Source organism: Prionailurus bengalensis, chromosome A3 (assembly GCF_016509475.1).
Source record: "Prionailurus bengalensis isolate Pbe53 chromosome A3, Fcat_Pben_1.1_paternal_pri, whole genome shotgun sequence".
Classification (NCBI taxonomy): domain Eukaryota; kingdom Metazoa; phylum Chordata; class Mammalia; order Carnivora; family Felidae; genus Prionailurus; species Prionailurus bengalensis.
In genome coordinates, this window is record NC_057354.1 from 31,807,847 (window position 1) to 31,879,935 (window position 72,089).

At 38.3% G+C, this 72,089-nt stretch overlaps 1 protein-coding gene across 1 annotated transcript; it reads right to left on the bottom strand.

Moving 5' to 3' along the window:
- Nucleotides 1-2,335: 2,335 nt before the first annotated feature.
- On the bottom strand, nucleotides 2,336-52,243 carry GPCPD1 (glycerophosphocholine phosphodiesterase 1). The gene is made up of 20 exons (XM_043602844.1): nucleotides 52,000-52,243; nucleotides 46,970-47,046; nucleotides 44,359-44,455; nucleotides 40,220-40,304; nucleotides 34,363-34,438; nucleotides 32,447-32,488; nucleotides 30,452-30,575; nucleotides 26,361-26,592; nucleotides 24,333-24,495; nucleotides 23,884-24,016; nucleotides 23,082-23,136; nucleotides 20,560-20,652; nucleotides 18,066-18,143; nucleotides 17,300-17,339; nucleotides 15,851-15,912; nucleotides 14,091-14,156; nucleotides 12,416-12,552; nucleotides 11,778-11,913; nucleotides 11,183-11,343; nucleotides 2,336-5,754 (listed from the first exon to the last, which is right to left on the bottom strand). The coding sequence occupies exons 2-20, from the start codon at nucleotides 47,016-47,018 to the stop codon at nucleotides 5,565-5,567; spliced, it is 2,019 nt and encodes a 672-aa protein (XP_043458779.1). The 5' UTR covers nucleotides 47,019-47,046; nucleotides 52,000-52,243; the 3' UTR covers nucleotides 2,336-5,564.
- Nucleotides 52,244-72,089: the final 19,846 nt, after the last annotated feature.

Here is a 72,089-nt window from a genome sequence, read left to right on the forward strand (position 1 = left end):
GGCTATCCTAATGGTCTCCAAAACTAGACAAAAATAGCAAAAGAAAACGAAGTCAATCTCATTAATGAATACAGATAATAAATCCTAAACAAATCAGTCAATACCTGTCAAAAAAACATTAATAAGTGCTATACCAATTACTGAAGGGTAATTCAACATTAGAAAATATATTAGCCTCATTCACTCCATTAATATTAACAGATGAAATAAGAACTATGATTGTTTTCTAATTCCTCAAAAACCCACAGAATAAATTCAGCACCTATTCCTTGGGAGTGGGTAGGGGCTGGGGGGAAGGGATCCTTTAGCTAACCTAGAAGAAAAAGAAATTTCCTTAATTTCATAAGGGTCACCTCTATAACTAGAAACTCCAGCAGCCATCATATTATTTCCCATGACGGTAAAGAAATAAGGACGCCTACAATTGTTATTAGCTACTGAAGTAAGACAAGATAAAGAGAAAGCTGTCATTAAAAAGTAGAAAACGTATTTGATAATATGATCAACTAGAAAACCCCAGTTAAATAACAAAATGTTTTGACTAATCGGATTCAGCAGAGTAGCTACAGATGAGAGCAGTAAACCAAAATTAACTGATTACTGAAGAACATACTTAAGGAAAATAGGAATTAAAAAACAAATTTATTAAGTTTTCTAATGTAAGAATAAGCTTTAAAAAGTTTAAAACACCTATGTGAAAAACTAATTTTACTGGAAGATGTAAAAATTTTGAAAAAAATGGAGACACACACTATGTTCTGGATAGACTTCATACTTGTAAAACATTAAATCCTTCCCACATGTTAATCCAGAAAATCAACCCAACACTGATCAAAATCCCAAGGGGACTTTTCTGGCACTTGATAAGGTAATTCTATGCAATTAAAAGAATATGTGCAAGATTTTTTTAAATTAAAAAGTAACAAATGGGCAATTGACCTATCACATACCATAATATAAACTTCCATGATTTTTCTCTTCCTGGTAACAAGTGATTAGTGTAATACTCCTGGATGTCACTTACTAAGACTCGGATCATTGCGGGAGGTAGAATGGGAAGTTTTAGCGGAAGGAAGGAGGAAGAGTTTTTTGGAGGCACATGACGTGTGAGGTGCCCATTCAACCTTCAACTAGAGATGTGCACAGACAGCTGGATGTGTGAATCTGAGCTTACAGGAGTCTGGGCTGCAGACAGACACTTGAAGCCATGGGGTGGAACATTTGCTAGACTTTTAGTTATCTTCTGGTGACATTACATAGTTTGGCTTTGCAAGTTTAGTTTCAGAAGTTCACTTATCCTGTCTGCATTTGTTTTCTGAGCAAACAGGTAGATGTATGCTTGGACCAATTTCATACAAGATTAGATAAATTAATCTCTGTACTTCTTTTATTACTCCTGTACTAATACTACTTTCCTCATTATTTTAAAATGCATTTCTCTCATTTCCCTTTAAAATCAGTAAAAAAAAATATCCTCCACACTGTCAGGATGGCTTCTTCATTCTCCCTAAACATACTACAAATACTACCTTGGCCTGAGTTTACAATGATTATGCCCCAAAGTGGCTTCACAACCACCCTGATCTGCATTCTGCAAGGGCTCGAGAGCTTTGTTTCAACTTAACCTCTTTCTCTCATCTCGAACACATACTTGTATGGTCTTAATCATATGCTCTCTTGCATTTTCAACATTTCGAATCTATTTCTCAAACTATGCAAACCCACTGAGATATTTGAGGAAATTTCCACTCATGAACACCAAAATAATGCAGTGTTCCTCCTGTGTTTACTTTGCTTCCTACCCCAACACCACACAATTCAAACCGAAAATGCAAAGGAGTCGGCTGTAGCCAAATCTAAATGAACAGGACTCCACTGCCAACCTAGAATGCCAAGCCAGTAATAACGTGAAAGACAGAAATGCGGTCCAGCTGTGAAGAGAAAGAGCCAAGGCACAAAAGACAATGACACTCCACCGGGACTAATGAGACAGCCACTCCGCAGGTCACCCAAGTCCTATCCAAGGCTGTGTACCCTGTCCTATCAGGCCACCAGCTGCAGGATTTAGGTGTACTCCCCAGGAAGGGGCAGCCGGGCCTGGGGGGAAACCTGTACCTCATCTTCCACTCAGTCTCATAATTGTCCTCACTTAGCATGAAGTAGAAAATTGGTTTACAATAACCCACCTGTGACCCCAAGCAACTGGGGCAGAGTACACATGCAAACACACATGCACACGCATGCACACGAGCACACACACTCCAGACAACATAGCCAAGCATGCCATACAAAACCGTATGTATACTGTGAAACAATCTGAGTTAGGAAACTAGGATCGTTGCCACCGCCATTTATTTGTCTAGTTCATGACTAAGTATGGAACACTATAGTAGTGCTAGAAATGCAAAGAGGTCCCTGCCCTTAAGGGGCTTACAATCTTAGGGAAATAGAACAGGCACATAGAGAGACTGTAAGAAAGCACATGCTAACAAACGCCACGAGAATTCAGAAGGCAGCATAGTTCAAGAACACGGGATTAGGAATCACAAAACCCAGTTCTAGTCCCAACCTGGTAAAAAAGTCAGTTCACTTCTCTGGGTTTACTGGCCCAGCTACAAAATGAAGCAGTGAGATTTAGAGGCTGCACGCATTTGTTTGCATCATAATTCCAATCAGAAGCTGAGCAAAGTTTTATGGAAGAGGCGGTACCTGAGCTGGACACTGAAGGAAGACAGAGAAGGCATTTCAGACAAGGAAAGGGGTACTGAGGTAGGCCTAAGGTGGGGGGGGGGGGGGGTGGGAGGAGAGGAGACACAAGGAACAATGGCAGTGAGGTAATGAGCGGCTGTGGTAGCCCTGAGGCACTACCGACACAGGAATGAACTGTATTCCTCACATTCACATCCAGTCAGTTACAGTACAGAGTTCCAGAGAGTAGAAAACACCAGAGAACAATGGCGGCATTTTATCAAACATTGCAATTTCCAGAAAATATAAAACGATTTTAACATTATACCTCTACATTGAAAATTGACATCAACAAACTGTTCCCACTGTCAAAATGTAAACCAAAGTTTACATTTAGTAAACATAATTAAATCTCTTAATTCAAAAGGACATTTGATACAAATTATTATCCCAATAATTCCAACATTTTTCTACTATGTTCCATGCACTGTGGAAATAAAAAGCCAAGGTCCCTGCCCTTGAAGAGACTGCAGCCTGGTGAGACAAACCACCATGCCTACCTAGAATGCACGGCATGATCCAGGTATGCACATGGCTATGGAGTAAAAGATGGACTCATCCTTCTGAACAAGTTTCAGCAAGGACTCAGAGGAGAGGCCGATGGCTCAAGGAGCAAGGAGTCTGGCAGGGCGAAAGTGTCTGTGGGGAGGAGAGGGCTTCCAGGCACAGGGCGCATGGCTACAGACAGGGAATAGCGTAGGAGCATGGCGTGGCCAGGGGAATGGTGGGCACAGTGGGCACAGTGTGGCCAGAGCACTGCACAGGGCAACGGCTAGTGGTATGGACGCCTGGACTTAGTCCTAGAAAAGTGGGGGAGCTACTGCTTGCTATGCTTTAATTTTCTACTAACCCTGGTTTATAAGGTCAGGAAGGGATGCAAAGGAAGTGAGCAGTGAGGCTCTTTCTGTGTCATAAGCAGTCCTTGCGAGCTCTTTGCAAATTACATTGTTCAGGAACCACCCCCCCCTCCTTTCCCTTTACGATCTTGAGTCTTCAACATGGAGCTGCACTGCCATGGGACTGGAAAGGCACAGGGGAGGAGGGCAAGTGAACAGGACTGAAAACGCACACCTACAGCTAACCGAGTTGCCATAAGGTAATGGTCACTGTACTGTACACAGGTCTGCAGACAAAATGAATTTTTTCAGGAGTTTTCTAAAACTCCCTAATTCACACCAAAGTCACACCAAAGTGTTGGAAAATCAGTGTGGGAAAAGTATATAGAACACTTGTAGAAGACTGCATTTCCTAAACTCTTTTCCATTAAATATCAGTGTTACAGCACACCACCATAACAGGATTTCAAAGCCTATCCTCACACGATTAAGACTGAACCAAAACTGCATTGTTTGGCTTAAAAAATAAAAAGATACACCGTGTAATTCCAAGTCTTAGGTTCTCAGCTAGGATTCTCAGCTAGTACTAAAATGTGTCAATGCATGACTAAATTGCCTAAGTGAAGAACATGCAGTAAAAGGCAGATGCAAGTAGGGCATTACTTTAGGGCAGGAGGCCAATGTCTCGTAGTAAGAGAACCAAGTCTATAAAAGTAATACCTTCCTGAAATTTTGTTTTAAAAGGAGGAAAATAAATCTGTGTATTTTATTCAACATTCATTCTTAAGTTACAGTTAATGCCAAAACAATCAGCTTCTAAGGAAAGAAACCTTAGTATAATCCTAAATACATGCATATACATTTAGAAGGATCGTCTACATTTCCTAAATAAGTTACATGCCTGATATACATTAACCAATAAAAAATACCAATGTGAGAATTCAGGACATTTATTTTTCTGCATGGAGATTTAACTGCTGTACAACACACACACGCACACACAACAAACCCACAGAGCAACGGTGTGTAATAGGTAGTGAGAGACACTTAAAATAAGCATATTTAAAATGCCTACAAACAGGCTTTTTTTTTTTTTTTTTTTTTTTTTTAGGCAACAAAATATTTTCAGTCCTTGACACCTTCTCACACTCACCTAGCACCACAGATGCAAGGACTTACAGTAAACATGTACAATCTCATGCTTAAAACCTAAAGCATGCATGGAATAGAATTTACACATTATGGCCTACTCTATTAAGTATGCACTACATACTTCTAATATTTTATACATTAAATTACCCTGCAGCATTTTGAAACTTTAACATTTATGCAAAACAACTTTTGAAAGACTTAGGAGACAAGTTTTCAAGGATCACCTCCAGGCTGTTTACACAGGCATTGGTTTGGTTAAGTGGGAGAATGGCAGCAGCCTCAAGGTTCATACTGAATGAAAATGGTGTGTGTGCATGTCAATCCATGTAAAAAATACATATATACATAGATGGCACAAAGATTTGTGCAGTTGGAATCACCAGTGCAAATGCATGCATTTGAGGTACTTATTTTTCCCATGGTCAGGTATAATTATGCATAGTCATGTTCCTCAAGTGCTAAATATTTCAGACCTGATCAAATGAAAGTTGTAAGAACTGTAAATATAAGATATTTATATAGTTAATTTCCAAGCACTATGGTTTTAATGGACGTTTAACATTATATGTTTACATATTTAGTTTAAAATGTTTGCCAACCAATAAATTTTCTCATTGTAAAGAGACTGACTGGTAATTATACCTGGCCAAATGATTTAAATAGCATACTTGAAATCCTAGCAAGAATTGTAGTGAAATAGTAAAATACTTCATTATTGCTTCATTGGACTGAGAAACCTAGAAGGCATAGATAAACAATGCTCAGTGATGAAAAGTGAATCCCCACAACAGTGGTGCGTGCCCCAAAAGGGCCTCTGCCCAGTAAAAACTAAGCACTCCCCACGTTATCAATGCCGTTGGCATCCACATGGATATCAGGCTCCCCGCACAAAGATGAGGGAACAAAGCGGCTAACAGTGGGACACAAACAGCTCTTAAGCTCTGGCAATTCTTGCTTCAGGCGTTCCAACTGCTCCACTTGGAATATATTTGGCTGTTCAGGCATCCAATCATATATCCTATGATGAAACAAACAACAAACACATAAAATAGTGTAATTTCATGGTTCCCTTAAGACCTGACTTAACCTTTTCAGGAGAATTTGATTACAGAACGCCTGGAACATTCATAGTACAGGAGCACACCTTCCCCCAACTTTTTACAAGATGGAAGTTATCAGCTCTGTTTAAAAATACTTCTCCATCTTTCTAATAATGCAGAATAACAGCATTTCTTTTGGGGCCCGTGATGAAAAAGCCTGATTATAAAGCAACTGAAACAGAAAATGAAATAAATCTGTAGTTTACTGAGTGACTGATTCTTCAGGTATCTTCTCTCCAAGTCAATCAATCGACAAGGCCTTATTTTATGACGGGAAGCTAGAAAGAGGCAGAGCTGGAATCCATACCCAGCTGTGACTTCAAAGCACTGAAGATGTGCACTGAGAACTGTCCTGAAGTTGTGTGGCACAGGCACACGCACTCACAGTTGAGAGCCCAGAAAAAGCCCATGTGACAATGCCAGCACTGCACTGCCCATCAGCAGAGAGAGGACAGCCTCTCAGGCCTAAACATGAGGGCCGGGCAGCTCACGTGAGGTGCGATGACAGAAGTCGCTGTGGTATCAGAGCAGGAAACAATTTCCAAGAAAATGAGAAGTGACCTCTGGGTCAAGACAGAAGACTGAACTGAAGCATCTACGTTTACTTTCCCTGTATATCCCATTAAAAAGAAAATAAAGGGATTAAAAAAGAATCCATGCATACAGAGAAAAACAGAAACAAAGAGACACAGTAACACAGTTTTGGGAGCTGGGAAACAGATGCGTAAGTAATAACAAAGTATTTTAGTTAGCCGAGCAGAAAAGGCCAAATCACCAAATCTCAAGCCAGTAGTGGAAACCATGAGAAGGCAGAGTTAAAAGCAGCACCCGTTTCCCCTTAGAACTAGGGGGAGGGGAGACTAAAACAGGGCAGATGAGGTGAGGGCCTGAGCAGCAGTGAGCATCTCCCTTCCTCCTAACTTCCTGCCATGGAGGCTGCCCCACACCCCTGAGGTTGGTATTTCAAGAATTTAACAGGAAATGTCTTGGAATGGAGGACAAGACAACCAGGTAAGGGTTTGGGCATTTTACAAAAGCCACCAGCACCAGGAGACAGTCCACACATATCACACATGCAAAATTCAGAGACATGCCTTCCCTTCCCCAGATCTCGTCCCTTACCTGATTCCCAAGAACCCTGGGAGCCAGATCTGGATCCTCTAGGTAGTTTATATAGATTCTTCTGTGAGGAATCTGGTCAGTCAAAAAGTAAAGTTCTGAATCTACTGACATCAGAAGTATGACCAAACAGGCCACTCACATCACCCCACAGTGAAATCCAAGTGAACACGCCCCATGCACACAGAGCCTCCAACAAGCTTTTTAGATCCCTATTTCTTATCACGAGAAGCAGTCAAGGGTTTCTAAGCAACTTGAGGAAAACTTCTAACATGTAAGATAATGAGCCAAAGAGAAGAAAATTCCAAACACACACACACACACACACACACACATACAAGTCCTTGATGCCTTCCTAGAAATAGTTCATTAAGCCCAAACAGAATGTTATATATAGAGGAAAAAAAGCGCATTCAGAGAATAAAGACAGTTCTTAGAAATTAAAGACACAAAAAAGTCAAGAGAATGGGTGGATGATAAGGTTGGCAAAATCTTTCAAAGTGGAGCAAAAAGACAAAGATAGAAAATAGAAGAAAAAATAAGAATTAGAAGCCTGGTCCAAGAGTGTGTCATATGTAAACTAAAGGATTTCTTTTATAAAGGGGGGGAAAAAAACCCCAGAAAAATGGGAGACAAAAATCAAAGAATAATTTACAAAATTTTCGGCATCTTCAAGGACACGCATCAACAGATTAAATGGGCTGCCATGTGCCCACCACAAGGGATGAAACCAGACCCACAACAAGACCCATCTCTATGAAATTTTACCACACTGGTGACAAAAAGAAGACTCTCCAAGCTTCCAGACAGGAAACAAAGAAACCACTCGTGCAGAAACAAGATTCAACATGGTTTCACACTCCTCAACAGTAACACTGAAAACTGTGAAGCTGATGGAGAAATGCTTTTAAAATTCTGAAAGAAAATGGTTTCTAACATGAAAATTTATGCCCAGCCACAATACTTCCAAGCATGCAAGACCACATATTTACTTTCCATGTCTTCCTTTCTTAAGAAGTTACTGAAGGGTGTGTTCCATAAAAATAACCATAAAGCAAAAAATATCTGGACCACAGGAAATGGAAGCTCAGACACAGGAAGGGTCAGGGAGCAGTCTTCACTCAGGATGATAGGAAGCAAAAGCAAAAGTTTTGCAAAAGCAAAAACTTGGCAATTACCTAAATGTTCTCAAGTAGAATAAACAGTGGTAGAGACATAGCCATGAATACTACACAGTCACGAAGATGAATACATTATAATTACATACAATAAACAGACTGACTTTAAGAACATTATAACGAGTGGGAAAAAAGTACAAATAAAGTCTAAAGCCATGAGAAACTAAATGATACTATTTAGTGACCGAAATAAGAATTTAAAATTTTTAAAAAGAGAATAATAATTTGATAAAGTTGTATCTGAGAGAGGAGATAAGGGAATTGAATTAGGGAGAGGCAAACGGCAGACTTCAAATCTAATGCTAATATTCTTTAACATGCATGTCTGTTACTGAATTTATATTTTAATTTTTTAACCATTTGAGCAGGTACAGTAATTATTTTATAAAAATAGGAACATTGCCTAATTACTCTATTTGGCAAGTATTTGCCCCATACCAAAATGAGAAACAACCAGTTGAGAAAGGTAAATTAAAGGTCACGTTATCACAAATGCAAAAACTCCAAATATCACCAAATCGAACACAGCTCTTTATATGCCATAACGTACTGCAAAAACATGATTAAATGTAAAATCTACGGTGTGTTAATACCTTTGTAAAAGGAGACTAAATCGGTTTTTGACCCACTAAAACACCTCATCTTATCAATAATTCCCCCAATGTAAAATAAATCAAAGGCTCCCAAATCACTATCGTTCAAAAACTCCACAATGTCTAAATTTGATGATTAAAAAAAAAAAATAGTAACATAAGCACATTACATACCAGAACAAAATAGCTTAAAAAACATCAGGGCACAGGAACTCAGCTAAAAACAATGAAAGGGATAACAGGCACAGGGGACTGCTGGTTTTCACTGTAAATCTTATATACACATACAAAACACACATACATACTTATATATGTAGTTCTCAGATTAAAGTGTTAAAAAAAAAAAAAAGTTCAAGGGTAAACACCAACTCTAACAGATCCTAGCAGGAGCCCCACCCTGAGCTATTTCCTCAATGTCTTCAACATAGTCCTGCCCTGAGTCATGCTATTGCTTCTGCCTGAAACTCAAATCCTGTCAAAGCAAACTTAGCCACTCCCAAAAACCAACTCAACACTTCCTCTTTGAAAGCATTCTTATTGGGGCACCTGGGTGGCTGAGTCGGTTAAGCGTCTTGATTTCAGCTCAGGTGGTGATCTCACAGTTCATGAGTTCGAGCCCCAACACAGAGTGTTTTGGATTCTCTCACTCTCTCAAAATAAATGAATAAACTTTAAAAAAGGTACTCTTATTGATCCTTAGCCAGGAAGAACTCTCTTTCTTGGGGGCTTTTTATCACAAAGTATATTCCTGTTCTCCATTACATGTCACAATTTGGCTCTAAGTAAGGCCCTTCAGATGAAGGGAAGTTATTATACACGGTATGTCTCACAATACATTTCCTTGCCTGAAAATATTTGCAATCATCCCTTCCTTCTCCTCAAAGAAAGAAATATTCTCCAAAATTTTGCTAAAGCCAGCACTTCTTTCAAATGATTAATGTAAACATTTTATCTTCCTTTAATTAGTTGGAAATGTCTCATATAAGTGATGTAAAATTTTTATCTTCATTGAACTAGTTGGAAAGGTCTACTATAAGTGATACAACTATACAGGACAGACGGTAAAGTGAACTAAAATCAAGGAAAGTATTTTTTTTTAACGTTTATTTATTTTTGAGAGACAGCATGAGCAGGGGAGTGGCAGAGAGAGAGAGAGGGAGATACAGAATCTGAAGCCGGCTCCAGGCTCTGAGCTGTCAGCACAGAGCCCAACGTGGGGCTGGTGATCATGACCTGAGCTGAAGTCGGACACTTAATAGACCGAGCCATCCAGGCGCCCCAAGGAAAGTATTTTTTAAAACAAGCCTGGTAAGAATTTCAACACTTATTCTTTGTACGATGTTGCTCAAGTATTAGTAAGATTGCCCACCCCTCAGTGGACTAAATGACATCCCTTCAAACCCCAAATTTCTTTATATTAAGCAATCTTTTCATCTATCAGATTGGTGGCTCTCAAACTTACATCAGAAACACCTAGGGAGCTTAAAAAAAAAAAAGAAAAAAAAAAGTTCAACAAATACTTGAACCCCTACTGTGTATCACACGTTATTCTAATTCTTAGAGATAAAATAGTGAACAAAACAGGCAAAGAGCCTGTCCTCACGGAGCTTGTTTGTGTGGGCGTGTTGGGGTGGGGGAGGGGGGAAAAGAGATGGAATCCGCTCACACGGGGCTTTGGAAGGGCCTGTGACTTTACTCTAGGTGACACAGAAAACTGTGCAAGTTATAAGCAGTCATAGGATCTGACTTTAATTAGAACAGGCTCCCTCTGGCTGCTGTGCTAAGAACAGATAGCAGGGAGGCATGAGTAAAGGCAGTGGCGAGTGAGCAGACAATTTCAATAATCCACGTGAGAAATGAGGTGTCCTTCTCAGTGGAGACTGACTATATAGCAAGTGTGGCGAGTGGATACATTCAGGGTAGATTTTGAAGACAGAATCAACAAGATTCTGTCTGACTGGTTTTGGGGTATGAGTTTAAGTACAGTCACCAAAGACTCCAACGATTTGGCCTGAGAAACTGGAAAGACAGAGTTGTCATACTGAAATCAGGAAGTCTACAGAAAGAACAGGTGTTGCTAGCTGGATACAAAAGTTTAAGCAGTTAGGGGAAACGTCTGAGATGTAAAGGTTGGAGACATAAAACTTAAGAATAAAGGTATGAAAAGCCACAGAACTGGATGAGACCCCCAAGAAAGTTGGTGGAGAGAGAGAAGCATCTGGGGGAGAGAGCCCCCCAGCCAAGACAAGAGTACATCTGGTATGGAGCCCAGTGATCTGAATGTTTAACAAGCTTCCCAAGTGGTTGTGCTATACGCCAAAGTTTGAAAAACTCTACAAATAAATGTTAAACCTCAGGCTGAACTACAGAATTTTAACTAAGTTTAATATTATTTTTAATTTTATAACTATTTTTTTCCTAACAATACATGAAAAGTTCTCATGAAAGACAAATACCTATCATAAATTAGACCATTAACTCCAAACTCCTTCAATTTCTTTCTGTTTTCGGGATCATTGGTATCATCACCCCAGCAGAATATGACTAGTCCCTTAGCTTTTGCCTCTTGAATATAGGATGGGTTTCTGAGCAGGTCTTCAGTATGTGCATTTATTCCCTAAAAGAAGAAAAATAATTTACTCATGAGAAAGTAACTTATTAACTGCAAATACTAATTGGTCGTACTCTACATCAATGTTCTCCAAAGTACAATGCACAGGGAAAAAACTGTTAGGACTTTTTCTTACAATTACAATTTATTTATCAAAGAAGTCTACAGTCTAGCCATTTTAGATGATTCATAAAATCCACTCAGAAAACTAAACTACAAGAACTTACTTAACCTAGGCCTGGAAGAAAATACTTTAATGTTCATTTAACTGCTTTTTATTTTGAGATCTAATATCCTCATTTTTAAGTAGAGCTATCAGCTTGCTACACATGGGTCAAAACTAACCAATCAGATGTGTAAAATAACACAAAAACTTATTCACTACTGCTCTAAGACATTTCTTAAAAAATTAAAATCTAAAAAATTCAAATGTAACTTACCAGTAGGTTTTCAAACTGTGCAAAGCTCATTGCAATGGGGGTTGTCCTAGATCTGAGGTCCATGAGTTCAGGGTAAATATCTGATTTTCCTTGAGTCAAAAATAATATGGGGTATTTGTTCTGCTTTTGCCGAACCCTAAAGAAGACAATAAGGAAGTACTTTTCATCAGGGAGATAATTCTTATATATCATTTTAGAATTTTAGGAAACTGTGACTATATAAAGAAACCGCCCCTGCCCCCCCATCAAAAGAGCATAATCCCATTACTGAGCTATAATCACCATTAACATGTATTGCATCTTTCAATCAATAAAAGAAAACTTTTTAATTATTCTATAAAAAAGCTAAAATATTTTCAGAAATGGCCAACAAGAAAGCCCTCGAGGGTTTATATTTGGTAAGGAGGATGTTACCTGCCTATTAAATGAACACAGTGTGAGGTACTAGGACCCTGTGGGTGTGAGGTTTGCTGGAGTAGAGGGTAGTTCTGAAGAGGTGTGAGAATATATAGAACCTAACTGAGAGGACAAGTCAAGGGTGAAGTCTGGGCAACTTCCCCACCTCCAATCACAACCTCTGTCCCTAAATCCCAGCTACAGTTTAAGAGTCTAGGTGAAAACAATTTAATATTACTCACATAGTGCAAATATCTGCATCGAATGAAGAAAACACTATTCTCCTCTTCCCAGAATTTTCTAAGACAGTTTTTAAAATTATGTCCAAAAACAGATTCATGTCAAAATACGTTGATAAGTTACCATCCCACATTCCATCCTATATGGAAAAAATAAACAGAAAAACAAAGGCCATTAAATATCCTAGGATCACAGTGCCAAAAAAAAAAAAAAAAAAAAAAAAAAAAAATCTTGGGAACATCTAACCCAACTCTTATTTTACATGGGGAAAGCTAAGGCTTGAAAAGATTGAGTGATTTGCCCAAGACCACACAGCTGCTTAGTGATGGTGCAGCTGTCATATTTCAGGTAGAGACACTTATATGCAAAGTGATTATATCATCAATAAACTTTTGCTTTAATAAGTTTAACAGAATAAAAACCAGAACTCTGGAAATCTGCACCTTACTAACTTTAAAATATTTTTATATAATCTTCATGAACTGTAAGACAAAAGGACTCTACTTCACTTGCTAACTCATTACAAAAAGTCCAGGTAATTATGAATTACTAGTTAAAAATCTCATTCTTTGGCTCTAAGGCATATCAAGTACCCTCAACACGTAATAAAAATAGTCTCTAAATATAGCTAAGATACCAAGAGTCCTGTTGATATTCAAATATTAGGCATTTTATATATTAGTCATTAAAATAACCCTAAGATGGGTGATGGGTATTGAGGAGGGCACCTTTTGGGATGAGCACTGGGTGTTGTATGGAAACCAATTTGACAATAAATTTCATATATTGAAAAAAAAATGATAATAAAATAAAATAACCCTAAGAGCTCAGAAAACTAAAAATCACTTATTAAGAAAAATCACTATGTTAACCAGGACCAGCTTATCATAAACAGCTACTTAGAAGGCATGATTTGAGGGCAGTTGTAGATTATTCTGATCAAAACAAATTCTAGGATATTGCTCTGATTGCCCAATCATACCTGAATTAACCGCTTTCAGTGCCCTCCCCACCCCAACAACCCTCTTACCATACATCCCAACCATTTACACACATCTCCATCTGATATATTCAATAGTGAATTATTTTCCTCAACTACACTATTCCAAGAAGGCAAGTTTTATTCTGTTTTGCTCAGTACTTGAACCCAGCACCAACAAAATGCTCACCCATAGCAGCTTTTCAATATATAACTGTGGAACAACAGCAAAAAGTCTAAATCTGTGACTGATCTAAAACACACCTGCAGAAAATTTCTTTTCTTGATTAACTATTACTAGCTACTATTGCCACTTAACAGAAAACTGCTTACAAAATTACTGAAAATATATGTTTAAATGGAGGATAAGAAAACAAAAACTCATCAGTTATATAAAGTTCTTAGTTTCCACTGTTCATTTTATAAGTATGTCCAGAAACCATCATATTAATATCCACATGGGACATGTTTAAACTGAAATTTATACTACAATACATTCATCACTCCTTTCAAGTACTCACATATAAGGATAAAGTATGCTTTTATTAAAAACGTCCAAGAAGCACTGTGCTTGCCGAAAGAAGCCAGAGTAAGATTTCAGTCTTACCTTTCCACTAAAACAAGGAGAGAGGAACAAATGCATTTGAAGAAATGGGGAGAAAGAGGAAGAAGAATGTGTTACGTCAAGGATTACTTACCCTTTGTTGGCAGATCCATTTTATTTCTATGTTAAACCCTACATCTTCTGGCAAAGACTCTAAAACCTAGAGTTTTGTTTGTTGGAGGTGAATTTTGTTTTGTTTTTGGTGAGATGAATGGTAGAATAAGAGAAGAAAAAAAGGAAAACAGAATTACTACAAAAGCAATCGATAGTAAAACATATCACTAAGTAAGGATAAAATGTTTTGTGCCTTCGGCATAAACCACTATCTTTTCCCATACCCCGAATGACAACATGGTTGGTGATTAAGTTAAACAAGAGATTAAGCAGCAAAAGCAGTGGTCTATGGCAAGATCTGCGAGGGCAGATACACTACCACTACAAAAGACACATCCTTAACCTAAAGTCCTTTCGCCATCAGGGATCTTGGGTCTGCCCTAACCAGCTGCATGACAAGTACCTTAAACAGTTTGTAAACAATTTCATGTGTGGCTGTTTGACCTTCTTCTCTGGTATCTTTAGCCTTATTTTATTTAATGTACCTATCACATTGTTACTGAGCTAATACAAAATTAGAAAAATAAGGAAAATACTGTATATTCGTGTTAAGACTCCTAAACATCAAAGTTTCTCCTTTAAATTAGGATTGTATTTATTAGCCTTTTTCGGTTTTAAAACATCTGTGATTAAATTACAGCGATGGTGACAGAGTGAATAAATGTGTGTTTAATTTATCTGGTTAAATAAATGTTAAACTGTTAATACACAATTTTTTAATAATTGTATTTAATCACAAGTCTAGGAATCATGTGATTTCTCAGAACCAAATGATTTCAGAATTCTGAACTAGAAGAAATGATGTAACTTAACTGGGCTTCATAAATAACTGAAAAATTACTCCAATCAGGTTTTAAACACACTACAACAATGTCCACTTTAGGAGCTCTCTGGTAGCTTCCTCTGTAGGGTGAATAATCATGATAAACTGAAATGATATACTGTTGCCTAAGATATATCTACTGTACCTGACATCACCAGAAAAAGACAATGGAGAAAAGCAGAAGTTAGGAAATGGAGCCAGTGGGAAAAAAAAGCAGACCCAGCATGACCAAGGAGTGCCTGGCATCCATATAGGCTTGCCTGATAATATTAAAGGGATTCCTGTCTGAATTGTGTCTAGTTTTTAAATCCTCATTCTAGTATTTGTTATGTTTTTTCAGGGGAGTTCTCGAAATTTGTGCCTCATTTTATGTAACCAGGGTACTCATTTTCTTTGGTTGGACAATCTCATTTCTCTCCAAACGCTAAGGAACAGTTTGGTTTTTTTTCAAGTTTTTATTTATTTAAATAATCTCTACACACAACGTGGGGCTAGAACTCACGACCCCAAGATCAAGAATTGCAGGCTCCTCCAAGTGAGCCAGCCAGATGCCCCAAGAACAGTTTTAAACATTGTAAAAATACCTCTCCCACCATCACATGTCCCTCTCACCCCTTTTTTCTGTGCCTTCTATTTCTTGTTTATATACAGAAATGTGTGAATTTCCTATTCTTACCAAATTAACCCATTGAGGTGAGCATTTTTATTCATTTGAGCAGGTGAATTATTCTTAAAAAAAAAAAAGAAAGAAAAGGATAGGTACACAAACCAAAAATGTATCTTCTCTAAAAAGAATCAATAACAAGTTTTTATAAATGTTGTCCTTGACACAGCCTTGTTAGTGCCCAAAATAAATTATTCAAGTTATAACAGAATGAATGAAGTAAGTCTTGTGCTAGTTTTCCTAAGAAACTTACCATCTTAAGAGAAGGAAATGGCTGATTTTCAGAAAAAGAATTTTCTTCCTCAACCACAGATTCTGAAATTTTAAATTATAAAAACTCAGTAGATAAAATACCATTTTATCACTAAGATCTTTCCTAAACTCTTAGGACAAAGAAAGAGATGTAGAGGTAATTAGGAGATCCTTTTTATGCAGTATTTTTTGAAAGCTCGTATATTTATTATGTTTATAAAACCTCCATTTTGAAATAAGCATCCTTTATGAAGACTAGTTTGCAACATTTCATAGAAACACCAAGTTTGAGAGTCCAACAGTGATTATTTCTTACTACTTTTACAAAGTAGTCACCAGCAGTGATTAGTTATTTCTCAATGGAATTAAAGAGCAGGGTCCTCTTGCTAAGGCTTCTATTTGAAATATCAAAATCAGTTTAGAAGCTAGAAATTAAGAGAATCTAAAGCTACCATTGTGCTTTTGTTACCACTACCATTTAATTCAAATTTTATCTCAAAACATGTAAGAATTTTTTTCCAAGAGGGCAAAAAAATTTAATATCCAACTTTTCCTTTCTTAAAAAAAACAAAAGTGTATTACAAAGACTAAAGTCATATAATATTTTCCACGTAAATATTAAGCAATACTAATAAATTAAATGAATAAAATATATTTTATTTTTAACAGTCATGAAATAGCTACAAAGCTTAGAAAGTCCTATCTATGCTCTAGGGATACACTTCGGTCTTTAGCACTTCACAATTTCTTCATAAAGGCATTCCAACTATCCTGTTATCACCACTGCAAGTAAACATCTAACGAGCACCTACTATATACAGAGCACTGTAAGTGTCTCAGGGAATACAAAAACATTTTTCCCACCCTAGAGAGGTTTACATTCTAGTTGAAGACACAGGACATGTACAGAATAAAGGGTTAAAAAAAGGATCCACTAAATCTCAAATGAATGACACAAACTATAAAGTTCTATGAGAGCACAAAGTGGAGTTACAAAGGGATTCCACAGGCAGGACAAGCTTTGGGGAAACTGAGGCACAGAGTGGTTAAAGTAACCTGCCCAAGGTTACAGTAGGTAAATATTAGAACTGGATTCAGACTCCTGGTTCTGGAGCCAGCTTCTATACTTGATTTTTCCTCTATTTTGTCATGGTTACAAATGTTTAGAAAGAGAAAAGAAAAAGAATGTTTAGAAAGAATGATAGGTACAAAATCATAAAGAACTTTGATGATCAAGCTAAGAAAACTCATAACAGTAAAAACATGTAATTACTATACACACGACATAAATGCATTTGAAAATATACGTAAAGACCTCATATCTATAAAACTATTTAGATAGCCCAGTATTATACACATTAAAATGACCAACAGTAGTTAAAAAGAATAAGGAAATACCATATATATGTTAACTATGAAATGAAAACAGCACTTCCATATCGGTACATACCTTTCAGATCTTTAGATTTCAGTGCAGTCACATGAGCGAGCTAGAAAACACACACACACACACAAAATGCAATTGGAAAAAAGTCTTAGTTTATGAAGGTGTATGGTTAACAGAACTGTAACTTGAAAAGCTAGCAAGTTAAAGAAAACTGTAAAATGTAGAATTATTAGTAAGAATAATCACTAACAACTGTATATATTTCATATGTGCATACATACACATAAGATCATGATCAAATACCCAAGTAGGGGAGAAGAATATAAATAAAAATTCTTAAGAAAGTGTTTATATTCAATCAACCATTTATTTAGGTATCTAACGAGAACAGGAAGAGTCATCATATAAAATTACATGGTATAAAAGATACACAAAGCTTAGATAGTAACAGAAATATAAAAACCAAGGACAGGATAAAAGGCCAACTGTAAAATAAAGACAGTTAGATAAAGAAGGGCTAATGCCGACCAGAGGCGACCTGAGACTACGAATGAGAAAGAAGGGCTAGCCCTTATGGTCTACCTACAAAGGATTAGAGCCAAGCCCCTTCACATATGCAGAAACAGTGGGGTCCACGGAAACTGTTAGAGAAGACAAATGGATTAGCACAAACCCATTTTTCCTAACAGAACAGAAAATCAAAGCATACGCTCTATACATGCTGAATATACAGTCATCTCCATGCACAAAGAGAACACTACCATAAACAAATAAGTATAAATCATTCTAAAACTGAAAGATCATTTACACTGTATGCTATTGTGACTACCTTTAACAACTGGAGTTGGTCAAATGTTAATTCCTTTACTGGAATTTCAAATAATTCAACTGGATCAGCATCAAATTTCTAAAAAGAAAATAAAGAGAAAAATAAGCCTCAAATTATTACTTAATGTTGACCCTAGTCAGACCTAACATCCCAACTTAGTGAATGATGAGAATAATTGTTCAGTGGCCACAGTGAGCCCATGTAGGGGAGCTCCTCTCTTTTAGCACCACCTTCCAGCTCTTAAATTCTGGCTTTTGTTTTTGATGTAGGTGGGAGTGCCTGGAAGAAAATAACAGCTGGGGGGAGGATAGGGCCCTGAAGACACAGAGAACAAAGCCAGAAATCAGTTATTTTCCCCTACTTCCTGTCATTCTGTTCACATTTTATTTGACCTATATATCCATGTTACATGACTACACAATCAACATGTACAAGTACTATGTAAGGATTAATTTCTGTCAGTAAATTTCTAAACTTTTCTCAATCTTTCATACTTAAGTTGGTTAAAAATAGCCACAGAAATCAATGGTCACGGGAAACAAATGTCTGATTAGTGCTAAGCAGTAATATGTAATAGGAACTCTAATCTATTATGTTTTCCCCATGAGCAAATGTTTTATATTTTAATACCATATCATATGTCACATTGTTTAGGCATGAGTTAATGGACCACCAATAAATCTTCAACAAATATGCTAAATCCTTTACATGTATATTCATTCATGTACATATGGTATGAAGCCATGTATGCATAAAGCTTTTCTAGAAGGATACAAAATAAACTATTAAGAATAAGAGAGTGTGACCAAGGAAAAAGGGGAAAAAGGAAGGCTTACTCTTCATAATCTTTTGCAGTTTTTTTTTAAGTTTATTTATTTTGAAAGGGGGGGGGGAAGAGAGAGAGAGAGAGAGAGAGGGAGGGAGGGAGGGAACACAAAGCAGGCTCTGCACTGTCACCACAGAGCCCAAAGCAGGGCTCAAACTCACAAACCGTGAGATCACGACCTTAGCTGAAATAAAGAGTCGGACACTTAACCAACTAAACCACCCAAGCGCCCCTTCTGCTGTTTTATAATGAACATGAATTTATTTTATGAAATAAAACTTGCTTAAAGTACTTGCTTAAAGTACTTGCTTAAAAATTAAAACTAAAAATACATACAATTTGATACTTTCATTCCCTAACTCATCATCCAGGTTCAACTGAAGAGCAAGACAAAATCTGATTAACAATAGGATCAGTAATACTCTTCAGGTAACTCTCACAGATTTTTAGAAATTACAGCTGGATTCATTAACCTCCATCTTGGTTACTAAGATCTTTAGTTCTCCATTCCTTCTTTTTCTATTTTGCACTGATTTTTTCCCCCATGGCAAAACCATCTGCTCCTTTTCTACTAAGTTATATTTTACCTCTATCGTCTAAACAGGTGCATATATATCCTCCCCTCCTTCTCCTAATACCATTTCACAGAAACAAAACCATGCTTTTCTATACATCATACTAATCCGAATCCCCATGACTGATTCGAATTCACGAGTAGGCAGAGCCAGGTGCCTTGCCATATCCACATATACCACAACAATAGTGTCTGGTAGAACATCATACATGATAGCAAATTAGCCTGAACTTTAAATCATCTCAACAGAAAATGATACTCAACAATTTTAAAGAAAATGGCAAATGATCCCTCCTAGTTTAAGTCCTTAAGAAATCACTTAATTGGTATACTAAAGTTTAAGCACTATGTAATTATCAATTACATTTACACAACAATTACAATTTTTAAGAAACTATATGGATTTTCAAATCTTCTGGACTCTATCCTCCACCATGCCATTCTCCATTCTATCTCCATTCCAGTCCAGGCATACTGTACCTCTGGCCACATTACCACTCTCCCTGTCTCTCGTTTCTGTCCTCTTAAATTCCCCTTATATCAAGTACTTACACCGGGAAGTTTAGTTCTGAACATTTCCCTTCCTGGCTCAAAAGTCTGTCACATCTCCCCAGCTCTTAGGTCTACACCCCATTACTGACGTCCTCCACTATCTGGATCCAAAGCATTTTTCCACTGTGGCTCTTCTCATTTTGCCAAATCATATTAGCATATTAATTTGGGAAAAAGCTGGAGGCAGAAACAGAAGGGAGCCTAGAAAATAGACACTATAAAAGCTTCCTCTCTTGCTTCAATACAGGAACAGTGGCAGACTGACATAAAAGGCACCTGGAACGTCCTTTTGTTAGATAACAGAAAAAAGCAAATTGAGCAGTGCAGAGATCCTGCTCTAGGGAATTATTATTCCTGTCTCCTCACTCTCTTGATGTTGCAAAAGCTTGACAGAGGAAAGAATTGGTAGTAATCAACTAAGAAAATGAACTGATCAACTCTACTTAATAAATAACTAAATATATACATATACATAAAACCAACTTTCTAGTGTTCAAACCTAAGTAACTCTAAGAGTTAAAAATGAAGGAATTTCAACATACCTTTTTCATTGTCAAACAACAGGTGAGATCATGATACACCACAGGCACAAAATCTTTTGAAAGATGTACATCAAATTCTACAAAGGCTGCACCCTAACAAATAAAGGAAACAGGGATTTGAAAAACACTACCTGGCCCACAATACATCCAAAACTACAAGGACGTAAAAAATTTACTGTTCACTATAAACTTACAGACTTGTACATAAAAACAAAAAAAAACTCCTCATGAATTAATGTTACACTTCAAGCTTTTTCTAAAAACTAATTTCTTCTCTGAAAACAATTTTAAGTATTTACTTCATTGTGATAGCATAGCAATTTTTTCCTGGCAAAAATATGGGCACTGATCTTCTTGAACACATCCCAGGGCCACTCTGTGGCAACGGCCGGCCTGTCACCTCCACCACTGCTATTAGCAGAAATGGAGTCCACCAAGAGCCAGAAGTACAGGGCCAACTGGTGCCTTCTTGCCCCTAGGTCCCAAAGCTGGACAGCTGGCCCTTGGAGATGAGGAGGGAAAGGAGTAAACTGCCGTGCCTTAGCTCTGCTCCCTGCTGAACATGAGCAGCACACCTTCCAGCCCTTCCAGGCAAAACCCCAGAAGCAGCGTCAAGAGGAAAGGATGGTGCTGCTGAAAACACAGAGAGCAGCAATGGGGTCAAGAACTGCACCGCACAAGCCCAATCTCCGGACAGAGCCGCAACAGGATGGAGGACGACAAGAATGAGTTAAGGATGCATTTTCCCAAGTCGGACCCACTCTGACATAAGAATTAATTCAAATAAAGCTGAGAACATAAACTGACCCACAAAGGTGTGAGTTCACTGAAAGAAAGCCAGTTGGGATCAAAGGAAACAAGGTCTGAGAATTCTGTTCGATATTGCAGCCCAAAGAAGTGCTGTGTGGGGACGGATGATACACTTGCACCCCTCCCCAAGCTTTAGGTCACGGAGGGTATTCAACTTGTGAGCACATGTGGATCCCAGACTAGAATCGAAGGAGCCCATTTCCTTAATGACTTCTGAAGCAGGAAATAAGTTTACCTTCTTCTAGTATTGTAAACAAGACAATAACACAAACCTTTTCTACCGAAGAGAACAAACCCAAGCACCCTTAAATAATTACAAAAATTAAACGAATTATGTAGCTCTTTAGTTTAAATGTTTAACTTTACAGGATCACCATCCTTCAGGAAGATAATTTTACCAAGTGATAAAACTTGATCCCAAAATCCATGTGTGAGTGAGCTCTAAGAAATAAGCCAATAACGTACCAGAACCTCTACAGGGATATGTGTAACATTAAAACAAATAAGCCATTAATAACTTGCATATGGCATTCTGAAATGTGATCAGCATGAATTACAAAGGATCTCATCAGAACATGGAAGAAAAAAAGGCTTAATGACATTCTCTCTCAAAAAGCATGGAGACAGCTAAAGTTCCTTAACAGGGATCTTCACGTACTTACAGCTAATAAACCAATGTTTAGAACAGTTAGCTACAATGAACTAAAACTGGTTCCAAATGATGAACTAGAGCCCAACATACTCATAGATTTAATATAATCCTTTCAACACAAAGATAGAAGTGTCCACTATTAATATTTTTAAACATTAAAATAATTAATGTAAGATGTAATGAACTATAAAATGCAACATTTATATACAACTAAAAGGGGAAAATATGGTGCCAAACCATGATGCAAGGTTAAGAAAGTTGTAAAACCCATACCCATTTTAGAGATGCTAAAATATGAAAAAGTACGTCTTAGAATAAGTGTGCTCATATAAGTGATAAAGTTAAACATCTCTCTGATCAAGTTTACTTGCTGAACTCTTTTTTAAAAGGCAAAGTTTAAGGCATGTGGAGGACACTGTGGGGAAAAAAATGATAATAAGAGCATGAGATGGTCCTCCGTTTTCACCTTAGCCTAACTTGGGAGCATGAGGCCTTTTAGTCAGGTACAGGGCAGCAGGGAGCCACAGGGGAATCTCAGGTTCTTGATTAAATATGTCAAGTTGCAGTTGCTGGAAAAAACTACAAGCTAAAAAATGGACACTTTATAACTGGATAAATTTCTTAATTTAACATAATTTAACTAATCAAGATGGTATGCAGGATATAAACTGACAGACTTAAATGTTAACATAAAACCATTATCAAATCCTTCTATAAGCATTATTTCCAAAGTATCTGAATGAGCACATTACTGAGTTAATGAATTCAAATGCTTACTGGGGAATGTTTTCCTTGCCCCCATCACTCAAAACTTGTAACCTCTAACAGAGATGCTAATGATTCCATTGTTTTCATGCCAATCTTCACCAAGAATCTAAAAACAAATGCTTAGAGATACTTTATCTTCACTTAGATATACATTCAGAAGAAGCATACAGTTTCAACCTACTTAACTTTTTTAAGCTACTAATGGAAGAGACTCCCCAGGCCCACATTTCTCTACTTTCCTACCTTTGGACCAATATTCCCAAGTTGTTTAAAAGAAGAGAGAGTCACTTACATGACTAGCAGCATTTCTCAAAGAAGCAATAGTATTCTCTTGAACTTTAGCAAGCCTGAAAGAGAAGAACTATATATAGTTATCATCCACTATAGAAAAGACAAAACAAATGTGATAAGCCAACTCTATCTTCAACAATGGAAACAGTTCTTACCCTGTTTTGAGGCTACTTCTGCCACCACCAAATTAAGATTGTGACCATCACTTAGTTGGTGTATGCATTTATTCCATAAATGCGAGCTCTAATGATTATAGGTATTTACAAGCTTAATACAAACATCCCACACCCACGCATACCTCCCCAAGTGAGTTGACCTATCAAGGAAAGCAATCTTGCAGCGACATGAAGTATGAGAGACGCAGATACTTGCTCCTTGCAATGGTGCCTCAGAGGACTTAAATATTGGCAGACCAGGGGAGTGGGGAAAGGCTGACACCCAGCAGGGCAGAAGTATGTAAATGATACTGAGAATAGGTGAGGAAACTGAGCCCCAGAAAGGGAAGCATGCCAAAAGCTGGGATCACAACACACAGACTGAGGTTTGGGCTGCCTCCCCGCATCAAGCTTTCCTGGATTTCTCTTGTTAATGTCCCTCTCGACATCAGTTCAGCAGACATTAGATTAACCAGATAGTCTTAGGAGAGAGTCTCCAATTAATTTGAATTGGGAACCCTAATCACCAAATTACATTAAATCCCAGGTAATAATAAAAGGCTCATTTGACCTTTAGTGGGCCAAACCAATGGAACCTTACCATGCATAAGCTACCAAATGCTAATACCACTCAAATAGTCAACCTACTGAGCAGTTGTTGTAGAATTCCCTGCACCACGATGTCCAACATCCAATGGTGTTCTTGGCTTCCAATACTTGGAAAATGAAGATTTCATATCACAACTGTATCCTGGTAATGGCTTAATAATTATATAGTCAACTTTCATAGAAAAAAAGGGGAGAAACAAAGACAAAGATGATTAAAAAGGCCACGATGAACATTTAAATGGCACTACATTTCAATACCAATCAAACCAACTTTATCTCTATCAAATAGAAAATAACAAGTCAAAACTGATTCAAATAAAGCTTCCAGAAAATGTAATTGATGCCCCTTGTTACTATAGTAGTAAATATTCTAAAACAAATTATTAATTTAATCACCACCATTCGCAAAAGCTCAATTTGACCCTAGCTAAAATTTGAACTTAACCTTTGCTCATTTGTAAAGGGACCCTCTGCTTCTCCAGGCTTACCTCTCACTTTGCCTATTGTTTTTCTGGAATTTCTGCTCATGATGGGAAGAGTGAGAATTCCAGCACTCTTCCCACTCTCAGCAATGGTGGATGATAAGAGACATGCTGTCCCCACGTGTCCAGGAAGAGCATCACCCTGAACTACGTGTTCACTGAGATCTTCCTGGAAAAAAAAAAAAAAAAAAAAGACGTATGAATTCAATTTCTTATACTTCAATATTTTCCATTAATTCAGAACCTATGGAGGAAGATCCATAAAATATGAATCAAACTTATATTCAAGTAATTCAGATAGCTTCTTTGTAATATAAAAGATACATTTTCTTTTAATATATAATATTTTAAGATTTTATATGGTACTTGATTAGTTGTAACTGTTGATTTGCACTTCTGATCCTCTAACATGTATTAGATGAATTTAAAACACTGACGAAGTTTCTAAGTACTTTTACATTCAAAGACTAATAAGTATCTGTAGTGGGCTGTTAATGTGTATTATATTCTCTAAAAATGAATCCACACAGGTGACATAAAGGGATAGTTAACTCTCTAGGAAACTGAATACTCACTTTGAGATTACACTGGATATTTTATCAGCCTAATCTATGAAAGAAATAGTATTTCCAAAACTGCTCACCAAATGAAAAGGAAGTTAGGATGTTCAAGAGAGTATTAAAAGGTAGGTCCTGAAGAAATAAGGAAACAGTCAACCAAAACCTCACATTTTTATAATAAAGTCCCACAGATCTTATTACTTAGGGAACACTGAATCAGAGATTTTTTTTAAAAATAGAATTCTTTATTGTAGTTTTTTGAAAGGAACACTTTAAATCCCATACAATGCAAGGTAGCCAAAATGCCAGTTGCAACAGCTATGCATAAAGACTATTAAAACTTGAAGACTATAATGATTTTAATTATGGGTAACAGGTGCTACCTGCGAGCTTAAATCCATTCTGTATTCTGCTATTTTCACAAAACTGTGGTTAGGTGCTCTAATCTAATGGAAATGGGAGTACAAGTGACAAAGAGCAAGAGTGTCAGGAAAGCAGTACACATAACTACTAGCCAGGCACAATAAAGCAAGGACCTCAGTGGAGGACCCCGCATGACTTGTGGAGAGGAGAGCACCTGTACAGCCAGCAAGCCAGAGAGCTCTAATGTTGAGAGTCACAAGCAGCTCTAGAAAGCTGGTAGCAGATTCTAAACAACCTGGCACAATTTTCACAGTAACTATGTTTTACTACATATTTATAATATCAAGTAAAGTTGCAAAAATGAGTTCACTGTTATGATGCATTCTTATAATAAAATGCCTCAATAAACCACAGACTACAGTCATAAAGAGGACACAATCATGCTGGTTACACTGGGTTGCCCACCAATAGTTATACAGTCTGCTTGTCCCTCTATTTACCCTTAGCGGCTCCTTTGGATATTATTCATTTACATTTAGAACAGGCACAGGGGCACCTGGTTGGCTCCATTGGAAGAGCACGTGACTCTTGATCTCAGGGTTGTGAGTTCAAGCACCATGTTGGGTGCAGAGATTACTTAAAAATAAAAAATTCTTTGGGGCGCCTGGGTAGACTCTTGATTTCAGCTCAGGTCATGACCTCATAGTCTGTGAGATCGAGCCCTGCATCAGGCTCTGTGCTGACAGTGCAGAGCCTGCCTGGGACTCTCTCACTCCCTCTCTGCCCCTCTCCCTTGCTCCCTCTCTCAAAATAAATAAAACAAAACAAAACAAAAAAGAATAAAAAATAAAACGTTAAAAATCTTAAAAAAAAAACCACAAAAAAACAGGCACTTACATTGATGTAAAACATCAATTCAGCTGAAATTCTTTTTATAGTACTTGAGTCTATCAACTCCAAGTTTTTTAAGCCTGCTAAAATGTATAGAATAAACATCTAAAAAGATGTATGATCATGGGTTTACACAAATCAGACTACAAAAATTAAAACATATAAAAATAAGCCCATGCTTGCATTCTTTCTCAATCCCCTCAGTGAAATAATCACTTACCTCAAAAAAATCAAATATTAGTTCCAGGTTATCTGGTTCCATTGTCTGTATGCTGTACTCTGTCCAACGATCGGGCTGTAAGCCATACCCACACTCTGGCTGCGAATGCCTGCACTTGAATTCATTGTCGCTTATTAAGGATATCTCCAGGCTGTTGGACATTTTGTGAAGAACAGTAGGAGACACCCTATCATCGTCATCTTCTTCCAAGCCCTCTAGTGTCAACTTTACCCTACATGAAAGGAAAAAATAATGAAATGCAAAAAACAAAAATGGAAGAGGAAAACTCATATAAATGTTACCTAAATGCTAAATTCAAAAGTGTTCCCTGGGGGCACCTGGGTGGCTCAATTGATTAAGCCCCTGACTTCGGCTCGGGTCATGATCTCGCGGTCTGTGAGTTCGAGCCCCGCATCGGGCTCTGTGCTGACAGCTCAGAGCCTGGAGCCTGCTTCAGATTCTGTGTCCCCCTCTCTCTCTGCCCCTCCCCCACTCACACTCTGTTTCTCAAAAATGAATGTTAAAAAAAATTTTTTTAATTAAAAAACAAGTTTTCCTTGAATATGCTAATTCTTTAAATAATACAAATACCATATTATATAAGACTGCATCATACTACAGGTTATGGCATTAGTTGTTTCATAAAATACTAATGTTTTTATCTACATATATTTCTGCAAAGTATTAAAAAAAACAAGATACATGCTCATTATGCCTGAAGTTGTTTTCATTGTTTTTTAAAAAACTGAATCTACAGAGGCATTTACTATTATCTCATTTATAACTGGCCATGTCAAATTCTTCTGAAATGTCTTACTAAAGAACATACGTATAAAACAAGCATAAAATTGAACCATATTGTTAGTGTACATTAAAAGACTAGAGTTGGAGGCTGTAAATTAAAACTTTTTTCTTCTACCTTATCCACAGTGAGTCCAGGTACTCTGGGAAAAGTACATTATTAAGGAAAAATATTGTATTAAATCTATTTGTGTGTATGCATACTTTTTACATGTGTTATGTATTTATATTTATGTGTTTTCTAAATGAAACAAATGAACAAAAAACAGACCAAGAGTCTAAAACTTTTTATAGGCTTCAAGCAATGAAAACAAAGACCAAACTGTCTAAGCCACAGAGCCACAAAAACCAGTCTCCTCCCAATGAGAAACAATTACTTGCATAGCATACTTGTAATGCCAAAGAGTCAACTCAATTCTAGAATATTTCTTGCACCAATTGAAATGTACATAGATTAGGAGCGGCTGGGTGTCTCAGCTGGTTAAGCGTCCAACTTCAGCTCAGGTCATGATCTCACAAGTTCAAGCCCCACATCAGGCTCTATGCAGACAGCTCGGAGCCTGGAGCCTGCTTCAGATACTGTGTCTACCTCTCTCTCTCTCTCTCTCTCTCTCTGCACCCCTCCCCCAGTCGTTCTCATTCTCTCTCTCAAAAATAAACATTAAAAAAGAAAAAAGTGTACATAGATTAAACAATTATAAACTATGAACATAGAAGTGATGTTACCTGCTGTATAGAGTAACAGTTAAGGTATGAAAACTTTTCACTCTAGATTTAAATGAGATCTGATAACACAAATAATGGAACTGTATTAGTGGGGCCTGCTCTCTCTACATAACCTACTGCCTCCAACCACTGCTGAGGCCCAAGGTCTCTCAGAGGGTATATCTACACAACTCAATTAGCAAAACTGTTCTATAATCACACAGTAAAATCAAGAGTAGTATTTTAATAGAAACAAAAATCATCTTTTCTCAGAAGTCTAACTCTTAAGAGTTCTGGACAACTGACTCTGTTAGTTAGCCTGAAGGAACAAACATTCTCTACCAGGATATATGAAAAGAGATCACAACTGCATAGTAATAAGTGGGCAAGAAAGGCATAAAGATTTTTTAAAAAATGACTATTAGGGCACCTGGGTGGCTCAGTCAGTTGGGTGACCGACTTCACTCAGGTCATGATCTCACAGACTGTCAGTTCAAGCCTCATGTCAGCCTCTGTGCTAACTGCTCAGAGCCTGGAGCCTGCTTCAGATTCTGTGTCTCCCTCTCTCTGCCCCTCTCCTGCTCACTTTCTGTCTCTCCCCTTTCATAAATAAACATTAAAAAAAATAAAATAAAAATAAAAAATGACAATTTTGCTAACAGCAATGTGTTTTAGCAAAAAAAAAAAAAAAAAGTTTTAATAAAATAAAAATTTTCAAGTTTAAAGGGATCCATGAAAGAATTTTAGTCATTTATGTTAAAGGTTTTCTTTAAGTAGCTATATGAAGGTTATAATCGGTCATAAAGAGACACTGCTTTCCCCTTATTGATGAAGTCAAATAAAAGAGAAACTTGTATTTAAAACTTAGTGATAATGAGACAGAACAACATGTCTAGTGTTTTACTTAAAATGTACAAGCTTTTGGGGTGTCTGGGTGGCTCAGTCAGTTGAGTGTCCAACTTTGGCTCAGGTCATGATCTCATGGTTCGTGAGTTCAAGCCCTGCATGGGGGCTCTGTGCTGACAGCTCAGAGCCTGGAGCCTGCTTCAGATTCTGTGTCTCCCTCTCTCTCTGCCCCTCCCCCACTCCCGCTCTGTCTGTCTGTCTCTCTCTCTCAAAAACAAATAAACATTAAAAAAAAAAAAGTGTTAAAATGTATAACCTTTGCTAGATTTTTAAAGTCCTGATATTCTTGCAGGTAAATTTATTTCCTATGCCATGAGGGTTTAGTCTATCACTAATATGAATTGGGGGGTGGGGGAAAGGTGGTCAGAACAAACACAAATTTCTAGTTATGCAGAATTTTTTTAAGTTTCTTTTTTTTAGTAATCTCTACACCCAGCATGGGGCTCTAACTCAGGACCCTGAGATCAAGAGTCACGTACTTTTCCAACTGAGTCAGCCAGGTGTCCCATACACAATTATTTCAATAGGAATCAGTTACTTAATTAGTAGAGCCCACCAAAGTATGGTTATACAAAAAGATTCCAATATAAGCCTGAGTAACACAATAATATATACAAATACTCAAAGTAACTTCTACATAAACAAGAATGGTATAGGACTCCGTATGCATTTGCAATCCAAGCAGAACCCCAACCATTAATTATCTACTAATTTCTTTAAAAAAAAAAAACAAAAAAACAATTTTTTTTTTTTAATGTTTTTGAGAGAGCAAGTGAGCTCGAGCAGGGGAGGGGCAGAGAGAGGGGGAAACACAGACTCTGAAACAGACTCCAGGCTCCAAGCTGTCAGCACAGAGCCCAACGCAGGGCTCAAATGGCAAGTTTAAATACTGCAACACTAAGAAATTTTAAATAGTAGAAACTACAAAGATACATACACTTGGAAATCACTTATCTATATAAAACCAAAATTTTCTGGTTTCAAATTTAGCAGTTAAGACCAAAAGAAGTGGGGCACCTGAGTGGCTCAGTTGATTAAGTGTCCAACTTTGGCTCAGGTCATGATCTCATGGTTTGTGGGTTCAAGCCCCATGTCGGGCTCTGTGCTGACAGCTTGGAGCCTGGAGTCTGCTTTGGATTCTGTGTCTCCCTCTCTCTCTGCCTCTTCCCTGCTCATGCTTGGTCTCTCTCTCTCTCTCTCTCTCTCTCTCTCTCTCTCTCTCACACACACACACACACACAATAAATAAACATTAAAAAAAAAAAAAAGACTAGTATGTTTAACTGTAACAATCTGAGTCAGGGAGGCAGTTCACTCTTACAAGACCCTTCAATTAGAAAATGTAACATTATCTATAAGTGTGTTATGTTCTTAGTTTATACACTTAAAGGCTAAAAATCAAATGGGTCAGGGGCACCTGGGTGGCTCAGTCAGTTAAGTGTCCACCTTTGTCTCAGGTCATGATCTCTGGCTCATGAGTTTGAGCCCCATGTCGGGGTCTGTGCTGATAGCTCAGAGCCTGGAGTCTGCTTTGGATTCTGTGTGTGTCTCTCTACCCGTCCCCCTCTCATGTGCGTGCACTCTCTCTCTCAAAAATAAACATTAAAAAAAAAAAAGAAAAGAAATCTACAGCATTAGTAAAAACAAATGGTCTAAGTAACATATACACATTGCAATACCTAAATCTAGATTTCTTTAATTTTTTCTTTGTTATTGAGACAGGAGGTTTTTCAGAATAATGCAAACGTAATCTTATTTCAGTCTGACATGTCAGCCATCCAGAATCCAGAGTTTCAACACCATCTGGCAGAGTAAATATGAAAACAGTAATTATTATACATATGTTTTGAAGCAATCTGTTAAGTACAACACACGTTGATAATTCTAGTTCATGTTCACATTTTAATACACTCAAGTTATATATCACTGGAAGTTCTCTCCAAAGCAAACATAGAGATAGTCTTAAATTTATCACTGAAAAACACTTTTATATTAAGGGGAAAAAAGTTAAATGAATATTAACAACTAACCATATGTAACAACTTACGTAAATTAAATTTAAACTTAAGTAAATTCTCACTGAATCCATTATCGAAGTTATACAAATCTATTTCTGGAAGAATATATGTTCCAAATATCTCTAACCTAGCAGCTGTTTCACTGGGGATCACACTTGCAAGGCTTCACATGAGCTATGCAGGTGAAACTACTCATATCACTACAGCTGAAGCTTCAAACATGAGAAGGTAAGGACAAAACTGTGAGTGAATTATGTATTCTCACATTTATATTTTCTGCCATAAATAAAATGCATGATCATGGTAACACTGTGTTAGCATTATTTAACTTAAAATTTCTTGCTAACATATGTAATGAAAGTTTCATAAATACCAGAGAGTTACCAACTGTTCTGAACGTGAATTGTTTTTGTTTTGTTTTGTTTTTTTATCAACAGGACTTGAAAAAAAGAAGAAACCTTTTCCTTTAGGTATAACTTTAAAAGGTTTAATAATTTTCAAATCTTAAAAATAAAGAGAAACCATTATCCTTTTTAATTTTAAACTCTTCTCAGAAATGGACAAAGTTGGAGAAATGGCTTTTCATCCTAAAAGCTAACTTAAGCTGAGTTTTAAGAGAATAACAACTACAAAGGAGGAAAGAAATGCCATGCATTTATAAATACACATAGTAACTAACATACAATAGAGGGATGTAATGTCATGCACTATAGTTAAGGACATGAGAAAACTACTCCATAAACCAAGTTCTCTAAAACATGTGACATAAAAATATAATCTTTCGTAAATAAAGAAGACAAGACTCTAAAACACTACATGCTAAAGCTATTCAAGTATTTTAGGCTACCTTACAATGTAATATAAATACTGTAATCCCAAATAAAATTAAGGAAAAGAAGTTAAATTCCTATCCAAATACTGTCAAAGCATGTATATTTTTGAAATGCATAAACACAAGTACCTAGGATCAGCAATTTATCTCTGGTTCACAGTCACTGCAAGCACACATTCTGCTCACCCCCCCCCCCCCTTCTATCTTTGACTTCTACAGTATAGGTTCTAAAATAAAAATGCAGTTTAGCATGATAATGCTATTACTGTGAGAATTCCAGTCATTGAAGACAACTTAAACCCTCAGGATGAAGTATTTACTGAAGCAAAAAAATATATGAATGGGTAACATTTTCAACATATTCAGAAGAAAAAGTGTTGTCTACTATACTGTAAGTTAATTGTTAAAAATCTCAGGAGAATTACTGGAACATTTTGTTTAATCTGGATCTTACTGTAAATGCATATACACACACACAAAATGCACAAGCTTAGCTGAAGAGTTTGGATTGTTTAGAAACATTAATATCAAACATAAATGTCAAAAAGTGATGATATATTAACAGTTAGGTATAATACTTTCAAGTTAAGTACATTAATTCATATACCCAAAGTCACCAGTCAAATAAAAACCGAAAGGATAAAATTTTAAAGTTTAAGAATTATATTGGAAACTATTACTTAACAGAATGTACTTGTTTCTTGGATCTAGTCTCTGTTTTCAATATCATGCTCTGTCATAGTTCCCTGTGCTGTTTCTAATGAAATGTAAAGTAACATCTCAATTATCAGTAGTAAAGATCTTCAAAACTCAGTCTCACTTACTGTGGATTCCAAATTGTCCGTCGTCAATAATAATTTCACTTTCTAGAATTGAAGGAAAATAAAAAAAACCTTAAAATTCATGATGTATACAGATTGAACAACTGAGAAATCACCCACCTTAAGGATTTTTAAAAATATTAAATCTAAAATTTACAAGCAGCCCAAAGTGAATAAGCATATTTATTGTAGCCCTCAATAAAGAATTCCCTTTTAAGGAGACTCTCAAACAGTAAAAGTGCTTACAAACTTGGTGATGATTCATGGTGTTACAAGAAGAGAAAGAAAACTCCTCAGAGAGGTGCTCTGGAGGCTCTGGGGCAAACCTCTGCACCCACCAATTTATGAGACAGGCTGCTGGACAACAGTATCTCCCGGCTGATTGTTTAAACCAAAGGTCTTGGCACAATTAAAATGCTTATTCTTATGTAGTGCATATTCTGAACTTATCTAAAAGGTAATTCTCCTCAAACCCCAACTATTCTCTATAGCCGGCTACAAGCTTTACAAACAGCACAAACTTACCTGCGTATACAGAGCTGTGAGGAACTACCAAAAGAATAAGTGCTAGCACATTCCCTTCTAACAGAAATTTCAGCTAAGTAAGAAAAGCTGGTAAGCCCCACCCTCTTGAGTAAAACGCTATCTCCCCTTCTACTTCCTTTCCCAGTTTTACGATAAACATAAGTCTGATATATTCCTTAAAATAAGTGTGATAGTTTCCAATAAAGATTCTTGGTAGACTTCACGCAGCTCTTAAGTTTAGAAGTTATGTTTTCTAAAAGTATAACATTAATTTTTAGAAGACCAGAAACAAACATCTCACTTCTCACAATAAGTAAATATATATTTAACGGCAAGATGCTTCCAAACGCAAATTATTTTTTAATCTTTAATACCTAATTATTTTCCAACCTCAGTATGGGACTATTATAATTCTAAAGTACACTATCACGAAAATTCTAAATATACTATCAAAAATGTATTACAACAAAAAAAGAAAATCCAATAAAGAGGATGGAATGAAATATCTGTTTAAACAAAGATGTGCCCTTGCCACAGGCTAAAGCAGGATCTCTCACTACTTTCTAATCTAAGATAGCTACTAGCAAGCCATTTATTATCTTTAAATGCTAATTCTCTCTAGAAACTAAAAGACACAGTTTTCAGCACTGAGTCAATTTACAGATGAATCCAAGTGGGGAATTTACGTATGTGAAATGAACTTCAAATTTTATAATCTCAGTATGGAAAAGGAAATTCAAAAATACTTGTATGAAGAGAAATGCCATTTTTAGGCACAAGAAAACTGAATGATGTTTAAAAAACAAAACAAAACTGATTATCCATTTAAACATAGCCAGCAGGTATTTAAGTAAATTAGGAGGAAAATACGTCTGCTACCACCAAGAAATCTGAATGCGTTCATACAAGCTTATTCAAGTACTTACTAGTTAAAAACAAAACAAAACAAAACACAATAAATAGGATAACTTATTCTACTGCTCTTACTATTCAAAGTTAAAAATTTAAGAATCTTTGTTTTGGATTAATTCTTTCCTCAAATGTTCTCTGAAGCTCTCTGAGCAAATAATCAAAGCCATGGATGCTCAGTCAAGAAGAATGGTATTTTACAAACTCTGTAACTACTCCAAATGAAAATAAATATTCCACAATAAATCAATCTAACCACCCCCCAAATAACTTGGCAAGCATTTCTAACAAAGTTTATAAAGAAAGGCAATTAAGAACTGTTTAGTTTTAAAAGATCCATGATATGCTAAGTGAAATTTGCAGTACTGACAATGCATTGACCTTAAACTTTAGAATAAAAATTTATTAAATCCCACTAAGCCATTGTGCAGCATATTAGTAACTTTAATGCATATGCCTCAAACAGATGCAGTTAATGCCCATACCTAAAGGGGTTATTGATCGTGGTTGTAGATGAGTCTCCCACTTGTGAACTATGACTTGGCATGGACCACCGATAGTCTGCAATTTAAAAGTTAAACGTCTGCAATAATTTCTTAGATCTTATTTTCTACCCATGACTCCATTAGATGTTTGTGGCCTAAGTCTTATACTAAATATGAAACCAAGAGATTCATCTTGTTATTTATCAATGTTATATGCCAGAAATCAGGAATGTACCAGGTCACAAAACATGATGAGTGCTGGAAGAAAATGAGGGTGAGGCAGTAAACAGAGAAAAATGAGATGAAACTGGCACATAAAACCATCTTAACCTTATTCTTAAATCTGCCTACAATATTCAAAATATTTTAAAAGAAATTTTCATCTTTAGCTGATGTTCTGTCTTAAGTTAAACTAACACCAAATATAATTTAGGCTTGGTTATGTCAGCAGTCAAGGAATAAAGTAACTCATCTTAAGTAACTCTCCAAGTGTTTGGAAAGAGCCTAAACTCTGTGATAGTAGGAACAGTAGGTGCAAGTACTTCAGGATCAACGATCACAAGTTACTCAAGAAACTAGAGGGCATAATAAAGTGCTTTATTATAGTAAGTAAATAGCAAGAAGAACATAAGATTTCTCATAGAAACCAGTGTTTCTAAAAGCACAGAAAACCCTAAAATAGAAGACATGTACATGAGTAACTTTGAAGAGTAAGTTTGATAAAAGGGGAACTAACATCTAGTTTTACTCTATGCCTTAGAGTTTATAAACTCATACAGTGTGACAACTAATATTGTCTTCTGTTATCAAGCTCTTACTAAAAAAAGAAAATAAAGCTTTATGTGTTAATATCTACAGCAATTAAAAAAAAAATGAACTATCAACACCTAAAGGCCTGAAGTACTGTTTCCTAATTTCCCTCTAATTAAAAAAAAATTGACTAAACTTATGTGCCAAAACCCTTAAGTACACATTTTAGAAGCAAAATTTCAAACTGTAACTTTATAAGGTATTTTACATTTCTCTTCTTTTCACATCTTCAGAAGACATTTAATAAAATATAAAGAAGCAAAAAGAAAAAACAAATCATTCATTATCATACCACTTAGGGATAATCACTGTCAATGTTGTCATACATAATCTTCAAGCCCTTTCCTAAGCATACTCTTAAAAAGCACAGAACATACAAGTTTCTCTCTATATACTGTACACTTTTAGATAACATTAAATACTCTTCTATATCATTTTACAGAATTTCAATATTGATGAGTATTAAATGTGCCAAATGAGAACAAATGAGCATGAGACAAATTAGGCACAGAAAATAAACACAAGAGATAATTCTGCCACTTAAAAATAACCAGAGGTTGAAATCTTTTTTAAAACTTGCAAACCTTTGAACTTGAAAACTAAAATAGCATGAGGTATTCATTCAAATCATTAATGCTGGGATAATATAGCAAATCCTTATTTTCTCTAGCTGAATACCTCCCTGTTTTAAGGGTTCACTTATGAACTGGTAGACTGGGCAGATATTTGTGAATTTTTTTTTTAATGTGAAACTATTCATCTTAAATATGAATTTCATTTCCACTAAAAAAATAAAAAATAAAAAAAAGGAGATACATTTAACCCTACATCCGCTAGACATTTTTTACTACAACTTTTCCCTATCACATTTTTCTGTATTTGTGTTTTAAACGTCAAACTTTCTAATCCTCAAAAGATGATGCAAATGTATATATCAAAAAAGGAACAATGTTTCTTAGCAATAAACAGCAGCCAGAAAGATCTAATGTATTCCCTTCCTCCATTCTTCTCAGTTCCCCTGCATGCCCTCCTTCCCAGAAAATACCCTCTTTGCTACAAAGATGGTGCAATCTACAGTCTTATAGAAGTTACTAAACCACAGGTGACTTCAAAGGGTGCCAGGAACATAATATTAAATATCAGCAGGGATAAGAAGTGGATAGAAGAGTTTGTTTTTGTATTAATTCAGGTGTGTGTGTGGGGGGGGGAACTTTACAAAGTGTTAGCTACAATATCTACATTTAATCACGTAAGAATAGCCCTATGGATAAAATATATATGATAAAGGACATATTTTAATAATATGTTAATAACTCCATCCTCATCTGCTTTAGTAGCAAACCACTACTCCCAGCATAAAATAACCTAGGCTTGACAGAATGGACCATTTGAGGAGCAGTCCAAAGAGCTGATTCAACAGGTGACTTATTGTGTATACAAGTGTTCACACTACAAATCCATGTTGGTTGGTACAATAAAATGTTACAATATAGAAAAAAATCCACCAAGTTCCAAAATACACTGAACTTTCAAAATTGTTGTGGCTACTTTATTAAACTTTAGAAGGTAATCTTAAATTTTAGCTTACTGAAATTCTTAAGAAATTTAAGACTTAAGCACTGGGAAATTAAAAATCTCAGTAATGACCCCAAAACATGCATCTTTTTTAATATGCTAACTGTAATAAACTCATTCTTCAAGATCTGAAAAAAAAAAAAGAACAGTTCCATTCTGTAAAAGGCTGCCACAATTTTAAGTACTTTGGAGTCAAGTGTACGTGGATCTTTGAAGAAAAAAATAACATCATCAGTCCAAGACAGTATTCCATTACTGATAGTTGTTTCACAATTTAGCATATATTAAATCAGATAGTTGCTGAAATGTTTCCAAACATACATATTAACAAAAATACCAATAATCTATTTCTGAAAAGAAAGAAAAAAGTATAATGACTGCTTTCTTAAACAGTGACTGACACCAGTCAGCAATATCAAAAGCATGGAGAGAAACAACACACAGACTGAGGTTTTTGGTCTGTTTTGTTCTGAACAAACCATGTAGCAAAATTATCAACTAGTCATGCAATATCGCTGCTTTCAAATATGAAAAATGCAAATGTAAACTTCTAAAACTTTATTGACTATTGTCTTTCCACATTTTGAAAAATCAAAAAAAAAAGATGCATATAAAAAGGGGTTCTGAGCAATTTTTATCTATGATGGCAGAGGCTAGACCTATAGCTATTTAATAATTATTTTTAATAAGACCAATAGGAAAATGGTCACCTAGGTAAGTAAGCATGAAGTGAAGAAAGCGAGGCAGACAGACATTTCTGAGATGGTTCAAATTTGAGGTTAACAGGTGAAGGTATTTCACATCCAAGAAAATTTTATTAAGAAAACTACTATACAAAACAAGAATCTGGGCTACTGCAAAAATAAACAATTGGGTGCCTATCACAGAGGATTCTTTTGTTACAGGATTTAAACAAAAATCAAGGGAGATTAAGAACAAAGTAAGAGATTGTAACGACCTAATTATGAGTAAACATTAACACCTATAAAAATCAGAAGGAGATGAGTTGCTGAAAAATAGCTATTTCCACTGAAATGAAAGAAAAATCTCTAAGACAATATAATAAAAAATTGGGTAATATTTCAGTATAAGGTTACATTCCTAATTCCAGCCACAAATATAGAGGGACAGACATGGATAAAAAAAATGTTACATGTTCACTGAAAAATCATCTTAGGTGAAGATGTGAAATTAATGGACCATCTGCAGACTCACACCCGTGTTTTCATTCCAGGAATATCTACCACCTTTGTGTGCTACGTTTAAGATAATATTTTGATTTGTCACTTATGACACTATTTTAAAATTCAACATTATTAACATGTTATTAGAATTCTACAAAGTAAAAGAGAATAGCTAGCCATGAAAAATTGAGAGAAAATGGATTTCAAGACTCTTAACCTCTAATCTAAAAGGAATATGCTACAAAGAGCAAAAATGGACGAAAAAGCATGAATGGTAAAATTTTATTTATTTGCAATAAAATTTTAGCAATGGAAGGGACCTAGGAAATCTATAGTTCAAGCCTTTCATTTTATAAATAAGGAAACTGAAATATGAAGGTCAAGTGACAAGATCACAAGATTTCTAGCTTAGGCTCTACAAATGCTTTGGTAGACTACCTCCTAAAACTTGTGACTCAGCAAAATTAATCTCATTACTCATTTCAGATTTTCAATGTTTCATAATTACTTTGCTTTCCTATCATCCTTTATATGCATAAAATATATATCCCAATAGCTTGTATCATTTTACAGTGTAAGGCTCTTTGCACATTAGTTTTATCATTTGACAATGCACAATGGAGACAAAGTTTCATAATTATTTCTATTTAAAATGTTTCACTTAAAAAGCGCCACCAACTTTTAAAAGAAAGGAAGTGTCACTTTAAGCTGGCATGTGGGGAAAAAAACCCTGTAGCTATATGCATGGGATTTTATGTAGCTATTTACTCTAGTCCATGAAAAACATACTTACCATGGCAGCCCCTGCATCACACGGTACATGTGTACACGATACAGAGCACCTACTTAAAGAAACACACTCACCAACACATACTGTGAACTTTTGCAAGTATTACAAGGGGAAAAACTTGTTTTTTACTGTAAGCAGACTTCTTGCCAATTTTTTCAGAAAGGCAATTTGGACTGATTTGCTGCTTTTGGTTACATTTTTAATGAAGAGGAAAAATACTGTAGGTTGGCTTAATTTGATCCATGTTGACAATAGTCTTACTTTAGAAAACTACACCCAAAAGACTCATGATTTTTCTTGTCCAAATACCCCTGTAAGTAAAATTTAGTTGATTTCACATATTACAAATTTCACATACCAGGATCCTCAAATAAACCTTCGATGATACGAGTGTTATGACCTACTGTCCCTGCACAACTGTTCAATTTATACCAAAAAACTTTGCCACAATGCATAACCCCTATGCCAAATAAACGATCTTAAGTCATTAAAATGAGACTATTGTCAAGATAAGCCAACACAATGATCAACCATAATGTAGTTTTAATTACTGAGTATTTACAATATATTCTTGGATTAAGAAACGTAATAGGTGCAAAAGACAGCTGAAGTGGCTTTGTCAGTTTTCTTTTCTGTAATGGTGGCTAAGAGAATGAGCTAACAGTGGCTGCTTGCATTTTTTCACATGTAACAAGTATTAAATGATCCCAAAGGGAAATAAAACTTTTAAAAAGGTTATTCCATGTTTTGCTTCCTAGACTCCTGCCTAAACCCCTGTTCACATGCAGCCCAAGTGTGCTCAAAGATAAAAATCTGAAGGAAAAGAATCCTTTCAGGAAATAAGCATCTTTAAAATAAGAGGGAAGAATCAATTTTTTTTTCTTTTCCAAATATGAAAACAATCCCCAAATAATAAATCATTGTGAGCAAGCAGATTAGGTTTAACAGATATTCCAAAAGCCTTCAGAAAAGATCCTAATCTATCAACACCATTGTTGAAAAAATCTAAAGAGGAATGACTTCAGTTTTGATAGGAGTTAAAACAACGCAGCCACTGAGAGATGGCTGTTATGAAATAATTTTTTTAAAGAATTACTCAAAGCTGGCTATATATTCCTCCAAATGTATTCATACCACATAAGGATTAAAAAAATGAAACAAAAAGAAAACCCTTGTAACTGGTTACTAACAGGTTTACAAAAGTAACAGAAAATGTACAGCTACTGACAACATTCACTTATCATTAAAACCAATTTCATAACAAGAATACTGCAGAAGATACTTACTATTAGTCTTTTAAAACTCCACTGCAGACATCGTCTGCCTCTGAAGTGGCTACTTCCTTGATTTTTAGTACTAAAATATTATTAAGCTAGAGTTCTGTTTTCCTTATTTGATCCAAACTCATATTACTTTGAATGTTTCCAAACTTAAATTAGTTGCTTTTGAAAGAAGTAAGTTTGTTAACGAAACTGGAAACTAGATAAAGAAAACATACCTTTGGTTCTAAAAAGCACCCTCTGAAGTAGCGGTACTGAACTGACACTCCTCTAGTGAGTACAATGGTTGCTTTCCATAACATGCTGTGACAAAAAAGAATTAGAGCAGCAGCATTAAGATGAAGCTAAAGTGCACAGAAACTTCACAATTCATAAAATCCCTCAAGCAAGGTCTGTGACCAACAGCATTTATTTATTCCCACACAAAATTTTATTCCAGGCCTACCCTGTACCAGGCACTGGGAACACAGTGATGAGTAAGGCAGAAAGAGCCCTATCTTCAAGCAGACTGCTTTCTGGCAAAGGTAGACAAATAACCAAACACACACAGTAAGGCTGCTTGGCCTTTCTGACATGACAGGAGGTTTTGGAGGAGAAGCCTCAATGAGGAAGAATTGTCTGACAGGAGTCCTACGTGATGAGAAGGAATCAGCCATAAAAGAGCCAGAGTGTTCCAAACAGAAAAAGTAGCCCAAAGGTGGAAGCCAGAGTCAGAATCTTCTCTGACTTGCCACCTATTCAGAGATGTTACAGGCCTAAGAGGCTTTAGGGCTGAGGCAGGCAAGCTATACTCATGTTCCCAACTGTCCCTTTTTCTGACTGTCCCACCCAGCCTCTGGCTATTCATTCCCCTAGTCAAGCAATCAGTATCTGTATCTTACTTGTCTCAACTCAACATCTTCCTCCAAACAATGCTACGCTAACATAGTCTATTGCTGTTTTAAAGTTTTGACTCAACAGTGAAAGAAATCACTACAATTCATGATGATAACTGACTTTTACCTTCCAGTCATAGACCAGTGGTATCCAAAGTGTGATCCAAGGGCCATCAATATCACCTTGGAGCTTGTTAGAAATCCAAATTTTCAGGCCACACCTAGAGCTACTGAATTAGAAACTCTGGAGGAGGGTCCAACAATCTGTAATTTAACAAGCCTCCAGGTGACTCTGATGATGAACACTTAAGTTTGAGAGCCACCGTCACAGGCCGTTACCCAAACCTTAATTCAGCATGAATAGTTCGGTGAATAAACAGCAGCTCCAAACGTTCTTCCATGACACCAGATGGCTAGCACGGCTCCCCACCTGGCTCTGCCAAGACAGGCCTTAGGGCATTATTCTCACTCTGACTCAATACTGGTTCCTAACAAAATCTCCACAACCAGCTGTCACCCATGGTCAACAATTAGATTCATCTGGTAGTAATAAAATACATATGCCTTGGCTCCACCCTAGGAGACTCTGATTTCATAGGTCTGGGTGGAGCCTGGTCATGTGGCGTCTGATCAAACTTCACAGAGTATCTGAACACGTAAGGTTGGTCGAGAAGCACTGCTATAAAACAAGAATAGCAAATGGTTGGCATACGTGCCCCACTACTTTTCCCTGGTAAGCCTCAGAATCTTTTCAACATAGCACCCCAGGCAGACTACCAACTCTGAGGTGAAATTCTCTCTCACCTCTGCTCCAAAAAAAATAGCAAATCTCTAATACTATTTCATTCATAGTCAGCCAGACTATGTGAAACTAGCCCCATGTGTACAATAAAATTAGTGGGAAGCTTTGAAAAATGTGTTGGGCCCCTCTCTCAAGCATTATTTATTCCTCATTGCCCAGGGGTAGGATCTAGACATGTATTTTTTAAAGCCCTCACAAGTGGGTCTAATGTGCACCCCTGGTTAAGAACCACTGAATGAAAAGAGATGGGGAGAACAAAGCAATGAATTTTTTTTTACTCCATTTCCCTTAAATAAAAGTTGCAAAGTTAAAAATGAACCAGAACTGTTCAGTGACATCAAAAATGAACATAATCTGATGAAATTCAAGAAAAGGGAGGACACAGGGACAATGAGGTCTAGTATACCTGCCTGATTTTGAATAGCCCCCTCATATCCTGCCCCCAAATACTATAAAATCTACAAGAGCAAATAAAACCACAAGTGACCCACATTTTCTGCATTATTAGAAAACAATACTACAACCTTCAAATTATCTTTAAGTTGAAAAAAAAAAATCCTAATAGCCTGTAGATATGGAGAGGCTTAAGAGATTCTAAAGAGGTACAGAGGGCTTAGATGCAGACCACACTGAGGGGGTACCTGGGTGGCTCAGTGGGTTCAGCGGCCAACTCTTAATCTCAGGGTCATGAGTTCAAGCCCTGCATTAGGCTCCACGCTAGGCTGAAGCTTACTTAAAAAAAAAAAAAAAAAAAAAAAAATGCAGAGCACACCAAACACTCTTCTAAAATACAAGAATGGTGTCCAAGGCAAATGTCTTTTCTATCATCTTGTATCATCATCTTCTTTCCTTCATGTGAAACACTGTTTATCTACATATATGAATCAATTACATTTCAGTGTACTTCAGTAAGGCAAAAGTGGCTGGTCCCTTGAAGTTATGTAGTTAAGTGTTATCTGTTCACATAATTTTGGCCAGGTTGGCGGAAAGGGACTTAAGACAGGTGACAGGGCAGCTCAAGCATCCAGAGCAGAGTTGTGTTTTAGGAACAAGTTCAGAAAGACATGAGGTTTTACTTCAGATCAGAATGGCTGATCTGAAACTGGAGGAAAAACCAGCCACTAAACAGGAATGAACATCTCATTCCTCTGTGATCCCAGTATTTACCAATAAAACTTCACTTGCTTTGGATTCTCTGTCTTCCTCTCTGCCCCTCCCCAACTTGCACTATTTCTCTCTCTCTCTCTCAAAAATAAACATTAAAAAAAAAAAAAAAGCTGAGAATTGGCTGAAAAATGTATTACACTAATGACAAATAGGGAAGAGTGTTTTATAGATGTTTTTTCTTTTTCTTAGCTTACATTGTGATACTGTATTGTTATTTTCCTTTGCTTCGCCATTGGTGCTCCTCAAACTATTTGCTGTGAAGGACCAATTTTTGTTTGCTTGCCTGTCCTGCAACCAATACTTCTGGTCTATGTATCCAGTACAACAGAGATGAATCCACAGTGACATGCATGAATGTCCCAGCAATGTCAAATTGCTATAAACATTGCTTGCTCTTAATTTCTGTATTTCTCCCATAATGCACTGACAATAAAGTTTTTTCTCTAGCACTGGCCCACAGGCCACATTTTCAGTAGCACTGCTCGACAGGAAAACAGAATTTGAGCCTAATAATCACACAATCTGGTGCTTCTCCCTTAGGCCATTGTATGTGTTTGTATACTATTTAAGATTTCATATCTCCTTACCTCCCACACATAACATCTCGACAACCCATAACACTTCCAAATATCCCCAACTGAACAAGTCCCACCTTTATCGACATTCATGATTCTTTACTGTGTAGATGATGTGACCTAGGCCTAGAGAAATCAGATCTGCCCAAGATCACAGTTAACTACAGAACTGAAACCAGTACCCAGACCCTCCTTTCCCTAGGGCAATGCACCAATACATCCATGCTAAGTTTAGTGTTGTATTTAATATTGGTTGTGAATTCATTTTAGTACATTAGCTAACATACTTGTTCCACTCTCTGCTACAGAAAATTATTTTATAGGCTCCACTCTCTGCTACAGAAAATTATTTTATAGGCTAAAGCAAAAATAAGATCTTTTATCAAGAACATGTACTGAGAGGGGCACCTAGGTGGCTCAGACAATTAAGCATCTGACTTCGGTTCAGATCATGATTTCATGTCGGGCTCTGTGCTTACAGCTCAGCACCTGCTTGGGATTCTCTCACTCACTCTCTCTGCCCCTCCCCTGCTCGTGCTCACTCTTGCTCTCTCTCTCAAAAATAAACATTAAAAAATAAAATAAAAATATAAAAAAAAGAATATGTACTGAGAACCAAAAGATAATACCTAAAAAAAGTTAAAAAAAAAAAAAAAGAAAGAAAGAAATAGCAATATAAGCCAGTTATTTAGAAAAATGGTAGTCACTACCAAAAGAACCAGCCAAAAGCTGAAAATGGTTGAGAGGTAGAAATTGAGAAACAGAGAAACTTGTTTGTTTACCACCAACCTTGTACAACTACCTCACTCTTTGGCACATGTGAGAACTGATAAAAATTAAAACTAGAAGAGGAAACTATACGAAGGTATCTTATAAACCCCCTAAGTTTATAATGTGAATGTCGCAAGTACTCTGTCAACTGTTGTCTTCCTGCTTACCTTTCACCTGTCTCATTTTCTGGAAGAAGAGCCACAGCATTTTGAGGACTCCAGTTTCCCAAAGCATCACAGCTTCCACATATGGCAAAAACTTCTCCTAAAGAAACAGAACAACCTGTTACAGTGGGATAAGTAAGAAAGTTTCAAATTTCAGTTTAAAGAAGAAAAGAACAGTCCGTTGCACTAGATCACCTGGATACAGAGTCCCCTTTAGCAGATGGAGGAACCTTACCAGAGACATGTGTTGGACCCTGCGTTCTTAACTTGACCTACCTCTACAGAACCAAAGCCAAAGAAAAGGAGGGATGTGTAGGGATGAACTATCCTTCGTTTTTTCAACTCCTTAACTGAGCCAATAACAAGCACCAAGAAGACAGAGTGATCAGTCTGAGTGATCAGTTCCTACCTTCAAGGCAGCTTCCAATTTAAAAAGGCAAACACTAAATGCATGTTAAGTATTCTAGAGAAACAGTAACCAGTATTTTCCAGGAACAAACAGTGGCTATTAACACACTAAACGTCAAGAAAATGATCAATGGGAAAGCAGCGGTGTAACAACAATAACAAAAACTACTCAAAACAGACTCAGAGTGTGACAAATCTAATTTTCCTTACTAAAATAATGACTACTGCTTTACCTGAACACTTATCATCAAGAGACAAACCAAAATACAGCTATTGCCTACATTTGCTGAATTTTGTATATTCGGTAAAAGTCTACAACTTCTTGGATAGAAGTATGAAGAAGTCTTTGACTTATGTATCAATACATTCTGAATTACTACAATTAAAATTCATAAAAGAAAAAGATGAACTGAGCCCAAGTGAACAAAGTTCAAGACAAACTCCTCCACATTCTGAGTAACTTCTAGGCACTACTCTAGTAAAACGAGAACTATAGTTGGGTTCAGCCACCTGCATGAGTACTCTGTAAGCTTGGACTGTCTAAAACTTAACTAAAGTTTCAAGTGCGATAGTCCTTCAGGAGTTTTCGGGGTTCTAAATACATGTTTGTCAAGCACAGAGGGGTTACATATAGAGATTTCACATCAAAATACTTACCAATCCTTTAGGGTAACCAGATTTTGTTTTGCAGTAAACTTAGGTTATCACTACCCTCCCTGATACAAAATGAAAAGATAAACACTGTTGCTAAATACAAATATTCTCTTTTGCACCTACAGATTCATTTACATTCACATCCGCCACGATCTTTCCTCTAGTCATTAAGATTGAGACCCTCATCAAGCTGACCCTTCTGTGGCTAATTCTGTGCTTGGTCCATTTGCCTGGTAGAGCCAAGCTCCTCCTCCTAGTTTAAGCTGCCTGTGAACAATTCCCTGAGAGAGTACAATACACTTCTGCAGTCTTCTACCCATAGAGAAGGCTCCAAACTGGACTAGAGGTGAGCTCTTGACCCAAAGGAGCCAACCTATCAGCTGACTAGCAATCTTCAATCTGCAGAATCCTGCCCAGAGATGGAGCTTTACCAGATCTTCTTGGCTAAGACTTTGAACTTGGACAAACACACATTCTGCCAACTGCTCTGATGGCTGCTATACCAAAGATGCTGGATATACACAAGTGAACCACTCATTCATTCTTTGAACACATATTTTACACCAGCTCTGAGCCAGGTACTGTGTTAAGTGCAGGCACTCAGCATGAACACAAGGTCAAATTTTCACAGTGGTTACAATCTATCAATCTCAAATAAAATCTTTTTTTTTACATTTATTTATTTTTGAGAGACAGAGACAGAGCACAAGTGGGGGAGGGGCAGAGAGAGGAGGAGACACAGAATCTGAAGCAGGCTCCAGGCTCTGAGCTGCCAGCACAGAGCCCGATGCGGGGCTCGAACTCATGAATCGTGAGATCATGACCTGAACCGAAATCGGACGCTTAACCAACTGAGCCACCCAGGCGCTCCTCAAATAAAATCTTAAAGGTACTAAAATTCTGAATTTCACAGGGATCCTAACCTAGCTAAATGTGGGGTTAGAGTAAGGAGAGTTAAAGGGGAGAAGGGAGGTCAAAGATACAGACAGAGGTAATAATCTGAAAAAGCCCCCAAAAGAGGGAAGGAATGTAACAGATTTGAGAAATGGTCAGTTTAGCCAGAGTATATCAAATAAGGAGATCCATATCCCAGGCATGATACTGTTTTGATTTGCTAGCTTACACTAAAATTATTTCACACTGCTTTAATAGACAGCAAGAAATACAAGTCGCCAAAAAAAAAAAAAAAAAAAAAAGGGAACAAAGTTATCTTAGCCAACTAATTTTATTTCACCAACTTCTTGCACTAGCAAAACTTCCCTCATTTTCATAGTACTTAAAAATCATAGTCCAACTGTCTATGGAAAATTAAATACATTCACAGTTTTCTTGGAAAACATGAGACTAAGATATTTACTATTTGGGGAAGTATGGGTTTTTTTCATGAGTTTATTATACTCCAAGCACATTTCTGACATCAGGCAAGCCCTAAAGGTATCTTCATCTAAAAATTAGGCCCATTGTATTAACAAACTCTATATTTAAGACATTCCAGATAAGAAAAATGCTCATTTAACTTAAAATTTTGTTTTAAAATAAAACTTTACAATACCTGGTAAAAGAGTTCCTCTTATTTCAAAGGTGACCTGAGAAGGTGTCATTCTGATGAATTTATTTTAGAATGTTGTGCTAGAAAGAAGAAGAGAAAACGTCATTTACAGTATATAAAAATCTTAACTCTAGATAGCTACCTCCAAGAAACAAATTAAAAACAAACAAAAAACCCCAAAATACATCTCAATTGTGAGCAAAAGTTTTCAGAAAACTTACATATAAAGACTTTTTAAGAAGTACCTAGCAATTTTTAGGGCCTAATGTTAAAACCTAGTCTGTGTGTATGGGCCAGAAAGACTGCAAAACAGGTGTGTCCAAACATTTTTTTTAAGGATTCAAGATTCTCTTGTTACAAACTTTCTCTTCTGATAAGCAGCTGGTCTGAACTCAGCCTATCTTTCCAGACCAGGCTCATGTTATGAAGAAGAAAAAAAAAGCAAAACAAAAACAAAAAAACTACAGATAGAAAAAAACTTGGCTCAAGAAAAGATTTCTACTTCAGTAACGCTTCAACTTTAATAACAAGGAAACAACTGAAGAACTTAAGTACCATTCACTGAAACAAACTAGTTATGTTCTGCTACAAGAGGGAGATTCTGCTTCTAAGTAATGTAACTAATAACTTAAAATGAAACACAACCCTCCCCCATAAATCATTCTTTTCAGATTTTCTTTGTATTAACCATAGGATTGTCATTACTGTAGTTCTATAGACTGGAATTTAGAGTCTCGACTCTGCGATCTATTACCAAATCCTTTTGATTCTTACATCCATGCCTATCTGTCTACAGTCTGAACTTCATTCAAACTCCTAAGTATCCGTTATAACCTGTGTTTTGGCTTCTAAATGTCTTCCCAATAATATATTTATGTCAGTTAGAATATTCTTCCTCATGTCCCTGGCTTGAAATTAGCTTGATTACTTATAGAAATCTAAACCCCTAAGCCTTTGATGTCCTATCCACATTTTCTCTTTAGTTGATTTTTCATTACTTGGTTGTTTTCCCCACCCAAACCAGTCTGTTTACTATCCCCTAATTTAAGTACCTGAGGGAAGATGACAAATAGATTTTTAAAAATATATACAATATCAATTCTAAAATGGGTTACACAATTTATATAGAGAAAAAACCCATACTCTACACAAAGGTAGATCATATTCCACATAATTTCTCCAATTTCTCCAACTCCCTCTGAATTTCACCATTGTGAACCAATGTGTTCCTAAAAGAATTTCAATGGCTCTACTCTGCATCATTTCATTAATTTACCAGCATAAATGTTATTTGCATTTATACATTATTTTAAAAATCATGAGGTAATTTTCACAGCTATTCATTTTTCTGTACCCCCCCCCCCCCGCCCTCCGCATGCACAACTATGTGATTGGGCATTTAAAGAACACTGCTACTCCAGTAACTTCAAAGTCAAGGTGGATCTATAGCAGCAGTTCTCACTAGGGGCAATACTGCTGGCATCTAGTCAGTAGAGGCCAATAGTGCTGTTAAACACATGCAGTGCACGGAAGAGCTCTCCACAAATCATTACCCAGCTCCAAATATTAATATAGCTGAGTTTGAGAAAGCTGATCTATTGGGGGCTGCTATGAAGGTCAAGAATCCAGGCTCAATGTTAGCTACGTATTATTTATCATCCCACTTTCATCAATTATAAGACGCAAATGTTAAGTATATTAAGCAAGACCACCCGTCAGTGTCATATCACCTATATACAGAATTCCCTATTTGATAACTCTACTATTTCAGCTAGAAAACCCAAGACCGTGCACTGGAGAAAAACCTGTCCCTGATCAAAATAATTTCTAAGATGCCTTAATCCACTTTCTGTGTCTAAGAATAAACAAGATCTATTTAAAGCATATACATCCAGTTCTAGCAAAGAATGTTCTAAATCTAAAAATAGCTCTACATTGTTACCCCCTCGTCAACCAATCCAAACATCTTATTAGCTCTCCTTTAACATGACATATCAATCTGAGTATAACTCTAAGAGTAGGAATAATCCTTTTCTAATAATTAAATAGTTGACTGAAACACTGCCTTCTTACATTTAATTATTCATGTAATATAAAGAAACCTCAAGGCTAGCAAAAGAGCTTGGCTTTTACGTAACTGAATTAATTTAAAGACACAGCAAAAAGCCCCATCATCCAGCAAAACTGCTGAATAACCAACCTCAATCTCTACCTAGAATTGTTACTTTCACCCAGTGTTTACTGTCACAATTTTCAATGAAGACTACATCATCTCGTCTACATAATTACATAGGTGGTACTTAACTATTTTTGATCACTTTTAAATATCTACTTCAGCCAATTTTAGGGAAATCAAATATAATTATTCCTATATATTAAAATCAACAATGAGTACAAAATTACCTCTAAATTTCTACTGCATTAAATGGGGAACTTACACAATAAATTTAATAAAAGAATTCAACTGATTATTAAAACTGACTTTCAATCTTAAGGCTGCTTGTAAGAGTGGCCATAGTAACTTGTCTGTAAACAGCTGCAGTAAAGGTACTATACAAACCTATATACACAACCACAAAAATACCACCCAAAAAAAACCTCCCTGGACATCAACAAAGCATCATTTTCCGCTTGGATTGCCAAAAGTCCTATAGTCTGGTTTAATTTCCACTCCCCTTCCTCCCACAATTTAATATCATACCAAATAAAAGCCTGGGGAGCTGCTCCTACACCAGTTTACTTGATCGTGAACAGAGGCCAAAATTCTGGTGCAGGACTGGCATGTACAATTTTGACACCCAGTTACCACCAAAACAGTGACAAAGTAAAATACTGTCCTGTCATGGAACGCAAAATTTACACACTCACCAACTCTTCTTCCATACAAGCCAAAAAACCCTAAACCAAACCAAACCAAACCAAAAAAAACCACCCCAACTTGGAGGGGGGAGCTCTTCCAGACATACACAAAACAAGATGAAAAATCCTAGTCCTTTTTATGTGTATGAGCTGACTGTAAATGTTATTTAACCAACTCAATTTGTTTTATATATAACTTCCATTTTGCGCTTTTTGAAGACAAATATAAAACAGTATTCTTATCTGAGATTTTGAGTAGCATTTAACACTATTTTAATAGTTTTTTAAAGACACAAGCAATTAGTAAAATATGACATTGCAATTTACATTCAAGAAATATTTCAGAGTTTACACTATCTGCCAAAATAAATTCTACTCTATTCTTTTTGTCAAATAAACTATCCCAACACATGATCTTACTGGTTTACCAGCTTGGGGAACAAAAGGGATAGTTAAGCAAACCAAAGGTACAGGGACATTTAGTTTAGAGCTAAATTGAGGTCATAGATATTTTTAGCTAAAGTGTGTTTTCCTGGCCAAAAAGAACATCTCTGTTTTCCTTCAAAAAGAAAAAAAAGCCATTTCCAAGTCTTGCTCTTTCTTAGACGTCAGCAGCTCTGGTCCTCATAACTGGCCATAAGGAATATATGAAATGCCTAGGTTTTTCAGAGTTCATTTCTGTTCACCCTGTCATAGGATCCCCCCACTATTCTGACCCCAGTACAGTTGAGCCAATATTTTAATCAAACGTATGCAGACATGAATGGACTTTTACAAAAGAAAGCGTTTCTGGAGATTTCACTCAGGTTAATTCCTTGTTCAACTTTGTAAACAATGCAGTAAAACTCTTCCAAATGTTTTCCATCTCACTTGGTCTTGGTATTATTTCACGTATAACCCACATACTTTTCCTGGCGAAGTTACATACAAAAGGATTTGATTCATCAACCTACATTCTGTAAGTATCAAATTTTACCCACTCTGCAGCTGTAAGACTTCTTTCGTGGTCACTATTTTTCTGAACACAACTTTTTCCTAAATCTTACTTTGTCCAGAATACTGGTTCTCCCTAGTCCTTAGGTCCAGAACAGATGAGGCCATGTGCAGGTTGACCTGTTTGCTTCATCCTGACTTACTCCTCGTCTCCAGAACATCAGGAGTTGACAGAGGACCGACAGCTTGTATTCACTTCTTAGCTAAGTCACAACTGTCAGAAACGTAGCAAGATGGAGACACATGCAGGGGCAGCGGAGGGGGGAGCTGCCGGGGACGCACAGGGAGCCCCACAGCACAGTATGAAGAAAACATCATCAGGTCGAAACATCCTGCTTGGTTGGATCCTGTTCTACGTTATCACCGCATCAGACGGCACGGCACGGCGGCCTCAAAATGAAACAATTCTCTACGATTCATGACTGAACGCATGCATGATTCCCTTTATAAGCGGGCAGTGGGGTAGGAGACGGGGGCTTTGGCGCAGAAGTCATCAAGGCAATCCGAACAGCTCTGGGAAAAGTACAGCTTTGGCGACAAGGTGCAGCTCTCCCAAAACTGCATGGACAGCACAGATGTCTATTCCTGGAACCTCTTCCCAGGACAGGAAGGCACTTTGGGGTTTTTTTTTTGGAATACAGCTGAATTACACAAGCATGCCTTCCACTATGCGGTTGGGCAATTTCAGAAAACAAGCAGCCGCCAAAACACCGGGAATTACTTATGGACGGATCGAGAGGTGGTGGGTGAGGGACACGCTGCGGGTTAGGGGTACGCAAACGACTTCAGCGCCAATTTGTGTTTCTTCGTTCCTTAAGTTCGTCTCCTCGTGGTGGTCTTACGCTCCATGCCTTCTGCTGCATGGAAGAGACTTCACACATTTTTCAGAGGGGAACTAAGCACCAGGCAGGCCAGCGGAATCGTTGGCAGCAAACAATACAAGTCGAATAAACAGAGACTGCCCACCGACGTGCGGGCGCCAAGGTCCAGGCCGCTGTTTGCACACACACACACACCCCCGGGAGGGGGGTGGGCAGCGCCCGCCGGGGCCGGGGCACCCTGCCCACCCCTCGCCCCGCCACGTCCCCGGCCGGGCCGCCCTGACAGCTCCACCGCCACGTGAGCTGCCGCCGCGGCCCCCGTACCGAGCGCCGGGCCAGGCCTCTGGCGGCCCGCCTCACCTGCCAGGTCCGCGGGTCCGCGCCGTCGCCGCCGCCGCCGCTACCGCTGCGCCCGAGAGCGAGGGCCGCGGGCCGAGATGCCCGGCGCCCGCCGTCAGCGCCTCGCCAGCGCTCCCCCAGGCAGCCCGCGGCGGCGCCGAGCGGCAGGAAGCGGATCCGCTCAAACCGGTTTCAGCTGCTCCAGACCAAACCGCCAGGCCACCCCGCGGGGCGGGGCCGGAGGGGCGGCGGGGCGGGGCGGGGCGTGACGTCACGCCGGCGCCGTCCTGGCCAATCGGCGGCCGCGCGCGGGGGGCGGGCTCGCGCGTTCCTGGAAAGGGAATCGGCGGCCGGGGGCGGCGGGGCATCCCCTGAGTTCCCGCAGTGAGCGTTTTCCGCAGACCTCGAGCTGAGGCGGGATGCCGCGCAGACACCCGGGCTCGGGACTTAGACGCGTTCCTTAGTCGGTTCCCGAAGCCGCCTTAGGACGACCGAATGTGGAGGCCGGAACCGCAGTTCTGAGTTGCATTTTTTGCCATTCAAAAGTGATGGAAATTAGCAGGCCTAAGGTTTTCTGGAAACTTTCTTTCGTTACAAAACAGCAAGCACATTTGGACCAAATCTTTAAAGTTGAAAACGAGAATTAGGTGACCTAAGATGTTTGAGCGTTTGTATTACAGAGCCAGCAGCGTCACCTGGGAGCTGTCAAATTCACATTCTCAGGACCTTTTCAGCCCTCATCTAATTTGCGTTTAACGAGATCCCCAGGTTATTTGTAGGCAAATTAAAGTTTAAAGGAACTTTTCCTAAAGCAAGAAAGACCCTCTCAACAAACGTAGTACTTTTTTGTTTTCTGAAAAATCGACCCTACAAGAAAAAAAAAAAAGTGAAGTTTTTTCTCTCCTTTGATGGTCCCAGAAATATTAATCAGCATTTGCCACTTACCTAACTTAAACTGTTACCTGTCCGGCATCAAAGTTAACCTCTGGTTAACCTCTAATACAAAATTACGTTAGCAGATTTCATTTAAATCAAGTGAGGTGCTGACAATTAAAGAACTACCTTTTTAGTGAATGTTGAAGGACTCTTGCAGTTAAAGACATAGCTCCGAGTTGCAAGTTGGTTGAAAAAAAGCGTTTGTACTGGATAAACGCTAGCTTTAGAAAGTTTCTAGTTTTATAAATCAAATTGCTCACGACCACATTTGATGTTTGAGCTTGGATGAGATCCCAGGGCTCTAATGACAATGTCACCCATTCAGTTAATAAATAATTATCAAGTGCCTGCTTTGTGTTAGGCACAGGATGCAGTGGTTTTTTGATAGTGCTCATTTTAATCCCAAATTTCTTAAAGACTTAAAATTTCCTCCCAATTATGTACCATTATCTGCTGAAGTCTGCTATTGTACATTTCTTAATAGCTTGGAGTTTATATCATTTCTTTCTGTTGTTAGTCATACTTGAGCGATGGATTTCTTCACCCCAAGTTTGCTTCCTTTAAATGTGTGTAATAGATCTTTGTTTTCCTGTAATCACCACTTAGTCAAGTTATTATTGGCTGATGTTCATGGTTCAAGTTGATGGACTCAGTCTGTGTTCCCTCCCTAAATCCTGTTGAAATTATAGAAGCATTACATAGATTCGAAAGATGCCATCAGTGGGCTGGAAGTTGAGGAATTTCTACAAGATCTAAAACAAGCCAATAGCATTAGATGATTGGAAGAAGAATAAGGACAGAAAAACCTGGACCCACACGGAGGAAGAAGGTACTCCTGGAGATGCCATATTACAAAACCTTGCTTAAAAACTCTTTAATAGTGCAAGATATTTTAGATTACATCATATATGCCCCATTCTGATTGAGATATTCACGTAGAATATAAAACATTCTTTCCTCCTGCCACTTCTGTGGAATGTTATTATTTTTTAAAAACATCATTAATGAGATTGATTTACTCATTATTTCCAGAAGAGCTCCATATATATTGAATATTACAAAATATTAACATCTTATTTGATTACATAATGAAATATGGTACCTCATTCATCTAAAATCAACACTGCATGATCTCACTTTATACTGTAATTTTTTTAAAGGTGGTGATGTCATCAGCTAGATCCCAACACCTGACCTGTACTGCCCACTTGCTTGTATTCACAAACCATAGTCTTGCATTTTTCCTTAAGCTCTTCTTTCAACTTACCTCTTATCTCAGGCCAGTGAAACTCAAAACCACCCCTCAGGTGATAGCAACTGCCTTGACAAGACCTCCCACTGGCCCAGACCACCTGCACCCTTTGAGCTAAACCCCAACTCTAGCCTGCACAGATGGGCCATGGAGTGACCTCTGGAACGATCTACCATGACCTTTAACTCATTAAAAGTAAATCTCCTCCCAAGGAATGAGCCCCAGCCTCATTTACGTAACATACAATGTATGTATATGATGTTTCCTTAAGGCACATGCTTGACCTTATGTCCGCCTCTACATTTGATGACAAGGCTTCCCTATGGAAATATTCATCATAATCCTACACAGAAGGTATCCATTCACCCTCTCTCGGGGAGTCATGGCTTTGCAAGCTATTCCAAGTGATCTCCTTATTTGCTGCAAATAAAGGTTTTTTTTCTTTGTGTATCAACTCAACCGGTGTAGTTTCTGTGACTCACCAAGGAGCCAACTCACGTTTGCTGGGTTAAGGTAATGATATTGATGGAAAAGCTCTAGATTTAGGGGCCAGACTTCAACTTGAAACCTACCCCTCACCATCTGACATTTTGAGTATAAATCATTGAATATAAATAACCATTTTTCATAAGTAATTGAGGACATCTTCAATTCAATTTTGACTAAAGTAACTTTTCATCTATAAATAAGTCATGTGTGGGCCCCATTTGGGGTCATTTACCAACCCCATATAAATGTTAGCTCTAATTTTCATATTTAGGAGAGTAGAATACCATTTGTAAATGTACATTGGTAAAACTGGATATCATCAGTGTCTAAAGAAAAATTACTACATGTAACGTAATTTAACATGATTACAACTCTAGAAGGCATCTATCTTATGGACTCTAGGAGACAAGACCTCATAAAACTAAAAAGCACAAGTTATTTCAGAAAACGCTGAACTGAGCCATTTTGTTTTTAGCCTCTTCTTCTCATTATTTTTTGTCTTTCTAAATGCCTCTCGGTCTTGTGCATTCTGCATCAGAATGGATTCCCCAAGGGAATTCCCTTTACTGCTCAAATTGTACAGCAGTCGACTGGCTATCATTTTATCATTTTAGTGAAAATACTGATGACTGTCCACAGAATGAGCTGTTGTTTTCAGGGCATATCCTTACTTTGAACAAAAGGACTCTAACAGCACTGCTACTACACAGCGGCCTCAAAATCCCAGCTGCTCACTCGAGGCTGGCAACATGCCAGAGAGCCAGGCTTGAAGTCAGGAAGGCAGAGGTTCTTGGCAATAGTGGTGCATTTATTATGTGAATGATTTAGATGGGGGAGATTAGAGGCAATGATTCTGCCCTTTGTCTTACTCTTGACTTGTTGGCTTACACCATACCATTGTTATTTTTCCTGTAAAACGAAAATGAGAGTGAGAACTTCCACTTGATTGCTTTTATCTGTGATAGTGCTATTCTGCCCTCCTGTAATCAGGCTCTCGAGGGCCAGGATTACGTATTATCGACCTTCATATCCCAGCACAGTGCTTGGCACATAGCAGGTATAAACACGCTTATAGAAATCACTGAAAATTTTAGGAAAAAGTATTAAGTTTATCAGTTCTAGAAGTCAGTATTTAATGATGAGCAATGTTGTGTATACCCACCGCAGAAGCAGGGATTCAGTTGCTATGGGTTCCATTGTATGGCCTCTCCTTGCACTCACATCACTCACTCACTTGTCTTACAGGATTACTGCTCTGATTATCAACACTGACATTTAGTTAGATGACATTCTGACCTACAGCCATGGATATATGGCTCACACAGTGTTGGTTTTTTGGTTTTTTGGTTTTTTTAATTTTGAATGCACACCCCAGCCCAACACAGGCCCCACCATTCCCTATTACTTATCCATTGTCCTCATCCTACAACTTCTGTCTTTCCTGGCCCAGATAGCCCTCTGAGTTTGGATTCCAAGGCAACCCAGCTGGATTATCCTAGTCCAGTGGGGCTCAAGAGAACCTTGTCTTCCTATCATGGAAATAAGTGCATGCTATGGCTGTGTTCCTTATTGCATTTTCCTTTAAAAAAAAAAAAAAAAAAAAAGCAATTATAAGTCCCAACCCAAGGAGTATAGAGGGTGAGAATCATTCAAACCACTTGGGATTCATCAGCTTCACCATGCAATCAATTAATGTGACTGTACATAAAAATGCTAAGCCACCAAAGATTAAAGTAATCAACATCATTTCCTAAAGGAAAGAAAGAAAACTCTAAAGACCTATGAAAGTGATGGAAGCTAGAATTTTGAGGCCATCTTTTTCCTCCAGATTTAACAAACTACTAGGCATTTTTTGTTGTTTAATCTTAATAAGTGGACTTCCTTTATTTAATACAAACATCATATCTATGATTCATGGTTAGAGGACTAATTTATAGTGTGTCAACCAAAGACCATCAGAAATGGAAATTGTCTCCCGAATTATTGTATTGCCCAGCCAACTACAGAAATTGAGCATTGATAAATTCAACTATTTGGTTGTACAGATGTTGATTTTACTGACTTTGGGGAGAGAAGTTCCAGGTAGAGAGTTTACTACAGAAAAGTTCCATAGGAAAATGGACTCAGAGTCTGAGAAAACTTGTCAGTAAAATCAGTGATTATTTCAGGTATCAGATCACAGTCCAGAGAAGCCACTGTAGACTCACTAATTCACTATTCAAATCATAGAATTACAGTCAAAGCAGACACCCAGTGTGTAAGGCAAATAGCCCAAAATTGTTTTATAGGTAAAAACTCACCTTGGAAATTTTAAGGAATTCAGAGACCTAAGAATCCTGTAATAGCCAAAGATCTCTTTTTTGTCTTCACAATAGTGCTGATTTCACTGTGTGCCAAATTCAACCAAACCAAGATTCCCTCCAGGGTATCTATTCACCTCTTTGTAAATACTGCTGGCATATGTCGTCTGTGTTCTATTGGCCAAGTTGAATCTATAGTTTTAGAAATCTCCTTTGCCTGCTTCAAGTAATTCTCCACTTTTATGGCCTCAGTGCAAGATGATGATGATGATAATGAGAAGGGAGGAAGATAAGGAGGAGGAGAGGAAGAACAATTCTTAGAGAAGGAGAAAGGGAGGGGGCGCCTGGGTGGCGCAGTTGGTTAAGCGTCCGACTTCAGCCAGGTCACGATCTCGCGGTCCGGGAGTTCGAGCCCCGCGTCAGGCTCTGGGCTGATGGCTCAGAGCCTGGAGCCTGTTTCCGATTCTGTGTTTCCCTCTCTCTCTGCCCCTCCCCCGTTCATGCTCTGTCTCTCTCTGTCCCAAAAATAAATAAACGTTGAGAGGAGAAAGGGAGGAAGCAGGAGATTTATTCTCCATAGTCTGCTTCTCTGAATTAGATTCCACGACCTTCCCCAACTCATCATTCCTCTTTTTAGTGTCCCAATGGCTCCCCACAATTAGATAGCTATTCTTCAGCTATCTCCCACCTACCTCTCAAACTTTATTTCTGACCCAAGCCACTTCTTTCCTTCCCAGTCATACTAAAGGATTCAGGGCCTCCTCAGTCTAGAACTTTGCCATTCAAAGTGTGATTCTTGAGCCAGGAGCATTGACATTCACTGGGAGCTTGTTAGAAATGTTCTCGGGCCTCACCCCAGACCTGCTGATTCAGAACCTACATTTTAACAAGAACTCCAGGGATTCACGTGTACAAAGTTTGAGAAAATCTCTTACAAGACCCTTCTTCACTGGCCACCCACCCACCTACTTGAACCAATGTAAAATTAGCTCCAAGAAGCAATCGAGTGATCTGCTACTCATCTTGGAAGCATTATCCTTCCAAACATCCTCCTCCCTCCTTAGTTCTTCCTCTCTGGGTGTGACAAAAATTTATATGGGAGAAGTTTACATAAGCAAATGTTCCTCACGCCTGGATTGAATTCCAGGGAAGGTACTGGTTTCTGGTTTTCAACCTCCTCTGCACTCCCCAGCTAGAGTAGAAACTCCTTGGAGTCAGGAACCTTATCTTATTTCTATTTTGAAGTCCCAGTACCTAGAACAATGCCTATAAGATAGTGTTGATGAATTATGTTGCCTGAGGAAATAAAAGATTGCCTTCTAAAGCCCAGCCCACCCTATCTTGTACTTAGACTCAGTCACCTAAAGGATCATCTAATCTTTAATAGAGTTTAAAGGGATTTCAGAATCACAGATCTTTAATCTCACAGTACTACTTAAATTTGGCATGGGACTGAGCACTAAACTCCTCCTATCCTGTTTCCAGTACACATTAGCTCCCCATCCTGTTTCTCGTACAAGAGATGCTGCCCTGAGCCAAATGCTGGGACCTACCATCTTACCATGCCACCCTACTGCCACCACAGACCTACACTGTGTGTAGTGCTTTAGTCCTTGAGGTTTGAGGGCAAGCGTGAGTCCCAGATCCCAGGATGGCCCCCTTGACTCTAGGTCCAAAGACCTCTCCTAGCAGCCCATGGAGCAATCTGTTCCATCCCATCTGTAGTTCTGTGGCCTTCAACCTCCTCAGTTTCCAAGAATCCTTAATAAGGAGGAAATCATGGAAACTTACCTATTTCTGTGATAAGGGTTTGTAATACCCATTGTTGGAAGGATGTGAGGAAATGAGTGTTCTGGCACATTAATCCTTATCAGATTCATTGATAACCCTTTTTTGGAGATTATTTGGATCATAGCTATGAATAATTTAAGTGTGCATAGCTTTCAACCCACAAATTGTACTTCTAGAAATATATATTTACAAAAATACTAATACAGGCACATAAAGATATACCAAGAATATTCATGTAGCATAGCTTGAAATTGCCAAAAAGAAAAAACTCCACACACACACACACACACACACACACACACACACAGAAACGAAAAACAAAAGTAAAAAGTAAAACAATGTAGGGGCACTTGAGTAACTCAGTTGGTTAAGCATCTGGCTCTTTATTTCATCTCAGGTCATGATCTCATGGTTTGTGGGATTGAACCCCATGTGGGCTCTGTGCTGACAGCATGGAGCCTGCTTAGGATTCTCTCTCTCTCCCTCTCTTTCTCTCTCTCTCTCTCTCCACCCCTCCCCCGCTCATGCTCTTTCTTTCTCTCTTTCTCTCTCTCAAAATAAATAAACATTAAAAAAAAAAATGTAAAGCGGGGCACCTGGGTGGCTCAGTCTGTTAAGCATCCGACTTTGGCTCAGGTCATGATCTCTTGGTTCATGGGTTTGAGCCCCACATTGGGGTCTGGGCTGACAGCTGAGAGCCTGGAGCCTGCTTCGGATTCTGTGCCCCACCCCCTCTCTCTGCCTCTCCCCCACTCGCTCTCTGTATCTCTCTCTCTCAAAAATAAATAAATATTTAAAATTTTTCAAAAAAAAAAAAGTAAATCAATGTAAACACCCTTCAGTTGGAAGTATGGTAATGGATATATAAATGATACATAAGTGAAAGAATGTGATTACTCCTTACGAACTGACTTGGAAAGATGTTCAGTCTATTTTTAAGTAAAAGAAAGCAAATGGTAGGTGCATAGTATGATCCCGCTTTTTGAGAAGTGTATGTTGATATATGTATATCTACAGAGATAGATGTTGCTATAGAACTTTTTAAAAAAATATAATTTATTGTCAAGTTAGCTAACATACAGTGTATACAGTGTGCTCTTGGCTTCGGGGGTAGATTCCTGTGATTCTTCGCTTACATACAACACCCAGTGCTCATCCCAACAAGTGCCCTCCTCATTGTCCATCACCCATTTTCCCCTCTCCCCCACCCCCCATCAACCCTCAGTTTGTTCTCTGTATTTAAGAGTCTCTTATGGTTTGCCTCCCTCCCTCTCTGTTTGTAACTATTTTTTTCCCCTCCCTTCCCCCATGGTCTTCTATTAAGGTTCTCAAATTCCACATATGAGTGAAAACATATGATATCTGTCTTTCTCTGACTTATTTCACTTAGCATAATACCCTCCAGTTCTATCTACATCGTTGTAAATGACAGAATTTCATTCTTTCTCACCGCCAAGTAGTATTCCATTGTATATATAAACCACATCTTCTTTATCCATTCATCAGTTGATGGACATTTGGGCTCTTTCCATAATTTGGCTATTGTTGATAGCACTGCTATAAACATTGGGATGCATGTGCCCCTATGAATCAGCACTCCTGTATCCCTTAGATAAATTCCTCCTAGTGGCTATAACACTTTTTAAAAGGCTGAAGAAATGCACAAAAAGGCAGTGAGGCTATGTGACATTGTTGCTTTTTTTTTTCATTTTTCTCAGTTTTTCAAATATTAGATGTGAATATGTGTTAATTTTTTTATCATGCCTGAGAACAACAGGAAAGATTCTTTCATACACAAGCACACTAAACTACCAGCCCATCTTCTAAATACTGAGTTACGGTAACAAAGGAAACAAAAGCGAGACAAGAGAATGTAAAATTTGGGGAACAAAAGAAAAGTATCACTTCGTGTTTCCACTGAAAATCCTCAGTCAACTCAGAGAGAGAACTGCCACCTACCAAAAATAGCATGTCCTTGGCATGCAAACCACCGCTCCCCCTCCTCTCCATGGTAAGCTTGACGTACACACAGCCTGCTGCCCCCCTCAGAGGACAGGCCTTGCTGTCCTTTGCAACGTAGCACACAGCATACAGAGCATTTACCAATGAGCAGACTTGGAAGAAACACATTAGCTCCCCCTATGAATTTAGCTGACTCTGTTCTCTCCCCATCTCTCTTGCAACATTCATGGGAGGTGTAGTTTACAACCACCATGTGTCCCCATGTCCCAGCCCGTGGCCCCAGCTACATCTCCTTCCTTAGGATTCCCACTCCAGAGAGGACATCATAGCACACTCCAGTGACAATGACATTATTATTCCGGCTCTAATTTATTTTAAAAAGTAATTTGCATACATCGGTATGCGACCTAAGCTCCCATGATGAACCAAACAGAATTGCACTCAACGATTGTTCAGATACTTCATCACTGAAAAAATATTTCATATGCTCAGCCTGCCCTTCCTAAGTCGTATGAAGCCAGAACCAGAATTCTGCACCAACGTTGTTATAATATTTTAAATGGGAATTTTTATATTTTAAGTTTTCTCCTTTTTTTGCCTATTGGTACTTTCTAATGCTCTACAATGAATATTTATCACATTTGAAATAGAGAAGAACTGCATACCAGGCAATGTGCTAAGAATTTTACACGCATTATTTTATTAAACTCTTCCCACCATCTTTGAGATGCTCTTATTAAACCACTTTGCAGCAAAGGAAACAAAGGGCATTGAGATTAAATAACTTGCCTGGTTCAGCTCTGCTACCTGGCTTCATCTAAACCCCTCATTCTCTGAGGCTTTCAATTTTATGGCCTATAAACCTAAGATAGCATCGACCTCATCAAGTATAAGGATTAAAAAAGGACGTCAACTGTGAAGGAGTTCTTCTGTGAAACACCCCATATAAAGAAAACATCTTTTTTTAGGTTCTCTACAGATGTCAAGTACAACTATTAAAATAAACTCCTAAGCAATAGCATGCAGGAACTAGCTCACAAGTCAGTTGTAGACACCTCTTCCCAACTCCAAGTTCACTGTCTTTAGGGTGGTGACTGGAAATGAAGTCATGGTGGGAGTAAGAAACCAGCAAGGGCTGCAAACCAGAGCCTTTCCCTCTGGAGACTTGGTTGTTGGATATTTACCAACACACCACAGCTCCTAGATTGAAAGATAATGGATTTACTGGTTTGGCTCAAATTCAGGTTTTATTTATTTATTTATGGCAAATGATTCATCACTTGGCTCTGCATGTCATGAGGTCTATTTTCCCAGTGCAATGTGGAGGAATTTCAAGAATGGCAAAAAAGCCCCAGAAAAAGATTTTTCCCATTTCAGCTGCTTCAATCTGATTAGAGAAACAATACACCACATACAGTATCTTTGGGTGTTGATGTGAGCTTTTTTTCTTCTTTTTCTTTTGACTCTACCCTGCTTATTGGTGCCAGAAAGGGCCCAGATTAATAATTTTATGAATAGTCCATTTTGTTTGGCATATTTGTGCCTTGGAACAGCTAGTTCATTAATCAGGCTGTGTTTCTTCTCCTGTGGAACCATATCTTGCAAGAATGCCTAGCATGGAGAAATTAAGGTATTTTATCAAAATAAGGCAGTATTGGTCAGCATTATTTTAGCGCTTGGAATTCAACCCTGGAAAGCTTCCCTTTCTCCCATGATAAAATATTGAGAGTTTCTCATTATGGCTGAAGAAATGAGAGACTTTGGGGTTCATTGTCCCCTTCTAAAAGCCAAGTTGCAAGTCAATGAAGATTGAGGGTAAGAGTCCTGCTTTCCCGTATGTCTTCAAGCCACTGGCCACACTCACTGGTCTTTCTCCAGGGGGTCCTAGACTGCCAGCCTTCCTATATTAGACACGTAGGTCAAACTGTCCCACTCAGAGTTTCTCAGGCTGGGAAGCAAAGCTGGCCTCTGAGTGGACCAGAGTTAGACACCCGAGAGGCTTCTCTCAGCAACTTTGGCTAGGAGACTGTAATAGTTTCCTAGGACTCCTGTAACAAAGTACTGCACTCTTAGTGACTTAAAACGAGAGAAATTGATTCTGTCACAGTTTCGAAAGCCAGAAGAGCCAGCAGAAGAACCATGCTGTCTCTGAAGGCACTAGGAGAATCTGTTCCATGTTTTTCTCTTAGCTTCTGGTGTTGCCAGCAATCCTCGACATTGTGGACTTGTAGGTGGTTCATTCTCGTCTCTGCCTCTGTCCTCACACAGCATGCTCCCCTGTGTGTCTGTCTGTGTTTCTTCTCCTCTTTTTCTAAGGACACGGGTTATATTGGATTCATACCAACCTTAACGACCTCATCCTAACTCGATTTTATCTGCAAAGACCCCATTTCCAAAGAAGGTCACATTCACAGATGTGGGGGTTGGACTTGAACTCATCTTTTTGTGGGACACAGTTCATCCCATAACAGACACTGAGGAGGAAGTCCTCAGCAAGTGCTGTACATTTAGGCCAGGAGGTTGTAAATACTCAGGCCGAGTCCAAGATGAGTCAACAGGGGAAGGCGGTAGAAAGAACAGACAGGCAGGATAGATGTACAGAAGGAAGCAGAGGGAACAATGTCTGAAATATGGACCATGTGATCTCCACTGCATCCTTGCCATTAAACCATTCATTTCCTTCTTTATGTTTGTTCACTTCAGAGACTGTCTCTTTGTATATTGTAAAACCATTAGAACTCTGATCAGAAGAATGATTTCCCCAAGCAATGATTCCTTGGAGGCACGTTCACTAGTCAGAAGATAAATGAGAAATCCAAAGGAAGTGTCATTAATTCTCCATGAAGCCGAATTTATCCCACAAAAAGATATCCTGTAATAAATACTATTTATTCTACTTTTTAAAGGTTAAAATAGCATTAAAATTGAAATGACAGTAGTTTGTTTTGTTTTATTTTTTTTTTCTTTTACCAATGGTAGATTGTTACTACCATATAATACTGTGGAAATTGAGGCATAAGGAGGTTGAGGTCACATGGCTAGTAAAAGGCAGATGTTTCATAATGCTCTATTTGGCAATATTAAAAGCTGGCAATCCTATGTCTAGATCCAGAATTTTATTTTAAATTGACCTTGTTGGATTAAAATTTCTAAAAGTCTGATAGCCACTGACCTGTGCTAAAACCCATGAATTCCATACACATAACACCCACAAGCTTTGCCGAGTAGGGAATTCAGTTCTTTTCTCTAATGAAGCCCACATCAGCTCCTTTTCCTCTTAATGTCTCCTTTGAAATACATTTTCACCAGGCTGAGAGTTCCGTCAGGCCTCCTTTGCAGTGACTACAGGGCTCACAAGGATTCTTCATTGCTTGGAAACTGTAAGGGTGGATACATGGTCGCAGCTTTGTGTTAAGAGATCCAGCCTCCCTGGCTATAGCTAATTGATCCAGAGGTGAGCAGCGGTGTCAGCTTGGAAAAGTTTTTTCTCTCCTGTTGTTTAAAATTATTTTTAATGTTTATTTTTATTTTTGAGAGAGAGAGAAAAAGACAGAGTGGGAGTGGGAGAGGGGCAGAGAGAGAGGGAGACACAGAATCTGAAGCAGGCTCCAGGCTCTGAGCTGTCAGCACAGAGCCGGATGTGGGTCTTGAGCTCACGAACTAAGCTTGAGATCATGACCTAAGCTGAAGTTGGACGCTTAACTGACTGAGCCACCCAGGTGCCCCTCTCTCCTGTTGTTTGAGTTTGCATTTCTCCAAAAGCAAACTCTGGGACCAAGATTTGTATGCAAGTAGTTTGTTTGCATAGTGATCTCAGAAAGTATTATGAGGGAGTGAGGAAGGGGACAAGGAATGGAGAAGGGCCAGTAAAGAATGTGTAAGTTCATGGTATTGACCCTCCAGAAGGAAAAAAAAATCTAATTTACAGCATCTGCCAATTTCCATAGTATCAATACCCCACCATGGCCATTTTCACCTACCAACTTAACATCACTGAATGTTGAGCTGGGATGAAACGCACAATTGCATGCCCTTATACAGCATTTCCGTCATACAAAATAATAGGTGTAAATAACCTCAAAAGCAATTAGGAAGTGAGTTTGAGTATGTATTACCTTTGTTTTTAATCTAATTTATTTTAATCATGGTTCTAAGCTTGCCACATTTCTGAAAATTTAACAATTCGCTCTCAAGGGCCAGTAGAACATGTCTCCAGCCCATTACACGAGAGGGAGTGACCACTGTGGGCAACCAGGGCTCAATCCTCCTGGGGTGCACAGAGGCTGTGCAGAAGACCACCCTGTCCTGCTGAGGGGTGAGGAGGCTGAGGCTTTTATCCCAAGCCTCATGACTCTCATTTATCCCATCTCTCATTCTGAGGGCTGCTTCTGGGGGCATGAGCTTTGCATACCTGCTGGCTTGCCGCACTTGAGGCAGGTGGCCAGAGAACACCTCTGGACAAAGAGAAGGCACTGAAAGCCATGAACATTGGGAAATGGTGTGCAGGTGATCTCTGGGAGAAGCTGAGGACCATGGTTAGGCTATCAACAGAAACTACTTCACTGGGAACTGGGAGTTTTGAACACAGAGATCAGAGTTAGGGAATACTTGGGCTGAGTCTTTTTTTTTTTAAATTAAAAAAATCATATTATTGAAGTGTAGTTGACATACAATGTTATATTAGTTTCAGGTGTACAACATAACGATTTCACAGCTCTCTGTATATTACTGCTCACCACAAGTGTAGTCACCATCTGTCGCCATACGACATCATTGCAATATTATTGACTATATTCCCTATGCTGTGCTTTTCATCTCCGTGACTTTGTGTTAAGTCTTCCTGACAGTGAACTCCAACAGGAGAGTCATGTGCCCCTACAGCTCCAGAATTGCCCTGGCTCTTGCCTCTTAGCGCTTGGTTTGCAGCTATTTCCATCTCCTTGAGACCCCTGCCCCACCCATGTCAGTGCTTCTCACTTGAACACGCAGGTGAATCACCTGGGTATCCTGTTAAACTGCAGACTGCCATTTAGTGGTTCCAAGGTGGGGCTTGAGGCTCTGCAGTTCTGACGAGCTCCCGGGTGATGGTGATGCTCTTGGTGCAGCGACCACACTTTTAAGTAGGGAGGCTCTAATATATTCGTTAGTATAGTCCAATATATTCCCTTTCTTACAAGATAAGAAGAGTCAGGTTTTTGTTATTAGTAGCCTGAAGAATATTAACTGCTACCAGGGCCTACCCTTTCTCAGTAATCTTCATATTCCCTTCCCCAAGACACCTCCTAAGAGGCCAGTGCCTGGCCATGGCCTTGCCGAGTCATGTCTGTTAAGAGTCTGGCCCAAGTTTTCTGCATTTCCCAAGTCCATGCTGATATCTAAAAGGCAGACCATTTCCACTATTGCACAGAACTTTCTGGTTGTTACAACCTGGGCGTGGAAAATATTTTAGCCTACAGGAAAAGGAGTATTGATATGGAGAATCTGAAATTTTTATACTGAAACCTTAGACTCAAAGTTGTTAAAACATCTCTTGTGTGAGCTTTCTAAAACTTCCCGATTGTCATTTAGAATAAACACAGGCAGAAGGGCATAATAGCATGTGGAGTATTCAAGCCAAAAATGTATAATCTGAATCTAATAATGTAAAAATAATGATTGGCCTATACTGTTCTAAAATGTCACCCCATCTTTCTTTGTCTAAAAGCTGAGGAACTGTTCCAAATTAAACAATGCTACAGAGACATGACCATCTAACATAACATGTGCTCCCGGGCTGTATCCTGTTCCAGAAAAAAAATTTCTATAAAGGACATTTGGGGACAATTAATAAAACTGGAATATGGACTATAGATTAGGTAATAGTATTCTATCAATGTTGAATTTCTGAATTTGTTAACTTATACTTTAATTTTGTAAGAGAATATTCTTGTTTTTAGGAAATACACACTAAAGTATTAGGAGTAGAGAAACAGAATTGAGTGGTGTTTACCAGGGGCTGGGGGATGTGGGAGATGGGGAAATATTAGTCAAAGGGAACATACTCCCAGTTATGAGATCTGATGTACATGGGGACCTAATGTACAGCATGGTGATTAAAATGAATAACACTGTATTGTGTACTTGAAAGTTAAGAGAGTGGGGTGCCTGGGTGGCTCAGTCGGTTAAGCGTCTGATTTCAGCTCAGGCCATGATCTCATGGTTAGTGAGTTCAAGCCCCATGTTGGTTCTGTGCTGACAGCTCAGGACCTGGAGCCTGCTTCGGATTCCGTGTCTCCCTCTCTCTCTGCCCCTCTCCTGCTCCCGCTCCCGCTCTCTCTCAAAAATAAATAAATGTTGAAAAAAAAAGTTTTTAAGAGAGTAGATCTGACCACAAAAAAGGAATAGTAATTATGTGATAGGATGGAGGTTTTAGCTAATGCTATGGTGACAATCATTTTGCAATATAGAAGTGTATCAAATCAACGATGTGTATACCTTAAAGGTATACAATGTTGTATGCTAGTTATCTCAAAAAGTTGGGGGAAAAAAAAAACCACACACACTCAAATGCAAAATGTGGTTAGCTCTTGCTAGTTTTCCCTACAGACATATCAAAAAAATACATATAAAAATGATTAGAAAGACAGCTTAAACGTGGCTATTTGTTCTCAAGGATGATAGAGTATGTAAACAGGCATAGAGGAAAAACAAAACAAAAGCCTAATTAATCTAAGAGTGGAATTCATGGACAAGGCAAGCTTTTTAATGTTGAGAACTTTGAATTTCTTTTTTCCTACTAAACAATCAGGATAATCTCCCAAATCATAAAATTCAAATCACAAGTTTGCGAAAATATGGTATGATCCTTGTCTGCTCCACATTAAAAAAATGGGGATAAGAGTAAGGGGCATAATGGATACAGCCTACTGAGATAATAATTCATGTGTGTGTGTGTGTGTGTGTATGTGTGTGTGTGTACAGAGAGAATGAGAGGGAGCAGGGCAAATATAGTAAAATGTTAAAAATGGTGAATCTGGGGGCACCCAGCTGGCTCAGTCACTAGAGCATGTGATTCTTAATCTTGGGGTTGTGAGTTCAAGCTGCATGTTGGGCATAGAGTTTACTTTAAAAAAAAAAAAGAATCTGGATAAAGAATATACAGAAGTTCTTTGCATTATTTTTTGCAATTTTCTTTTTTTTTAATTTTTTTTCTTAATGTTTTTATTTATTTTTGAGACAGAGAGAGACAGAGCATGAATGGGGGAGGGGCAGAGAGAGAGGGAGACACAGAATTGGAAGCAGGCTCCAGGCTCTGAGCCATCAGCCCAGAGCCCGACACGGGGCTCGAACTCACAGACCGCGAGATCGTGACCTGAGCTGAAGTCGGACGCTTAACCGACTGAGCCACCCAGGCACCCCTGCAATTTTCTTTAAGATTGAAATTATTTCAAAATAAAATAGTAACAAAAGAAAACAAGGGGGCAAGGGTACAGAGTCATGATACCTTGCCTCTTCTTCAATAACTTCAGTTAAGTGATGACATCTCAGTGACCAATCTCAGGCTAGCAGAGGAGGGAGGCAAAACCCCCCTTTTGCCACGGTCCACCTGCCTTTTCCTTCCTTGCTCTGCTGCTGAAGACAGAGTGGCTCCAACTCAGCAGAAACAACTAGAACCACTACCTTTCCATGCCCCGGTCTCAGTTTCTTTACAGATTTATGCTCCATGTGGGCTGGGTTATTTGGCTTTGCAAATACGCATAGAAATGCTTGAATTGAAGGTCTCTATTTTCCTAGCATATGTTCTATAGATGAGAGAAGAAAAAGGAGAGAGGGAGGCAGGGAGGACGAGAGAGAAAGAGACTAAGAAGGAGAAGGAGGATGAAGAGATAAAGAGAACAGAAGAGAGATGTGTGGAAGTGAGACGGAGAGAGGTGTCATGGGTCTTTGGATAATTTGAGGCAATTAAATACAATAATGGGATGGCCTGGAACCTAGGGCCTAGATCAGTGCCTCTCAAACTTTAACTTACCCTCAAATCACCACTGAGGTTCACACAGTCTAGCCACAGTGGAGTAATACTCAAGGAATAGGTCATTTCGTAAGCCTTTTGTGATTCCTCTCTCACCTAACGTTCTTGGGTTAGATCAGGTATTTTCAGAAGCTCTAGATGGTGGAACACCAACTAGCTTTCAAGGTGATGCCAGTGTGAGTCATGAAAAAATTACATGGACACCTAAAATCATAGGGTTGCCTCTTAAACAAAAGCATTCGTCCCTGCACATGACCTGATACTGCAATCCTGGGTTTAAAAAATTTTTTTTAAATGTCTATTTTATTTTTAAGAGAGAGAGAGACACAGTGTGAGTGGGGGAGGGAAAAAGAGAGAGGGAGACACAGAATCTGAAGTAGGCTCCAGGCTCTGAGATGTCAGCACAGAGCTGGACATGGGGCTCAAACCCACAAACTATGAGATCATGACCTGAGCCAAAGTCAGACACTCAACCGACTGAGCCACCCAGACACCCCTGCAACCCTGGGTTTAAATTGCCTCCCCTGTAGAGGCTGCTTTTAGGCAATAGGCTTGAGCAATGGAAACCTGAGTAAGGTAAAGGGCCCCACAGTGACCCCCAACCTCCTGGCTGAATGCAAACAGGCCCATTCGATGACCCACCTCAAAATATCCATAAGCCCTAGCTCACCAGTGGGCCACTGCTCCCTTGCGGTGTATTCACTAAACTTCTAGAGCCTTTGATCTGCCTCAGGTGAATTGAATTCCCTCAGCCATGCACGGCTTGGCCACCCCTGCCATCAATCAGGTCACCCTGCCGGCAGAGGCCGGCTGACAATCCACACCCCGCCTTTGTGCAGTTGCTTTTACATAATGACTCATGAAAGCAAAGCAAAAGTGGGAAAGTATTTGCATAGAAGGTAAATGACACACATCAAGATGATCTTCAACATCTTTGGTTCCAAATTCACTTAGCTTTTCCCAAGTTTGTGAAGACCTTTGATAAATCCCCAAACTTCTTATGCTATTTCCACAGCCAGTAAGTAGAGACAATATTTACAACCCACCAGAGATGTTGTGAAACTGTGGGTTGGGTGATCTCTCTAAGGGAAAAAAAAAATACGGAGATAAATTCTACAAATTCCCCAAGTCAGGTAGAAGTTAGGCTGAACTAAATTATACCATGTTGTTTTCATCTACGCAAATCTTCCTTTTGAGCTTACAGATTCTATACAACTTGATTATTTAGGAAAAATCCCCTTCCATTTCCAGTCTCAGGTGCTAAAAGGATAGCTATTTTTATAAACTATGCATAATCATAGCTGAGAATCTAAGCAATTGCGAGGTGATGTATTAAAACTGCCATCGAGGGGCGCCTGGGTGGCGCAGTTGGTTGAGCGTCCGACTTCAGCCAGGTCACGATCTCGCGGTCCGGGAGTTCGAGCCCCGCGTCGGGCTCTGGGCTGATGGCTCAGAGCCTGGAGCCTGTTTCTGATTCTGTGTCTCCCTCTCTCTCTGCCCCTCCCCCGTTCATGCTCTGTCTCTCTCTGTCCCAAAAATAAATAAACGTTGAAAAAAAAAATTAAAAAAAAAACAAAACTGCCATCGATAGGTGAAAGTTTATTTGAACACTTAGTTCATAACTTTTAAAATTTATTTTATTTACTAAAGATTTTTACCTTCCAAAGCTGAGGTCTGACACTTAACCGACTGAGTCACCGAGGCGCCCCTTAAGGTGTTTTTTAAATGACAGAAAAAAGACTTGTATGTTTAATGTTAAATTCATATAATAGCCTGGGGCGCCTGGGTGGCGCAGTCGGTTAAGCGTCCGACTTCAGCCAGGTCACGATCTCGCGGTCCGTGAGTTCGAGCCCCGCGTCAGGCTCTGGGCTGATGGCTCAGAGCCTGGAGCCTGTTTCCGGTTCTGTGTCTCCCTCTCTCTCTGCCCCTCCCCTGTTCATGCTCTGTCTCTCTCTGTCACAAAAATAAATAAACGTTAAAAAAAAAAAATTAAAAAAAAATTCATATAATAGCCTACATATTTATTTGATACAATGAGATTATAGAATTACAGCTGCTTTGCTTTTCAAGATATTAAGTCATCTAAAAAAATTTTTCAGGGGTGCCTGGGTGGCTCAGTGGGTTAAGTGTCCAACTTTGGCTCAAGTCATGATCTCACAGTTCACGGGTTCAAGCCCCATGTTGGGCTCTGTGCTGACAGCTCAGAGCCTGGAGCCTGTTTTGGATTCTGTGTCTCCTTCTTTGCCCCCCCACCCCCACCCCATTCAGTCTCTGTCCCTGTCTGTCTGTCTCTCTCTCAAAAAAGATTAAGATGTTAAAAAGTATTTTAAAACAACAATTTTTTTTCAAAGTATGTAATAAATAACCTTTGTATTTTTCTTTTTTTAGGGAAATGAAAGTTGGTGTCTCCATTTGATTGTCTCTGCTTGAAATATGTTGAGAGTTTCTGGGTATTGAGATTAAAAACCCAACGCTGTAGACATAGGGGTATTTCATATTCTATGCCCAGTCAACACAGTCATGGGTTGCAATCTTGGGCTCTATTTGCATTTACTTTTCTCACTTTTGTTTTGTGAAATATCAGCTACTTGTCAGACAGGATGGGTTCAGGCCTGTTTTAATGGTCTGGGAGTGGTTGTTGTAGAGTTTGTAACTTATCAGCAGGCACTGAGACTGCTTTTATGGAAATCCCAGACAATGAGTCTCACATTTTGTTCTCCAAGTAGAATACCTTCAAAATAGCAGGTGTACAAGTCAAGAGAATAAACTTTTGTCCTATTGATTCTCTTAATAGCATGTACCTGCTTTCTGAAAATAAATCACCTTACTCTTGACCGTCTAGTAGAAACCATCCACTTGATAAGCTTAGGGGCACTCATCTCCTAGATCCTTTCTATAATGTCTTAAATGTCACTTTGTTGCCAGCCGGATGCCCTGGCAAAGGCTCATATTGAAAACAAAACAAAACAAAACATCCTGCCTTACTCTACCTCCCTGAAGAATAAGCATTTTCATTATTAAGTGGTGTACCTAATATCCGAGTCTGAAATATTTGCCATTAGAAGCCTCACCAAAGTCAAGAGCTACCCCAAGAATGAGAAGGTTGACCCGACCAAGAGAAGTAATCAAAGTGACCAAAGACAGTGATAGGAAGCATATTTCCAGTGTTTTTTGGTTGTTTGTTTTGTTTTTTGTTTTTTGTTTTAAGTAGGCTCCACACCCAATGTGGGGCTCAAACTCACAACCCTGAGATCAAGAGTCACAGATTCCACTGACTCAGCCAGCCAGGTGCCCCTCTAGTGGATTTGACAGCTTCCAGCACTCTGCCTCATGATCAAGAAAAATGTTAACAGTAAGAGGATGTTGATGTTTC

Bases quoted from the DNA above. Each gene is read 5' to 3' on its own strand.
- GPCPD1 (XM_043602844.1), bottom strand. From the start codon at position 47,018: ATGACACCTTCTCAGGTCACCTTTGAAATAAGAGGAACTCTTTTACCA. The intron at 24,017-24,332 runs GTAAGCCTGGAG...TTTCTATGAAAG, and splicing joins AACAATAGGCAAAGTGAGAG to TTGACTATATAATTATTAAG. The intron at 23,137-23,883 runs GTAGGTTGACTA...CTTCTCTTTCAG, and splicing joins AATTCTACAACAACTGCTCA to GCTTGCTAAAGTTCAAGAGA.